Raw genomic sequence first — 60,948 nt, forward strand, 5'->3', positions numbered from 1 at the left:
GATCAGGGGACGCAAAACGCAGGAACACTATGTCAGCAGTACTATTTGCCCTTCCATTAGCCCAATAACACTACCTCCCCATGTTCTGCTAATAAGCCCGATTGCAGCACATACCTCCCAACATTTTGGAAATAAAAAGAGGGACAAAAACATAATTTTTTGACCACGTCCATTTTTGTGGCCACACCCCCTAATTACCATGGTCATTTAACAAAATTTGGCAGGTTATGAAAGCTTGAACATATCTATATATTTTTTCAGTAATTACAGTTTTGCTAATGAAGGTGACTTGCCCTTTCAGCTGTGAGTCTAACTTTTCCCAAGGGATCTCCTTATCTAAATTGTTACAATTACTTATTTGCTTATCTCAAAATTGTTACAAAGTATCTTAGTTGCACCTGGTGGCTGTTCTGGGCTCTCTGCCAAAAGCCAGTTAAGTTAGAAACTTTGTTTCTTTTTCTGGCTTTTGAGTGCAGAGAAAGTTGGGACCTTTCAGTAGAAATGGGGGACTGCGGGTTGACCTGTTAACGGGACAGTTGGGAGGTATGCAGCCACTCCACACGCCCGTAGGTTCAGCCAAACATCTCAGTTCCCCTTGCTGGTTCAGGGTACTTTACATTATCATTTCCATGCACTTCTGGCGAGTGTTTGAGCAACTATAGTGACATCTTAATAACATGAATGAGAATTGGGGAATATTAGACCATGGGTGGAGGAGGGTGAGCTGCAGAAATGTGTTATTATGGAAACCACTAACATATCCGAAACAGAGAGGATGGACTCTTTTGTAAGCTGTATGGCATGGGTGGCTGTATTTAAAACTGAACTACAACATGGAAAGTTAATATGCAAAATACTCTGAAGCACCTACTACTGCTGATAAAGTTCTTTCACAACTAGGTGGGGTTTAATTAACTAGTGGGCTCAGGTAAATCAATACTTTATATTCATCACAGTTTTGGTCATATCCCAGGTGCTTCATAACCGTATTCTATTCATTAATTTGTGTGAGTATTGTATTTTACTCTCCACAGCAGGGCCGGACTGGGAGTAAAAAGCAGCCCGGGCAAAAAAATCAAAGCAGCCCACATGTAAACACGCGCTGGTCTTGTACTCATCCACTCATATTGGGCTAAAATTGCAAATAATTCATGCAGGTCATTAGTTGGATCCTGAACATATAGTACTAAAAAAAATACGGTTTACAGCACATAAACCAGAGAACACAGGAGCAAGAAGTGCTGGATATGTACTTCAAACAACACAAATCACCTAAGTGTGACATTAGCCTTAGGGTCAAGTATGGGGGGGGGCGGCTCAGAAGTGACTTGTCTGCCTGGCTTTCAGTCTAGGCAGAGGTGTTTGCCCAAGTACCCAGGACTAACATCCCTCTTTGTAGTCCAGTGCAGTAGACGAATGGTAGGGCCACCAAGAAGACTAGTTGCACCAGTGTCGGACTGGGGCACCTGGGGCCCACCAGAAAACCTGAGCTTGAGGGCCTTCCTTTACTCACAAAAGCTACCAGTACTTGAAGAAAAAGTTACTTTAACACATTTCCCTGATTTTAAATTTGTTTTTCTGGTCTCCTCAAAAACGTAAAATTGGTGTTCTACTTTATACACAGACATACATATTTTATAAACACCAGTACTCCATTTAATTTATCAATTCATTGATGTTAATAAATAATAATATTTCATGTATTTTATGAATTAATTGATAATACAATAGCCTGCATTTGATTTATTTAATTTAATCACTATATGCACCCCAGCCTAAGTACAACAAAAAAATTAGTGTACAGACAAAATAAATGACTGTAAGGAGAGCAGAGGAGGGGGGAGTTCCGGCAGTAAAATAAAAACAAATGGTGGGGCACTGAACTAAACAGAGCAGACAGAAATTTAGAGACTCTAGGGTTTTAAAAGTAAAATGAAATAAGAGAATAACCGACATAGCCTATATGTAACTTGGTGACACCAAGCAAACTATATTGAACAAACTTTCTTGGGGGGTGTCTGATTGGAGGTAGTAGCCAGTTAAGCAGCAGTCAATGAAGTAGTGGGGGGGGGCTGTTGGAGAATGTGTAAGTTGCCTGTGAAGGGTGCAGAGAAGGAGGCAGCTGGAACGTGCAGTTTGTGTCGGTTATGGGGTAGTCACATCTAGCAGGCAAGGCCCATCTGCATTAGCTGCGTCTGTCATCCTCGTCCTCCACACCCTGACATTGCTCATTATCCACCCTTCCTTCCCTCCCTTCGGCCCTCGTTGGCTCACCAGAGCTGCACAGAAATCTGGAGGCCTCTCCCTCCCGCACTTGTTCTTCCGACTGCTGATCTCTTCTTGAAGTTAGTGTTGCTGGGAGGCGGGAGCTGCAGCAGGTCATAAGAGCCATAGTGAAATGATTGCACACTGCCTGCAGGAGGGGAGGAGGGGGAGATGGCTAACTAGATACAATGTCCTCCCTCAAGTTAACTATTCGGACTGCTTGTCCCACTGTGTCAGGCTTCCAGAAACAGCCGGAAGTCAGTAGTGAGGGAGAGACGCTGCGGCTGCAGCATAGTTTCTATTTAGGATCAGAAGCGGCCCACTCGGACAAAAAATAATGCGGCCTCTCGGGCAATTGCCCGAACTGACAGATTGTCAGTCCGGGCCTGGTGTGTAAATAAGTGTGTGTTAAGGTCTGTAAGACTTACCTGGGGTCTGTAGGCTGGCAGGAGACACTGAAGGGAAGCTGAATTGCATGGAGGGTGGCCATATACTCCAAATGGCAGGGGGAAGTGGTATTGGGGAGTTTAGGAAGTACAGACAACAGCAGAATGTCTTCAGTGAATACATAACTATTATTAGATGAAAATCCTGACTTTATCAGATTATGCAGCATAGATAAAGATGTCAAGAAACAACTTCAGTAACATCTGCCATTGACTTCTATATACCTCAACAGGTTTAAAATAAAGTATTTGTGGATTTGAATTTTAGGAGCTTTGGGGTATAATAAATCTCTAAAAAATTTGAGTTTTTATTTTTCCATAAAAAAATTGAAGTTTTCCCCCTAAAAAACTTGACCAGAAAAAATCAAGGTTTAATAAATGGGCCTCCTAAACTGACCCACTGGTGCATTAATGTACTTTACAAAGTTCAACTGACAAGTTTCTAATCAAAAACTATTGTATGTGATGATGTACCAGCTGTTCACTTTAAAAATCTTGATTCAGTTACAATTTACTGCTTGCAAATTTGCTAAATACATACGGTAACATGAATATAATAACATGATTAAATCTAAGGCCAAAAAGCCTTTTGCGCTGGTGTGCCAAGATGCGCTATGCTGCCCCAGTTGAATAAAATACATTTAAATACTAAAAAACCACAGGACTGTTTTGCAATGAGCAAAGATTGCTGCTAACTCAGGGAATGTCAGGTACAAGCCAACACTGCGTTCCCTATACCCATATACATTATATATAATAATGGGGCAGTCTTTGTAATATATTCATTGTACCATTGCTTATACAAATAATACACAAAAATATACATGTTATGATGGCATCATTCCCTATATTGAGAATGGCTATTAAATAGGGATTGGCGAATCTGTGCCATTTTGCTTCGCAGAAAAAATCACAAATTTACTGCAAAATTCACAAAACATCGAAAAATTCATGAAACGCATTGAAGTCAATGGGTGTCAAAATAATTGTTTGCAGCAAAATGTGGAAATTCACTGTGAATTCGTGTATCGTGAATTTATTCACCCATCACTACTTCTGAATAAACACACTCTTATGGTAATAAAACCCACTGCACTTTATTCTTCAACTTATTTGAATTTAACTGAACTCAGCAACCATGATCTCACTTGCTAATATAACTGTCCTGCCTTGGGCTGCTGCTCTGAATCTCACAGCTGTTCGAAAAAACATTTGTCATTGTGATGTCATAATGGACAAAGTCAAGGTGTACAGCTGCAGCCCTGAGATTTCTCATTCTTGATCAGGAGACTGAGGTGAGTAGATCTCCATTTATTTGGGAGAAAACTTTATTAAAAATAATCATTTTATACTGGTACAGTGTGCACTTTCAGACTGCTAGTGGTATCCTGAATATGTTAGAATTTTAAATAATTGACTAAAATTGATTCTGGGGGAGATAGCCTTCCTGTAATATGAAGCTTTCTCGATAACAGGTTTCTGGGTAATGGATCCTGTAGCTGTATATGTATATATAAGCACACACTCACACACACACACACATATATATAAAATCCCTCCAATGACTGCACTCCAGAATTAGTCACGCTTGAGTCAGTAGATATCGATCATTAAGGTTTATTAAGGTGGACCAACGTTTCGATACCACACAGGTATCTTCGTCAGGGTGCACCGTCATTGGAGGGATTTTGTATGTGTTTACAGACTGGCACCCGGCCCTTGCAGCATTCATGGTCGTGCGTTCCTGCTCGTTCAGGTATATATATATATATATATATATATATATATATATATATATCTTCCAAATGAGTATCCGCACTCCAAAGTCAATCTTGATAAAGGCAGGGGTGCACGGTAAATTTTGTATACACCAATGCTTCACAGACCAGCACTCCCTTTGATATGATACAAACAATCTTTTTATTGCATCTTTATCCTATATATATATATATATATGTATATATAGTCCACAAGGTAGCCAGCACTCTCGAAAAATAGTATAAATTTGGGTGCAGTATCAATAATTACAATACATATTCGGCAAGTAAGATCCACACTCTCAGGTCTTAAGTAAAATTATAAAGAGTTTTATTGTTACATATGAGACTGACGTTTCGGCCTCCTCCGAGGCCTTTCTCGGGTGCGGATCTTACTTGCCGTATATGTATCTGTATATATATATATCCAAATGTTGCGACACGCACTCCGATTATTATCAATGATTTTTATTTATACATCATAGGAAAAAAGCATCAATGATGCTGATGCTTTTTTCCTATGATGTATAAATAAAAATCATTGATAATAATCGGAGTGCGTGTCGCAACATTTGGATTTACATTACTTCAACATTGACACGGCACCCGGCAATTGCTATAACCAGATGAGCGAGTGCGGACGCCAGGGACAGAGTCTGTATATATATATATATATATATATAGCGTCCATGTTGGGCCGGCACTACTCGTAAGAAAAGTGTTTGGTGCCTGGGTACTAAGCAAAGTGAGTAAGATATCCTGGAAAAAGGCGAACACTCAGAAAATAAATAACGTCAGTTATTTATTTTCAATAAAATTCACTGATTTTTTGCATCTTAAGACCTGTGAGTGCCCCCCTTTTTCCAGGATATATATATATATATATATATATATATATATATATATATATATATATATACATACAGGGATATTACGTACAGGGATATCACATATAACAAAGTATTTGGATTATTAATGGTTTTCTTTTTTTCTCTCCACAGAAAGAATTTTTTTTGAGATAAAAAACAAACAAAATCAAAATGTGGAAAGCAATTTGCAAATGCTTTTGCTTTCGCAAGGTAAGGACGTTGGTTTTTCTACTATAACATGACATGTTTGATTTAGCGAATAACTTCATGGGGGGAGACGATGAGATAGATTGCTCACAGACTGACTGCTCCTCAATATATCTGTATTATGCTACAGTGCTTTTTCCATTCATATATGTTATATGATTTGGCTTTAGTATAGGGTAGGGCTGTCCAACTGGTGGCCCCCCTTGTGTGGCCCCCACCTACCTGCTGTGTCTGCTTATCATGTGTAAGATTTAAATGGTATCACTACAGAGATTAACTGGCCCCTGCATTGTTTAAACCTCAAATTCAGATTTATACCCTGTATTGTTCACACCTGAGACCCAGACTGAAACAGCCCACATTGTTCACCTATTCACACTTTATACAAAATGCTAATGAGGCACCAGCACTGTGTCACTGTATGTAGTACATATTAGACTGGTCCTGATGGGTTTTCCCTGTCTCCTGCTCTGTTCTGCCTTCCATATGCTCCCTGTGTGTGACATGCTCTGCCTGTGTGTGCCCTACTTTGCCTGTGTGTGACATACTCTGCCTGTGTGTGCCCTGCTCTGCCTGTGTGTGCCCTGCTCTGCCTGTGTGAACTCTGCTCTGCCTGCGTGTGCCCTACTCTGCCTGTGCCCTGCTCTCTCTGTGTATGCCATGCTGTGCCTGTGTGTGCCCTGCTCTGCCTGCGTGTGCCATGCTGTACCTGTGTGTGCCCTGCTCTGCCTGCATGTGCCTTGCTGTGCCTGTATATGTCCTGCTCTTTTGTTAATGGGCCCCTAAGGAGTTTAATCATGTGCTGGGGGTGCTGTGTTATCCAAAGGGGAAGAGGAGGCATATGGATTTAAGGGTATGTCTTACTATGACAACTTTTTTCACATATGAGTGATAAGTGATATCCTTTCAGTGAGCACCAATCATTTGGTTTTTTTGGTGTGCTATTAATGTGGACATAATCTTGTGTTAACATGGGTGTGGTTTAAAGAGGGGAGTGTTCAACACTGGCTTCCATTATCGGCCCTCCACTATGTAGGCCGGAAAAATTTCGGCCCTAGGTACCAGAGAAGTTGGACAGCACTGGTATAGGTGATACACTATGTTATACTTGTGTTTGCACCAACTATGTCATTTAATATCAAAGCAGTCACTACAGATTACTGACCCAATAATCAAATCCTTATTACCATATTTATATTGTCGATAACTCAAAATAATATCTTGTGATTTTAAGGGTTTAACATCAGCTTCACCAAATCCAAAAATTAAACTAAAATTTCATCTATTATGTGATTTTTTACAATCAAAAGCATACTGCTATCTAGATACAGTATATGTGTTTTCTTTTAACTAAGGTACGTTGGATTTATATCATTTATATAATTATAGTTTTCCTATTTGCTCATTTCTTTTTTGTGATTAAACTTTTTTTTGTCTCCATTAGAAAAAAATCATCAAAGACCTTCAATCAACTAAAGAATCTATTACGGTAAGTGATGAAGAATTGAACAACATCAAAAGAAGTGACACCATTTTTCTATTTGTTTCCTATCAAAACCAGATAATTCCTTGCCTATATATTTATACCTTGATGAATCTACACCATATACATAGTCAATTCTTACTGGTCCAAAAGAAAAACACTGGGTAAACTGGATTTAGCCAGTTTATTCATAATTGGCAACGTTTTCCAATTATTTCTCATCTGAATAATAATCAATTTCCATGACTTGATAAACATGGGCACCTTCCTTAATTTTAGGGGGTTATTTATCAAAGTCCGAATTTATCTCAGTATTTTCTGCTACAATCAAACCTGCTCGGGGTTTTTTCCGCTGATTTATTATCACATTTTCCTGAAAATTTATTTTGCGGGAAAAAATAAGATTTTCACAATTTTACAGATATTTTATCAGATTTTCGTGATTTTTTTCAGATATTTTATCCGATTTTCACAAATTTTTCAGATTTTTAATCCGATTTTCACAAATTTTTCGGATTATTCACCCAAAAACTTCAGGGTATTGCATGAAACCCAGCGCACATCAAGAAATCATTGGGACTTCTCTCATTGACTTCTGTGCAACCTCGACAGATCTGAGATGCCAGATTTTCAGATTCAGATATTTCCATCCTCGGGGTTTAATAAATTCCAGAAAATTTGTGATTTTCTTAAAAGTCCAATTTTATAAAAAAAAAAAAACCACGATTTTTCATGATTTTTGCATTCAGTGTTTAGTAAATAACCCCATATGGGTCAAATTTCTCAAAATGTGAGTTTAGAGTTTAATAAATACAAACTCACCCACATTATATTCAGTCCTATGGGATTTTTAGAATTGTATTTATCAATAGGCGAAAGTTTAACCTCACCATTTGATAAATACAGTTCTAAAAACCCCATAGTAATGAATAGAATGTGGGTGAGTTTTTATTTATTAAACTCAACTCATATCTTGATAAATCTGCCCCTTAATGTCATTTAATAGTGACATTCAGCTATAGAATTATCCATTACCATTTCCATAGATGGCACATTTCATAATGGCATTGACTTTGTTAAAACCATTTCTTTGTTGATGAAAACTCATTCTCTCCTGTCAAAAGGAAAATACCTTGATTTTACATTATTATCAGAATAAATCACTATATTGACTATGCATTTATTTAGTCATTATTATTATATCATAATTACTCATATTAGTTATATCTAATCAAAAGCATATTTTTTCCAAAACAAGCCACACTTCTTTAGTGATAACTAAGAATAATTGATAGGCCTTTAATTGCATGAAGTAATACTACTATTTTTTCACTCAAACAGGAGAAACCCATTGAGGAACGCCATGAGATTACCATCTACCTGGTAAGCAATAAATGAGTTGCTGTCAAACAGACCTTATATGTTAACTTTCTTTAAATGTTGTGCTTGTTTAATATTATTAGTATCATTACCAAAGTTCCTTTTTCTGATTAGATTCCTGGGTCTGCCCCCCTCCCCAGCCAAGTTCGAAGCCTTTTCTAATGGGCCCAGCTCCAAAAGTTTATAACCACATTTTGACATGAGAGCTGTTAACTCAGTGCTCCCCATTGGAACATCACAATATTTCTAGAGATGAGCACTGATCTAACAGTCTCTTATATCATTGCTATTAACCAGGATAACCTGGTGATACTCTGCAAGAAAGCAGAAAAGAAGTGGTATAAAGCCATGGGTCTGACCTCGGCATAGTTGATTGGGCAAAATGGTGAGCCTGTCCCACCTCCCATTCTGAATTGCCTGCAAGTGCAATTTGCTTATGGCCTCAAGCAGAGGAGTTTGGATGTTGCAGTTCTTCTTTAATCAAGTGGGTTCATTATACATTTTCTCTCCTCTAAAAGGAAACGGCGCAGGAATCTGGTGATAACACCTGCCAGCCTGAAGATGCTGAAAATGAGCAAGTGAATGCTGAAATCAACTGTGAGAACCTCGAAGCCTTCAATGAGGTATGAACAGAAAGATCTAATTAAACCTTTATATTCATTTATTATTTCCTGAAATGCATATAAATACTTACAGTGGACTTGTGCCTTATGAATCAAGTGAAAGCTATAATTTCACATCGAGCTAGACTTGTAGGATAAAAATCCCACATACAAAATAAAAACACAGGGAATGCATTACATACACAATGTACTGACATTATCTCACTTGGGGGCAAATTCACTAACCGGCGAAAATTAGCCAGCGATGACTTCACGCACATGGCAACACTTCGCCAGGCATAAATTCGCCTGGACAACGCTAATTCACGAAGATCCGAAGTTGTGGGTAACAAATGCTGGCAAAATTACGCCAGCGAAATTACGCTCAGCAGGTCGAAGTTACACTAGCGTTGGCTAATTAGTATACGGCGTGCAGTTAAAGTACAATTGCCGTATATACTGCAGTAAATACATTACACCACACAAGGCCAGGGAACCTTAATAAAATTATATAAAATTGTTATAATGCCCTATACATGTGCCCACAGTATAGTTTATGTGCCATATGTTAGCAAATGTAGGGTGGAAGGAGGGAACTCCAAAAAAATTTGAAAAAATTTTCAACTATTTTTTGAGGAAGTCCTATCTACTCTATTGCATTTCGCCTGGTCTGAGGTCGCGAAGGCAAGTCTGGCGATAGAGGTAACGGTCAGTAATATCAAAAACGTAGTGAATTTGCGTAGTAACACTAATGAAAATTCTCCTGGCATTAGAGGGCGAAGTTGCGCCAGAGTCTCCTTGGCAAAATTACGCCAACTACCATTAGTAAATCGCCAAAGTGCTGAAATGATGCCACGCTGGCGAATTTTCACCAGTGTTAGCCACTTTGCCCCTTAAGGTGGCCATACACGGACCGATAAAAGCTGCCGACAGACCGTGTCGGCAGCTTATTGGCCCGTGTATGGGGCCCCCCGACGGGCTTCACCGATCGAGATCTGGCCGAAAGTCGGCCAGATCTTGATCGGATGGGACAGAAAATCCCGTCCGATCGTGGCCGCATCTATTCGTTGATGCGGTCCCGTGATCCGACCGCCTGTTAAGGCCTCGTTAGGATCCGATCGTTGGGCCCTAGGGCCCACGATCAGATCAGCCCAGATCAGCCCGATATTGCCCACCTCAAGGTGGGCATATCGGAGGGAGATCTGCTCGTTTGGCGACATTGCCAAACGAGCGGATCTCTCAGTGTATGGCCACCTTTAGACTGTAAGCCCTATGGGGTAGAGTCCTCTATCCTTTTGTCTCCTTGACACTGAGCACTTAATTAGTATTGTAATTATATTTTATATTTATGTGAATTGTATTTCTAATAATGCTCTTTTTTTCCCCAAAACCAGGACCAATCAGAAGAAAACCTCCCTCAGGTAAGTAGAAATGGACAGAAATGAATCCAAACATACTTTATTTTTTATGCATTGTGTTACAGTGCAATATACAATTCGAGCTAAAAAAAATATTGGTTTTTGACCTTTTTTGCTGTCTTTACCAGGAGGAAAAAGATATGGAGCAGGAGCAGAGAGTTGATGACAGCCACTACCAGGTAAGCAGAAAATAACTGTCTGTATCCAGACAGGTTTTACTGTACATACGTCTTCAATCAGAGAAATGATGGTTTTTAAAAAAAAGGACACAGCCAAACATAAAAATTAGTGATGGGTGAATTTATTCGGCAGGTGCAAATTCACGCAAAATGCAAAATTCAATGCGCAAAATTGCCACAAAAATCCACGACAATTAAAGGTGCCCATCGATTTCAAAGGGCATCAGAATTGTCGCTGGCATCAGAATTGTTGCCGGTGTCAAATGCCGGCTACAAAATTCGCGTTTCGTAAATTTTTTGCCCTTTTGCGAGAGAAATTCGCCCATCACTGATAACAATAATTCACCCTGCACCACAACTCCACTTTCTTCCCTTACTTATGGACACGAATATAGAAGTTTGAGTGTTGCAGTTCTTCTTTAAAATCAAGGGTTCAATTAATCTAAAAATACATTTTCTTTGTCCTAAATAGGAGATAGCAGAGGAATCAGGCACTAACACCTGCCAGCCTGAAATATCCAACATCTATGAGGAGCAAGTAAACGCCCACAACAGCCAGGTAGGCCTTAAAGCCTTTAAAAAGGGTTGAGCAGAATTATTTAATTAAAACTTTTGAAAGTTTATATTTAAATGGTATATCCTTCTGTATAATGAGCTGCTCTCATCTCAGAGACTGATGTATTTGCTAGTAGTTTGAATTTATACATGTCTAAATGGCTTCTCAAAACATACATACAAATAAAATACATACATACATACATATATATATATATATATATATATATATATATATATATATATATATATATATAAAGAACAAAAAACCAGCACCAGGGGTCTTTGCAGTGAAGAAAACTAGTATTGTCACATTAGTATGTACAACCGACGTTTCAACCCTCTTGGGACCTTTATCAAGGTATATATATATATATATATATATATATATATATATATACAATCCAAAAAGCTCCTAGCGCACACCGTTAAAGTGAAATACCTGGGTGCTACCTTCAATGGCAGATTACGTAGTTTGCAAAAACGAAGATGCACACCAGGATTTGGCAAAAAAGTTAAAAATCCATTTTTATTAATTTACATTTAAAAAGAGCTGGTCAACCATATATATATATATATATATATATATTGCTTACTCTTCTGTATAGAGCTCCACAGGAGGACTGAGATAACATCATGCCTTATGTTGATTTCTTAATGTCTTTTATTTCTTCAGGATGCCAATGTTGAGGTCCCTGGTATAATGGATATTTTGGAGCCACTAGTGAGCATTTGTGTAAAACCAAATGCATATGAACCACCAGCGCTGTCAATACAGAGCATAGAAGAACCATCTAACAGGTATTGATTTGTGTTATATTCTCTTGTTTTGGCTCAGTTGCTTATTTATAGAACAATATTAGTATTGCCTGATTTACACCTTATGTAAAGGCTATTCTCCTCATTTTCCTTTTCATTAGAGGATATTATTCATAACTGGCCAATACCCTCTGCTAATTGTATGCCACAGAAAAGTCAGGACTATATGAACATGAACAAACGTAACTTACCTTTTCATTCTATTATTTTTCAGCCCTGTTGAGCCCAGATGCCCCATCGCACTTGAACATTTCGACCTGGGACAAGTGTTGGAAGAAGGTGGATTTGGAACGGTAAGAGTCTTTAGATAATTAGGTTTAAGTTACTATTAATGTATCCAGAGTAATTCAACTTGCTGTCTTCCTCCAGGTGGTCCTGGCCAAGCACAAGAACACCAAAGAACTATGTGCCATCAAGGCCTTGAAGAAAGAAGAAATCTTAAAAAAGGGAAATATGGACAGGTCAGTGGGGAAATGTTATCTTTGCCCATTTCTGTGACATCATATTTTTTTTTGGCTTAATATATAGGACAGTTTTCTGATTTTTTATTTTGTTATAATGTTTTAGCTCACATTCTTTTGAATGATTTGCATTTGGTTATTTTCTGTTGCATTGCCCTGTGTCTATTCATAAGGATAAGTGTACTGTTAGCTCGTATGGGTCTCACATGGTGATAATGTGATGATTTACCCCACAGTGTCTTCAATGAAAAGAAAATCCTTCAGAGAATAAGTGAAGCTGAACACCCGTTCCTGGTGTCATTACATGGAACATTCCAAACGGATTCTCACTTATTTTTTGCGATGGAATATCTACCTGGAGGTGACATGTTTGATTTCCTCACATCTGTAGAATTGCAAGAACCAGATATCATGTAAGTAGAAATGGAAATGGGGGGAGGTTTCAAGGGTTTCAGGGTAGCATTACCACAGCATATATCATTAAAATATAATGTATCACAACCAAAGATATGGCTATGATACAGACCTTCCTTCTCAATTTGTTCACCTAGTTTCTCACACATAGTTTCTATATCAAGAAAAAATAACATACTGACTTTTATTTTTTCTCTATTCAGGTTTTACACCGCATGTATAGTGCTTGGCCTGGAGGCATTACACAAGATGGGCATTTTCCATAGGTAAGTACTAATATCAATAAATCATCTTTATTCCAGAAGAAGCTGGTAACACTACTAAGAACACCACACAATTGTTGCTATCTAAGGATTTGTATTTCTACTAAACTATTTTCTTTGTTTTAATTCAGAGATCTAAAACTTGAGAATTTCATGTTGGATCAAGGCGGATATCTTAAAATCATCGATTTCGGCCTCAGCAAAGACAGTAAGTGTTGTTCTGGACCATACATAGCATAAGTTCAGGTTTTATTGGTCTAAAATTTGCTTTCAATTGGCCTACTTCCTTGGGGTGCCTAATAAGGGCTGTGATTGGATAATTAGTAGCCCCTTATGTGGACTGGCAGCATATGGAAGGCTCTATTTGTCTGCATACATGGTTTCTATGCAAATAAATTTTGCCTTCAAGACAGGAATTCAAAAATATGCACCTGGTTTGAGGTCACAGGGAGCAGCATCTAATGGATTGGGGGAGCAACATGTTTCTCACAAGCTACTGGTTGGGCATTACTGCCCAGGTATAGCATGTTTATGTGTCATTACTCTCAAGTTGGAGATTTCCTGGGGATATGTTTCAGCCTGGGATATACAGACTATAACTCGTTACTATGGGTAAAGGTGTCTGGGAGCCAGTCTCTGGGTATGTACACTGACCAGGTTTAAGAGAAAATCTTTTTGTAGGCTTCTCTAATATACTCATATTGTTATCAGGATCAAACAATAGTGTTATTTTTTTTAAATATAATATGTAAATGGCCTAAACATATGTGAGTGAGTGTGTAGTTTGTAAGCAAGCAGCTGAGGAAAGTCTCTCATTACATTACATTACGTTCGGGTCCCCAGATCTGCAGATTTCTTACAGTGTTTCTTGTGTTTAAGGATTTGGATACACAGACCGCACAAACGCCATCTGCGGCACAAGAACTTACATGGCCCCAGAAATGTTTATGGATATTGGATATGGCATGGCAGCCGACTGGTGGGCCCTTGGAATCAGTATATACGCTATGCTCATGTATGAGGTAAAGACAATTTCTTTATTTTCAGCCTACATTGGTAAATCCTTGCCACTGTCATTTCATAGCGAGACTAAACATAGTGTAATAATTTGTCATATATAAGTGTAATATATATTGTAATCTCCATGTTTATAAGCATATCTTCCCATACTATCCTATATAATAAAGTTGAAGTGTCTCTGCGTCCAGTCCCTGTGTCCGTGGGATTGCGCTACTGCGCATGTGCCCCACGGACCGTCTCTTGCGAATGTTTGACTACATATGTTCTAGCGCCCGTTAATTTAACGGGCTTAATGTCTAGTTAGTAATAATACATAGTGTGAATATTATTGCATTTGGCTTCCCTTTGTTAGATATAAGAGATACCATGATAGATGTATAGCTCAGATACAGAGGCTGCTAAATGGATATTGTGACAGATCTTTCAGAAATGTTCTTTTACTAAAGAAGTCATGATTTTCTTTTTCAGTTACCATTCAACAATGAAGATCAGAATGAGCTAGTGAACAGCATCCTTTATGATGAAATCGAGCTGCCAGAAGAACTATCAGAGGATGTCTGTAAATTAATATATGAAGTAAGTTGGCCCTAGCACATCAGTGTCATGTGACTTTATCAACCTGTTATGCTAAGGGAATACACATAATAATATAGTTATTATTTTCACAATATTTTCACAATATCACTATGTCCTTTAGTGTGCTTTAGTGGTAGTTTTAGCTTTTAACTGAATATGGAAATGCGTATTACCCCAGTGATCTCAAAGAGACAGGCTGTGAACATCATAATCAGCGATTACCCACAAATATAGGGGGATGTTAATCATAATTGAGTGTCACTTAAATATGTAAATTAATCTCTGTTGTTTTGTTTTTGTAGCTCTTGGAAAAAGATCCAGATTATCGCCTCGGATCCGGTGAGACTGGTGCTGAAGTGATCAAAGCGCAGCCCTTCTTCAGAGTAGGTTTCTATTCTACTCATTTTAATTTACTGACAGAAATGCATTATTCAATACTGATAACACTTTAATGTTTTATTCAACATCATTTTTTCTGTAGGCTCCTTGTGCTTTATAATTTTCCAGCAATTTTAGTTTTTGAAACCGATACTCATTGTGAAATATCTACTGTCTTTTAGGATATTGACTGGGAACAACTATTACATAGAAAAACAAAGCCTCCATATGTGTTCAACAACCAAGGCCATCTGGAGAGCTTCAATAGCCGTGAATGCCAAGCTCCAGCATTGACAACATCTGCTGTAAAGATCCCATCAGAGCTGCAAGAGGCATTTAGAGAATTTGATTATACACCTGACTGAATATCAAATAATGGTAGGTATGGACGGGGTAGGTGGGGGGTCAGTCCATGTCTATATGGACAGAAGTCCAAGTCATATAAAGTTAATGTCAGATGTCCCAACTCAACAAGTTCTAAAAGAGAAGGCTCATGTTGGAATATTCTTCTTCTTGTAGAGGAACATGGGGAATAGATATGTAATGTAAAGACATCAGCAAATACTTTTATGGCAAAATGATAAAAAGCATGCAATTCCTTCTGTGATTTTGTTTTTCAGATGAGAGATGGAGCAGCGACAGTCAAAGGGAATCTTATTTAGAGAGGAATATCATGGATCATATTTCATACATAACGTGCTTGTTGTATTCACTGTGTACATAATAATACAAATAAATTATATTTTTATTCAAAAATATGATCTGTGTATTTATTAATCATTTGGGCGGATACATTTGCATCAGTTACTGGCCAATGGGAGCTCACAATGGTTTTTAGGATCCCTGTAGTCCTGTCCTTTGGTTTTGTCAAAGAAACCCGTTCTCCTCCGGGGGTAGCAGAAAATTGCAAACAGAATGGACAAGTGCTCCAAGGAGCTCAGGAGTAGACAGCAAGAAAGAAAGAGAAAACCTGCACAAAGATGCTTACAAACGTTAGCGGCCATGTTTGCATCCTTTTTGACTGATTAAAGCATGTAAAGCCTTGCAGAGCTTTCCATTAAGTTCAACTTAGCTTATCGTGTTTTAGGGAAAAAAATAGCATTAGCCAAGCCATGTTGTGCTATAGTCTAAAGGAAAAGCACAAAGCCAGGAGTAACAGAATATACACAGGCTTGTGCAACAATTAGGGGGTTATTTATTAAAGTCCCAAAAACTCAAACTTTTGACTATAAAATCTGAATTTTTTGTAAAAAAAAAATTTTAAATTTTTTTGGGATTTATTATACCGCGAGGATGGAAAAAGTTTGAATCCAAAAATCCGGTATCTCAGACCTGCCAAGGTTGTATATAAGTCAATGGGAGAAGTCCCAAGGATATCCTGATCTGTGCTGGGTTTTGTGAAATAACCCGAAGTTTTCAGGAAAAATCCGAAAGAAATACTTTTTAAGGCGGAATATAAAAAAAAATAAGTACGATTCAATTTTTTTGTACGATTTTTGTGACTTTTTCGAGTTTTTTCCCGCAACGGAATTTTTCGATTACATTTATTGATATATAAGGGGCAATAACCCGTGCAGATTTAGTCAGGGTATATTTCAGAAAATAATGAGATAAATTTGGATTTTGATAACTAACCCTCTTAGGCATATGCTTAGGGCTTCTGCTGCTGAAACACAACCCAAGCAAGTCCACCATTTCAGCGGTCCATTTTCTATATTTTGGGCACATACGTGTGAAGGGCCCTGTGCCTGTGTACTGCAAAATCCAGGATATTTGAGTAAATGGCTGCTCTACTAAATTAACGTATCACAAAGAAATACCAATTGTTGTCATCATTCTTATGTCTATGTAAGCTCTTGTGAGTAGGGCTCTCTGGTCATTTTATTCTGTGACCCTTGTTTGTTACATTATTGTAAGTCCCCTGTTTGTAATGAATACATTTAAAACGCTGCATAACTTGCTGGCGCTATATATAAACAAATGATGATGAAAACATTGCACAATTAAACAAAAAGTCATTCTAAGCAACTTTCCGTTGATTAAAGTGTTTTAAAGTTTTCAAAGCCATTTCTAAATGAAACTGCCAGTGGATTATCTGCCTCCTGGTTCTGAGTCTTGAAAACAATGTACAACTCATGGGTCTGTTATCAGCTGGCTTCTACTACATTGTCTAAATAGTCAGAACTCAATGAATAACACGGGACAGACAAGGTCCTGCTTTCAACAGCAATTGCAATTTTTTTTCATTAGGTAACGCTGTGTTTTGGTTATACATCCCATTATATCTGATTCATTCCTCTGTGTGCCCATAACTTTTTTGGAAGATTTCATCAATTCCACATGTAACCCTTTCATCATCCCTTGGTGTCAGAGTTACACTCTACGTGTGGTGCTTACCTGATGGCACGGGACAAACCTGAGCCACTCCTCAGTGGTATTGGGAGAGACTGGGTACCTGGTACTTATTAGTGCAGTGCCTCCACCTAGTGGGATCCAGGAATGCACCTACAGGTGGCCCCACTAGGACACAGTAATAATGCACACACAGTATTTGGTAAACTGAATAACCGTTTATTGAAAATAAAAGTAAGTAAAGGGGAAACTAATACATACAACACTCCTGACAAGTGGCCATGGGGCCTCACTAACTAACTAGGACCAGTGCAAACTCTCTCTCTAACTAAAGAAATAAAGTTCTTTACTCAGTCCCAGACACACAGTCTGTGCAATTTTCTCTTTGCTATGGATAATGACAATACTCACATGCCAGGCTCTTAGGATACTGTACAATCAGTCTTCAGGCGAGTCAAGCACTTATGGACATGCAGTGTGACTCCAGCCCCTTTGGATGCTCAAATGGAAATTTCCTGCTCGTTGATCCTCCAGTCTGGATTCCTTTCACACTCTCTTGTCTCTCCAGGCACCATATCTGGCTTCCCTGTGACACTTAAATGCAGTTTATAAATCCACAATGACTTTCAAGCTTACAGTAAAGCATTAAACAGCTTCAGGTTTATTTTGGGTTGTGTTGCAACTAGGGTTGCCACGTTTTCTGGAAAAAAAAAACAGCCTTCCTATATATTTATCTTTTTTCTCTATTAATAACATTGAGATCAGCCATCATTTTTACCGGCCAGGCCGGTAAAATACCGACCAGGTGGCAACCTTAGTTGCAACATTTGTTTTTTTTTTGTTATTTAGCTTTTTATTCAGCAGCTCTCCAGTTTCAAACTTTAGCAATCTGGTTGCTAGGGTCCAAATTACCCTAGTAACCATGCCTTGATTTGAAGAAGAGACTGGAACATGAATAGGAGAGGCCTGAATAGAAAGACGAGTAATAAAAAGTAGCAGTGTCAATACATTTGTAGCCTTACAGCATTTGTTTTTTAGATGGGGGTCAGTGACCCCCATTTGAAGCTGAAAAGAGTCAGCAAATTAAAAAAAACTATACAAAATAAACAATGAAGACCAATTTAAATATTGCTTGGAATACCCCTTTATAAGCTCAGCATATAAATTGCAACATTGTTAGGCATATATAGCACTTAGAATCCTTATAGGCAAGCAGCCACAGGATCTGGTGACATACTGAGGGACAGCTTGTACGAGACATTGAACAAATAAAAATGATAAAACTGTGCCCTGGACTAAACACAAGGCTACCGAGAAACATAGTAAAAGAGTCCATTAACAGCACTCAGCTGGCTGTGGTATTAACGCTCTATTTACAATTGCTGTAAGTGACAAATGTGACTCGAGATTTGCTCTGTAAATAGACTTTCTCTATCTGCAACTTTCAGAACGCGCGCCGCGCTCTCTAGAAACACTTCCTACTCGGTTTTGCAACGATCTACTTCCGCTTCCGGTCCGCCTCCTGCTGACGCCACGCCTGCTCGGCCCGAGTGAAAACATTATCGGAGAGATGGAAAGCGAACATATAGTAAGCGAAGTAGGCTGCGAAGGGGAGGTCTCGGCGTGTGGTAGTGGTACACAATGGGTAAGGAGATAGTATTGCTCGCCAGCATTTTCGTCATCAGGCAGATAAAATATGATTTGATGGTTGTTTTCGTGTGTGTGTCTAATGAATAGACCCCGCGCTTTCTAATTACATTCGTTTTTCATGTCTCCAAGGGGTGTTGCCGTAGGATGACTTATTTACAGACTTAAGTCTGAAAAGGTTGATGTTATTCCATTTATCCATCATTGCTTTATATTGCTATAGATGTGGTTGGCAAGAATAACGGATACAGAATAAAAATGGGTTGAAAGAACTAAAAATGTAAAAGAACACAAGATTGAACAAACATCAGCAGGATTTCTATGACTTCACTGTATTTGAACCCAGTTTTTCTGTGCTATTAACCCTAAATACCTAAATACACTTCACTGAAATCATTAGGAGCAGTTGGTCAAATTCTTTAAGGCCACACAAGGAGATTCGGGGAAATTTTGTCGCCTAGTGACTAATCGCCTTATATTCTGAGCGACTATCTCCCCAAACTGCCTCAGCGTGTTTTCCCATAGGCTATAATGAAAATTTGCCTGCGCTAAAGCACACGCGGCGATGCGTTTTCTTTAGTCGCCCGAAGTTGCCTCACTGAGGCAACTTCGGGCGACTATATAAAACACATCGCCGCGTGTGCTTTAGCCCAGGCGACTTTTCATTATAGCCTATATGGGAAAACACACTGAGGCAGTTCGGGGAGATAGTCGCTCAGAAGACGAGGCGATTAGTCGCCAGGCGACAAAATCTCCCCGTGTGAACTAACCCTTAGAGATGCTGGCAGCCATGCATATATTTATATTCCACTACAAGTGTTCTGGATTGCTCTGAACTGTCATGGGGTATGTAAATATGTGCTTCTAAAGGCTTGCTTTGAGGGAAACAATAACTCCATCATTTCATTTCAGTATCTCTCTACTTTTACATTTGCATCCTTTCGATTTAAAGGACATGTAAAGGCAAAAAAAAATAAAATCCCATTTTTACTTTCTTTAAAGGGGACCCGTCACCCAAAAAAATTATTCAAAATCCTATTTTATCAGATTAGTCAAGGAAAACGAACTTTAACTACACTATATAAATTATTTGAATCTTGTTTCCTTCAGTCTGGGATTTCAAAATTATAGCAAGCAGGCAGCAGACATTTTGTGGGCACTGTCATTAAGAAAAGCCTTGTATCATCTCAGAATCTTGTTTGTGCACCAGAATGGGGGACCCGATGTCCATCCCCATGCCCTGACCACACAATTATATGGTAAAGAGAACTGGGGGAATGTGGGGAGAGCAGTGACATCTAAGAAGTCCTGAGTTGAAAGTGAAAGTAATTGTCTGCCCTGCCTCTATGCCACGGGCATAGAGGAGGGGCAGACAATATTTGATTGACAGCTGAGATTTTTAAATGAGTTTACAACAGCTATGAATGCTTTAATAAGAAATAGAAATTGGATTTCATGTTTAATTTGAAAAGGACTTTAATTATACAGATTTTTGTGTCTGGGTGACAGGACCACTTTAATGAAAAAGAAATCTACAATATACTTTAATTAAAAAATGTGTACCATTTTTATAAGAAACCTGACTGTATGCAGTGAAATTCTCCCTTCATTTACTGCTGTGGATAGGAAATGTCAGAGAGTCCCTAGCTCTGCATGGAAACAATCATACTTATGAACAGAAGGGGAACCCCCGCCTTACTTCTCAGCCATGCAGAACTCAAGCAGCTTTGTTTTCATAGTTACATCGTTAAATCGGGTTGAAAAAAGACAAAGTCCATCAAGTCCAACCCCTCCAAATGAAAACCCAGCATCCATACACACACCCCTCCCTACTTTTAATTAAATTCTATATACACATACCTATACTAAGTATAGAGTTTAATATCACAATAGCCTTTGATATTATGTCTGTCCAAGAAATCTGAATGATTAGTGGCAGGTCGGGAGATGGGGAAGTCCGATCATTTGAGGATTTGAACAGTGAGATCTCTGAGTCTATGGCCAGCTTTAGGCTTGTGGTGCAGTAAGTCAATGTTTATGTTTAGTGTACAACATACAGCATTCATAGCCTTATTCTATTTGACTTTACTTCCCCTTTAAGATGTAACATAGTACATTGTTGCATTATATTTTGACTTTAATCAGCACCAAATTTGAGATCTATATAACCTATAGCTTTTTTTTATAGCTTTCCTGAACAGCTTTCTTGTGGGATGTTTGGTAGTTGCTCCTGTTTTCACTTCTATCAGGCATTGAGAGTGTAAGTCAACTTAAAACAAAAAGGCAACACAAGGTATTTTAGTGTGAACAGTATATTGAGTGAAAAAATGTCCTCTTGTTCATTATTCACACTCCAACTCTTTGGATCCTTCACTGGCATGTTCAAAACTGGAAAACCAAAGGTGAAGTTAAAATTCAACAATCTTTATTTAGCCTTCTTTAAAATCACAAATTCATAGTGTGAAAGGGAAGGTAACAGTAACACCAAAAAATGAAAGTGTTTTAAAGTAATGAAAATATCATGTAGTGTTGCTCTGCACTGGTAAAACTGATGCGTTTACTTCAGAAACACTACTATAGTTCATATAAACAAGCTGCTGTGTAGCAATGGCGGAAATTGAAAAAAGGCTATTCGGCACAGGTTAAATAGTGGATAACAGATAACACCATTAAGTTCTTCAGAGCTATCTGCTGTGTAACTTGAGCCTTTTCTCCTTTGAATGGCTGCCCCCATTGCTACACAGCAGCTTATTTATATAAACTATAGTAGTGTTTCTGAAGCAAACACAGCAGTTTTACCAGTGCAGAGCAACACTGCATTATATTTGTATCACTTTAAAACACTTTAAAAAATGTTATGTTACTGTTCCTTTAAAGTGATACTGACACTAAAAAACGTATTTTCAGAATATTAATCTACATTAAACGTTACCCATAGGTCATGTTGATCGTTTTTCTCTGATAGTTCTGCTTTGGTAAGTAATTGTCACTTGAAGTCGCTAAACCTGACTGTTTTGCCAACCTGACTGTCCTTTCTTAAAGGGATACTGTCATGGGGAAAAAAAATTAATCAGTTAATAGTGCTGCTCCAGCAGAATTCTGCACTGAAATCCATTTCTCAAAAGCGCAAACAGATTTTTTTTATATTCAATTTTGAAATCTGACATGGGGCTAGATATATTGTCAATTTCCCAGCTGGCCCAAGTCATGTGACTTGTGCTCTGATAAACTTCAATCACTCTTTACTGTTGTACTACAAGTTGGAGTGATATCAACTCGCTCCCTTTCCCCCCCAGCAGCCAACCAAAAGAACAATGGGAAGGTAACCAGATAGCAGCTCCCTAACACAAGATAACAACTGCCTGGTAGATCTAAGAACAGCACTCAATAGTAAAAACCCATGTCCCACTGAGACACATTCAGTTACATTGAGAAGGAAAAACAGCAGCCTGCCAGAAAGCATTTCTCTCCTAAAGTGCAGGCACAAGTCACAAGCTGTGAAATTGACAATATGTCTAGCCCCATGTCAGATTTCAAAATTTAATATAAAAAAATCTGTTTGCTCTTTTGAGAAATGGATTTCAGTGCAGAATTCTGCTGGAGTAGCACTATTAACTGATGCGTTTTGAAAAAAACATGTTTTCCGATTACGATCTGTCTTGGAAAAGATCTTTCCAAGAAAGATCGTTCGTTTCAATACACACGTGTAGAGCTGAATCGGCAGATATACAGGTAGATATATACGGGAAGAAACAATAGAATTCTATCTGGATCTGACGATTCAGCACTAACAATCGCCGAAAATTCAAAATTTTCCGTCCAGCCCGATCGACAAACCGACCGATATCGGTCGGCTCTTTTTCCACCATACACGCAACGAATATCGGACGAAAATTTGTTTCGTACGATATTATCTGTAGGCCTATGGCCACCTTTATCCTGTTGTCTTGCTGAGCTTTCCTTGGTAGACTTATCACATACAAAATGTCTTGCCGAGCTTCCCTTGGCAGACTTATCACATACAGGGATAGAAATAAAACTCACACATACATTGAGCAAGATTAGATAATATATTGTAAGAAAATTAATACATCCCCGATTGAATACAACGCAGCGTCTATCCATCCCTTGGTAGACTTTTGAGGGGAACATCAGCTGGAGGGACCCCAGGCCAAATAGAGCGAACTCTCAAAGCCAGATCAATCGGGCAAGGTTCTACACAACACGTCTGCTTGTAGATAAAGTCCCGAAGCCCCCTCCACTGAGTTCTCTTTTTATACTAGTGTAACAATATAATAATCAATCATAACAGAATTTGTTCTTAATCCTAATTGTGGACATATACCAAAATAATGGCCATATGCCCAGAACTGTAAAATATGGCAGCCCCTTCGTAGAGGAACAGGGTAGTAAGAAAAGTAATGTAAAAGCATCAGGAAAATACATTTATGGCAAAATTATTAATAGCATTCAAAGACAATGATATAATAGATAATAAAAAAGGTTATTTTCTGATGTCAGTATCTCAGCAAGTCCGAGTCAGGATGATGAAAAAGAAATTTTGAACGTGCCAGTGAAGGATCAGAAGTGTGTGATTTGGAGTGAGAATCATTTTCCTCTGGAGCCAGAAGCGCATTCAAGGGATGGTGGTGAGCGACTCCTCTGTTATTTGCCTCTCCTCAATCTACCTTTGTTGCATATTGTTCACTAAGTGACTTTCATAATGTAACTTTTATTTTTGGAACTAATCACATTTACATTTATTCCAGAACCCCTTGTGCTCAGCCTCAAAAAAGTGTCCGAATGAAGACGATTTTAGTGATTCCTGTGAATCTGCAAAGAAGCTGTATCCAATAAACACAGATTTAATTAAGAAGGAAATTAAAGCTGATGAAGAGGAAGAGAGTGGCTGTGAGGAAACATGGCTTAAAGGGTTTTCCGTGTACATTGATGAAGTAACTCAGTCAAGTACTCAATCCATTGTTGCCGATGTCAGCTTAAATACTTTTGCAGATGCAGTGCTGGATTCCAGCACAGAATTTCAAGGCAGTGTGAATGAACATGCGAGAACAGTGTTTGACGTTGACAAACCATTTCAGCCACCTGCAGAAAATGTACCTCCTCAGTGTTTTGGTACCAGGAGACTGAGGTTCCAAAGTGCCTGGTACACAGATTTCCCATGGCTCCACTACAGCCCTCAGTTGAAAGCTGTACTTTGTTTTACATGTGGGAAAGCTGAAAGCATGGGCTTACTAGGCTTAACAAGGAGAAAGGATTCTGTGTTTACAGTACTGGGGTTTTCTAATTGGAAGAAGGCTCGAGAGAAATTTGGATATCATCAAAAATCCAAGAGTCATGAATTTGCAACATGGAAGCTAATGCATGCCTTGCAGAATCAGAAGAGGGAAGCAGCTCTAGAACAACAAAGGAAAGTCCGTCAGGCCATCCCTGCTATTTGCCTAAACAAACTTATCTGTGCTATACGGTTTTTAATTCACAGAGGTCACACATTTCAAAGTCACGAGTCAATTGAGGAAAGTTTATTTGAACTTCTTAAGTTTCTAGGCCAAGACAATGAAATGTTCCGATACTGGCTTCTAACTAATCAAAATTTTACTAGCACAGAAATCCAGCATGAAATAATTAGTTTAATGAGCCATGAGATTATTAGTTTTATTACAAAAGATGTGAGCCAGGGCTCCGTGTACTATTCTGTGATTGTGGACTGCATTCAAAACACAGACTCACAGCAGCTAAGCCTCTGCTTAAGGTACTTGGATTCTGAAATGCAGGCCCAAGAAGAGTTCATAGGCTTTATTGATCCAGCTGAAGAAACTGGGACCTCTGCTGCAGATCTTATTCTGGATATTCTTGATCGAAATTCTTTACCAATTGATCTTCTTAGAGGGATAGCATTTGAGGGTTCAACCAGCCTTTCGCGTTGCTATATTGAATCTTGTTCCTTGCTAAAACAAAAGCAGCCACTGGCTATGTTTGTTCATTGTGCAGCACCTTGTAGTAGTTTAGTGGCAAGAGACAGCAGCCAAGCCAGCACTCTTTTGCACCAGACACTGTATTCTGTAAATGACCTTTGCAATCTGTTCAGTAAAAGCATCAAATATAGGTTTTTATTTGCTGAAGTTACTCCTAAACCTGATTCTTCAACCCGAAACTTAAGCTCCTCAAAGTGGTGTGTTAATTTGTCTGTGGTCAATGTAGTTATTCAGCACTATGGGCTCATCATCGAGGGTCTAGGAGAAATGGAATCCGGCACCGGTGAGGGTGGAGTTAAGGCACACTTTGTTTTAGAAAAAATTCTTGAAGGAAATACCTATGTCAGTTTATTAATTATAAGATCCATAATGGAGTCTCTAAATATCCTGAATATAAAGGTAGATGATCAGAACTTACTTATGTCAAGTACACTGAAGAAAGTGAGGTTGGTGAAAGAAATATTGGCTCGATTGAGACAAGAAGCAACTGTAGTGGATCTCTTAAGGCAAGCAGAAGAAGCCGTAACTAAATTTAATTTGATGCCTGTCGCCATTCCACAGCCTCGACGACTGTGCCACCAGCCTCAGCAAAGTGCTGATCCGTTGAGTTTTGACAACAAAGAGGATTTTTTAAAAAATGAGTATCTTAAAATGCTTGATGCAGCCATTTCTCAAATAGAGAATAGGTTCATGCAACAAGGCTTTATTGAGTACTGTGATTTGGAAGATGTGCTTCTTTGTGCTGGTAAAGGAGGAGAATCTGATCGTATTATTGAGGAAAAATTGGCTTTTCTATCTAAATATCCAGAGTTCAACGTGCGGATGCTTAAAGTACAGCTTGAAATGTTTGCACACAAAAAAAGCTTTAGTTCTCTTGCAGAGGCTGTAAGTATTTACAAATCAGTCAGTCCTGAGGTCAAGGAATTTTTCAGTGAACTTGGAAAATTCTTAAAACTCCTGCTTATTATACCTGTGTGCACAAATGACAATGAGCAAGTCTGTTGTCCCTTCCAGAGGCTTCGAACTGTGCTAGAGTTTACAACTGCCGAAACTCGATCTAGTGATGTTGCGGTCTGCTTTGTGAATGAGACCCGCTTAGACAATCTGTGCTTGGAAACAGTCGCTCATAATTTTGTTCATGGAGTATAAATAATTACATTTTAAAGGAGAATGAATACCATTTTAAAAGTGGGGTTCCAAAACGTAGGTGTCCCTAAGTGACTACTTTGACTTACCAGACACCCCGGGTCGGTGCTCCTATCAGCAGAAAAGCTCACTGGCCTGGGGTTCTTCTAGCGACCACCACGAAGAGATCGTCTTCCTGCTCCTTTTGGTCTTCTCTCAACTGCACATGTGCAATAGAGCGAAAAGTCGAACTATAAAAAAAAATGCCGGCTATCTTGCTCTACTGTGCATGCGTCTGCCCTGGGTATATTTGAAAACCGAAGAAGCAAGAAGAGCATCGTACTTTGTCGCTTGCTAGAAGAACCCTGTGCCGGTGCGGTTTTCTGCGGATAGGAGCGCCGTCCTGGGGGTTACTAAAAGTAGTCACTTGGGATTGCCTATGTTTTCGAACCCCACTTGTAAAATGGTATTCGTTCTACTTTAAGGAAATAATATAGGTATCAATGTCATTATAAACTATTATTTTAATTGTAAATACCTTTAACATCTTGGCAAATAGTGCAGCTATGACTGCTAATGCCACATTTGCAATAAATTAGGGATGCACCGAATCCAGGATTCGGTTCGGGATTCGGCCGAACCAAATCTGAATCCTAATTTGCAAATGCAAATTAGGGGTGGAGAGGGAAATTGCGTGACTTTTTGTCACAAAACAAGGAAGTAAAAACTGTTTTCCCCTTCCCACCCAAAAAGTAGATTTATAATACATTTTATGTATAAATCCATCCATTAAGCAAGTGTGGCTTAAACTTGTATTTTTGCACAGCTCTATAATATTGTATATAAATGTATATTTTTCTGGCATATAAAAATAAAAGTTACAGTAATTTTATTTAAGAGAAACCACTTTACAGTGACTTTCTATATTGGACTGTATGTGTTACATCTAGGGGCAGATTTAACAGTTTAACAATCCTGTTATTATGCAGCAGACTCAATGTTAACCTTTCCTTGTCCTTTAATGTATCAGTTCATTAGTTTTATAGGTAATGCAATTATACAACCAATAGAAAAATCTCAAGGAATCTGGGACGCTTTGGGCCCTTCCTCATCAATTGTTCATCTGTTGTTATAATATCCCAATTCCTAAGGACACTTTGCCACACATCACTACTATTGGGACCGTATCTGCCTAAATAGTACATATCTGGATTATTTCTACTTATACTGGCACCATTATCTGCACCTTTGCTCCTCATTACTGTTTCACGATCCACTTGTGATGGTGTCCCTAATCAATTCACGTGGGTAACCCCTTTCCAAGAATTTTTTTTACCCATCAACTGTAAATCCTGTTTTCTCCTGTCGGGGTCACTATCTATCCGGATAATACGCAACATCTGAGATTTGGGCAACAAATTGAGTAAATGCTTTGGGTGATGGCTTTTATAGTGTAATATCGTGTTTCTGTCTGTGGGCTTTGAATAAATGCTCGTCTGTAACCTCTCAACATCCTTATATACTGTCACATCCAAAAAGTTTATCTTTTGATCACTTTAGTTAACAGTCAATTTTATTGGAGTCCGGAGGCTATTTAACTCATTCACAAAGACATTCAATTCTTTTTCAGAGCCTAACAAAACAAAGAAAATATCATCAATATAGCGCCTGTAGAATATTGTTTAAATAATGAGTGTCCAAATATATTGTTTTTTTCATAATCCCACATAAAGGAATTTGCGTAGGCGGGAGCTACTCTTGATCCCATTGCTGTCCCCTGGCATTGAATATAAAATTACCGTTCAAATTTAAATATAAAAACGATATAAAGTTTTATTGCACATTGTATATTATCCTTGAAAAAGGTCCCAAGAGGGACCGAAACGTTGGAGCACTGTGATGTGTTAAAAATAAGGGAAGTGCTGGCTTGGGAATGCTTTATTCCAAATTGAGAGTATATGATTGATATTTGGCCATGCACCCCTGCAATTGCTTTGTTGGAGTGCGGATACTGACGATATAATATATATATTATAATATCAGTACAGTGAGCGCACTCTTTCCGGATTTAGGATATGAAGGGTGGTGCGTTGGTCAAATCTTGTAATACATCTTAGTAAATGGACCCGCACTCTTGTTCGTAGTGAAAAAAATCAATGTGCTTGGAAATGAATTTGTGAATAAAGCACATTTTTCACTACGAACAAGGAGCGCGGGTCCATTTACTAAGATAGATATATATATATATATATATAAATAAATATATGCATTGTGCATCAGTCGTGCATAAGCGACTTCAGTGCGAGGAGTGCACACATGGGAGGGGGCGAGGTGGCCACCCTGGTTTCCTTGGGCTTCTGGCCGGCTTGGCCTGGCTCTGGGGTGAGATTTGAGATGAAAATGTATTTGCTGTAGTAGACATTTGGGAACTATAACTGAATGACTGATACAATCATGTTAAATGTATCAGAAACCTTGTTATGAGCTAAGGTTGCCCTGAAAGTTTTCAAATTCAAAGGGGACATGAAATAAAAAAATAAACAACCACTCCATTAAGGATATGTTGAGTAAAGCTTTATGTTTACTCAGACCAGTAGCTCCAAATCTGTTTGGCTGGCCCCACTACAGGGCTTAAAGCAGAGGATGGGGAGCTCTATTTGAAGGTTTAAGGAGAGTGTCTGTTTAATCTGTGCTGAGCTTGAATACTAGTTAGGCTGGAATTTAAGGGATTATCTGGTGTCCTAGATATTCTTGAAACCATGGGTGAATGTCTGATACCCCCAGTGTTTTTACATACCTGTGACTGTGGACCACAAAACTGGTATAAACGAGAAGACTCAGAAAAGCACAACCTTAGGCTGATTGGACACTGAACATTTTCTCCACTATATCCTACGCATATTTGATTTTGAAAGTTTTAATTGGCAGCATGGGTAGTTTAAGGCTCTTCTGTGATAGTGGAGATGCAATAGTGGAGACAATGACATGTGCAATCAGCATTAGATTTCATATAGTTATTTAAGGATTGGTGTGCAGTGCATTGTCATTCCTAAACACGCCTGGATATGCTACCTGCACAGCCTGTGCCAATGCATTCAGAAAATATGATAAAAAAAGTTCTATTAGGGAATTTATTAGATTCCACCTGACCTACAACAAAACACCTAAATGCGTAAATTTTGCCAGTGAAAGCTCCACCACACTTTGCGCCACTTCGCCAGGCGTCAATTCGCTACCACTATGCTAATTCATTAAAATGCGAAGTAACGTCTCTGTAGCCAAATGCTGGCAAAGTTGTGCTAGCATTAATTCGTCAGTGCGAGCATTTCATAGTGAACTTTTGCTAGCATTCATATCTGCGTATCGAAACTTTGTTAGTACTCTTGCGCTTAGCTTAATTTGAATAGGGCGGGAACACATAGGTCTTATATATAGATGTTGTTATTAGTGATGTTGGTGCAAATGCTTGAAGTGGCCACTTATTATTATTATAAATGTCCTAGAGAGATCCTCTAATGAACCCACCCTAAAACAACTGTGCCCCTCAAATTGGTAAAAAAAAAAAATGAACATAAATTTTTAATAGTTACAACTTCTGAAGGCAAGTATAGAAATGTGTGTGCTTTAACCACCTCACTGGAACCCTTTACGGGCAGAGTGCAAAGCAGTCCAGAGACCCTTGCCAGGAGTCAAGCATGTACTAGAGAAGAAGAAATAACTGCAGCACCTCTTGGTTGCAAAAGTGAAAAAGTTGTGTTTATTGGTCAGTACCCAACAGGCAACGTTTCCGGCTTAATCTTGCCCTTTCTCAAACAACTTCTGAAGGCAATCCCGCTTTAAAATATGAAAAAACACCAGCATTTTTTTACAACTTTTATGACTTTTCGGACATGATGTCACTAACATTAGGAGGAGGATGTAGTTTCATCTTATCAGTTTGGCAGGTCTAAGCTGGCGAAGAAAACTCTGGTGAAAGCGGTAACGTTCTGTAAATTTTGCTCTTTAGTGAATTTGCGGATTAATGACCGTTCGACTGAGCAAAAATTCGCCTGGCGATAGGGCAAAAAACAGCAATATTGACGGCCTCGTTCTGTTAGTAAATTGGCGATGTGCCTGCAGATGAGATTTCTGGTAAGTTTTCACTAGCAACGGCCACTTCGCCCTTTAGTAAATCTGCCCCAAATAGTCTATATGGCAGCACTGTGCATTAGAACATAATTGGCAGAGCTTCTCTTACCCTTTAAAATATAGTTCTCATAATTTTCCAGTTCCTTTAGTCTGCTGATAGTAAGCAATTCTGTATAAAATATGTGGATGCTGTTTAATATATACAGAGCTAATAAACAAATAAAAAATACAAGGCACATTCAGTAAATATGTTACAGGTTCTTGATTTATTTAAATATACAATTATATAAAGTTAAAGAAACTGTACAATGTACCCAGAACTGTAAATTAAATAACTCGTTTGTGTAAATAATCATACAAAGATTTTTTTTACCATCGTTTACACTTGATGTTACCAAGGTTTGGCAACCATTGGTCCTGCTGGTGTGTTACTACAACTCCCAGCAGTGCTGGTAACGGTAGTTCAGTTAAAGAGAAAACGCTGGTGGTAACGTATGACCGGTTATTTACTGGCCATTTATACTGGCATAAAGCAGAGAAATTCTACAAAGGTTTATGTACAAGCAGGTAGACTAAGAAAGACCGTGGCAGTTGTGAACTTGTCTGGGTCATTGACTGCAAATCTCTCTAACATGCCGTTACAGTTACTTGACATGGCGCAGAGTTAGTGTACACGTGCTTTATTTCTCCAGTGCTGCCCACAAACATATTATTTACATTAAACATATAACATCAAAAGAAGTCTTCAAGATTCTTGAACACAAATATATAAACACGTGGTTACTGATATTAAAGAGGTTAATGGCACTCATACAGTCACAGCCCAGGCTTGCCTCTTATATATCCGTTATTACTCCTGCTGTCTGCTGTACTCCTGATTATCCCAATATAGCATCACCTCCAGCCCAGCCTATAGGAAATATGCACAGTATAGAAATGGGAAAAAAAGAGACCGCATTTGTCTGGATTAAGGCAATGAAAATTGGTTCATTGTCACTGGGTCGAAGTTACTATAAAACCCAGCAATCTGTGATTGGGATGCAAGGATTTATTGAGCTAAAGGTCACTAATATTTTCTGCAGTTTGGAGTAGACATCCTTTTTATACAAGGCTTCATTACACCACAGTTGGATTCTGGGAAATGGAACCTGTCAGTACAATTGCTGATGTAAACAAAAAAGAAAATGCCGGCTCCAATCTCCTTTGGACTGATTATAATATATAAATAGAGCAAAACCACTTATAAACTTTACGGGTCAAATCCCTTATTTTTATATATATATATATATATATATATATATATATATATATATATATATATATATATATATATATATATATATATATATATATATACATATAATTGCTCAAATTTTACGTTGATGTAAACCGCTAGGCAATCCTTACCAAGCAGAAAAATCTGACCTGCGTGTCCAGACCCCAGGCCCTTCACTTCAATTGTTAGATAATAGAAAACAGCCAAAGAGCTTTACACTCACCAAGTTAGCCGAATGGTCCGGGTGCCGTGCCCCGAACCCGTAGCTTAGGCAAACTCTGTCTTCAAAATAAATCTGCACGCACTCCTGCAACCATGGCCATGGAGGTTAAAAATGTAACTTTATTCCATATTAGTTAAAAGATATGCGTCCTAACGCGTTAGGACGCATATCTTTTAACTAATATGGAATAAAGTTACATTTTTAACCTCCATGGCCATGGTTGCAGGAGTGCGTGCAGATTTATTTTGAAGACAGTACAATTGCTGACTCTAATTACAAGGCGACCATGTTTTATATCAGGTTATTATGGATTTTGATTTTAGACACTGCATTTCTATAGAAGTCCTTCCAGTGATGCCTTGAGTATTTTTTTATCCAGTGGCAACTCTAGGGGTCTTTATATACCTTTTAAAAATGATCAACTATAAAGGAGACATAATTACAAAATGATCAATGTTGACTTACAACATTTTAAACAAAAACATCAACTTTTAATATAGTGTAAATGTAATAGAATGTATAGTCTTAACATTTTTTACAAAACAACTGTGCAAACCACTATAGGTGTAATGGATAATAAATAACCAAAGGTGTCACTAGCACCATAAATGTAATTATTGGCAAGTGCAGATCCAAGGACGGAGCACTTATTCTTTTTTAATACATAATTAATCAGGATTAGTAATTAAATGGTCGAAGTAATGCAAAATGGCACCACGTTTCACCAATACACGAAACCTAGATTTAAATATAATTACAAATGAATATGTATGTTGCTTTATAGAAGAGGTAGTTGTACCAATAAGTCCATACATCATATTCCAGGAGGCACAAGCACAAAGGCCACACACCATCTAATCCACAGCCTGTACACAAACAATATCATGCTTTTGTTCTTTTTTTTTGTTTCAGTGCAACTATCCAGAGTGTGGGTGAAACCTGACAATAGTAAGATTTAAGATGACGGAAAGAGAGTGTGAGAAATTTTCTTTCAGTGCAATTAGACTTGATCAGAAAATAATTGTGCCCAACCTACCAACCCCCTTCCATCATACATATCTCTAAAGAATGACAATTCCTGGAAGGTGGGTAAAAATATTAAGGCACTGAATGCTAATAATTCTTATAAGCTCTTTTTTCTTACGGTGTAAGAAAATGAATAAATGGATTGCTTTGGAGAAAGCCTAAGTACATAGCACTTAGGGAGAAGAATGACCTGCACTTGGACCTAAAATCTAATATAAAATATAAGATCTGTGATTAGAATTACCAGCTAAATTTGACCAATATAATCTACTTTTCAATGTGCAACCAGATCAAACCTAGGTTTAAACTGCCCTTTTTTTAACAGAGGGCTCTAATATGTGCTTTGTACATTGCAGACACCAAGCCAATGCCCTTCTTCTATTCTCTAGAGAGCCACCTCAGTCAACTGCATCACAAATCTCTTCAACGACAGCATTGAAGATGCCTGGCTGATCGGCATATACGTGATGGGAGGCTCCTTTGATTGCCTGGGAAAGGAAGAATTTGGAATTTATACAATGTTGTTTATCATAGACATTTTTAAAACTGTGTTGAATAAATTCACTGGTGATCGGGAGGAGAGAGTACTTTAGTTCCAATGGGTCAGCACTATAAAAGGGAGCATATCATGAAAAAATGGCAGAAACAAAAATTAGGGCATTCATAGACTATTGCATGCTAAGCTTTATAGGGCATTAAACAGTCATTTAACTTGACTTCTACAGCCATAGTGAGCTGCATTAGTCTTGGCATGGAACCATGGCATTTATGTAGCCCTGTATAAAGTCCTGCAGAAGCTTCTGTGCTCCCACTGTGCAAAGTAGAGAAATGTTACATAGAGGCAAATTCCCTAACCGCTGAAAATTCACCAGCGACGGCTTTGCAGCCATCGCAACACTTCGCCAGCTATAAATTCGCCAGGACAACGCCAATTCACTAAAGTGCGAAGTTGGGTCCAGGGCGCCGAACCCTGACGAATTTTCGCTAGCGTTACTTTGGCAATCAAAGCACAGATGCGTTAGCATTGCCTAATTTGCATAAGGCGGGAAATGATAAAGTTGAATGGACGTATATGTTGCAGTAAATACATTACATTACACAAGTCCAGGAAACCTTAATAAATAAAATAGAGTTGTTATAATGCCCTACACATGAGCCCAGTGTATAGTTTATGTTCCATATGTAAGAAAATGGAGGGGGGAACCCAGTTACCCAAAAAGAAGAAAAAGACGCCAGCAAAGAAATTTTGCACTAAAAATTGAAGTCCTATGCACTTCGCCTGGTCTGAAGTGGCGAAGGCAAGTCTGGCAAATGAGGTAACGTTCAGTAAAATCTGCATCTAGGTGAATTTGCGGAGTTACATCCGTTCACCAGAGCGAAAATTCACCTGGCGTTAAGAGTGCAAAGCAACCCTAGTGTCTATCTCCTTTGATAGCGAAGTGCGCCCGCGCCCGTTAGGAAATCGGCGAAGTTCCGAAATGACGTCACGCTGGTGAATTTTCGCTAGCGTTAGTCACTTCGCCCTTTAGCGAATCTGCCCTTTAAAATTTGATTGTTTGTGTAGAAACACTTTTTTGCACAGTGCTGGTTTGATTACTTTGATCATTCTCAATAGGTAGCATTCAAATCAAGGGGACTGCTGGGTAACCATCACAAAAACGTTTTCTCATATGAACAAGTTATTTTCCATTGCAAAGCCTATGTTTCTCTATTATAAAACCATGTACATTCTCCTTACCAATGATTTCACACAGGAGCCTGGTCGTTCCTCTTTTACCCTCTCTCCAGTGCTCCTGTCAATCCAAGTCTCTGCTCCATAGATGAATGTAATTGGAAGCTCTTTTGGGATTTGATTAATTCTGGACATCATAGGACGTTTGGCCCAACCAAACCTCTCCATCATGGTCTTGAAAGCACTTTCACCACTACAGAGGGGAAAGTATAGAAAAACAGTAAGTGAAAGAAAAACAGATTCTCTCATAATGCCATAACCAAATCAGACACCCTACCCCATTCCAAAACAATTTATTGATATACTTAAGGAAAAAAATGATTTTTACACAGTATAAAAGAGCTTAAAACAAAGAGACACAGTTAACAGATAGTTGGTTATTACCAACAACCAAAATATACAGTCAAACAGTTCAAAAGAAAATTGAACAACACAAGGTGCTTGAATAAGAAACTGAAAGGAACCCCCAACAGATATAGTCAATAATTCCTGTAACTGAGAAGCTCTACTGCTAGTACAGGTATGGTATCTGTTATTCAGAAACCCATTATCCAGAAAGCTCCACATTACAGAAAGGTCATCTCCCGCAGACTCTTATTATAATCAAATAATCCCATTTTTTAATGATTTCCCTTTTTTCTATGTAATAATAAAACCGTACCTTGTACATGATCCAAACTAAGATATAATTATTCCTTACTGAAACAAAACCAGCCTATTGCGTTTATTTAATGTTTACATGATTTTCTAGGTATGAAGATCCAAATAACTGAAAGATCCATTATCTGGAAAACTCCTGGTCCCAAGCATTCTGGCTAACAGGACCCACACCTGTATAACCAAAATGTTGTTTCCAGCTACATTTTGGTTACATTAGTAAACATAATTTAGCTGTGGCATTCTTACCCCACTACAAAGGTGAGGAACGTAGAGAATAAAAGGTAAAAAATGGAAACTCTTTTAAAATATACTGTAGAAGTACCCTAATATAGAATCCCCACCTGGGTGTCTGGGCGTTGCAGTGGTAAATATATTCCATGATGGTCTCATCTTCAAAGTACTCTTGAAATTTTCTTTTTAAGTCTGGACGGAACCTCTGAACCAATCCTAGACCTAAGGGAGATATGGATCCAAAACACATGCTAAATGCATTAACTTAATTTAATTGGCATATGTCTTACGTTGTCTTACATTTCTTCTGCTGTTTTAATGCATTGGCCCTCTGCCACATAAGCGACCCTAATAATTCTTTCTTCTAATTCCTTTAAACGTAAACATTCATATCCCCTTTGTGACCCTGAAGAAGGTTGCAGTTTGACAACCTCAAGATAAGCACTTTAAATCTCTAACAGACAATTAAATCCTTTAAAGGGGATCAAAAAAAGCTCCAAAAATTACTAACTTGGGGTAAATTTTTGAGAATTTACATTTATTCTCTATTTGAATTGGTTTCTGAGATATAAGCAGTAAGAGTGTTCAGAGAAACCACCCTGAGTAAAGCTGCCCATAGACGCAAAGATCCGATTCGTAACAATTTTCGGACCGTGTGGGGAGAGTCCCGACATTTTTCCTCGGCTGCCGATAATTTCTCTGCATGTATTGCCGATCGGATGATTTTCAGTGGGAGACTGTCACCAGCTTTGTCGGACATAACTTTCGTACGAGGCAGAACATCAGCTGATCTGTTCTTTCCTACTTTATTTGATCTGAATGGTTAGTGGCAGGTTGGGACATGGGGAAGTCCGATCGTTCGAGGATTCAAACGAATCTATGGCCAGCTTAAGTTTGTTATGTAAGTATACTATGTCATTTGCATTTTTGTCAAGAATATTTTCTTTTCAAGGCATTGCCTCTGAAGCTAGCGACACTATTTTCTCTTAGCATTTAATACAAGTATAAACGTGCTGTTTTTTCTTATACTTACTCTCCACCAAATATATAACAAAAAAATGAAATAGTTCAAAAACAAATAAATAATGAATGCTGTCTCCGTAAACATGAATGTTGATGTCAAGCTGCCTTTATAAATCTGCTTATTTGTATCTAGTTTCACTACACTGTTTTTTGAGGAACTATGTTAAGGATATCTGAACAAAATCTGCGAGTAAAAAAAATTAATGTACAACTCACCCCATGGTCCAGCTGCCCTTACAACTGCCAAAGGGTTGGAGCGCCCAAGCACAGCGGCCAGAGCCTTTACCCATGTTGGGGGAGAACGGATTTCGCTGGGGTCTGTTGGTATAGCAGGGAAACCCCATGGGTCCACAAGAATGAGGTGTTTAACTCTAAAAAGGAAGGACATAGAATAAAATACATCATTGTATATATATATATGAAACATACATCCTAACTATATGTCATTTAACCCTTTAAGTGCCAGCAGAATTTCACATTTTGGTTACGCGAAATGCCAGCCGTTTTTAAGCATTTTGTGCTCTCTCACTTTAGGGGCATTTTCTGAGGGGAAACCTATAGTTTACCTAGGAAAACTATACATTGTTTTTTTCGGTAGAAACTGAGCTTTCTAAATCTGCCTGAGTTTTCATGTATTTCCACCTGTGCAAAAAAATTTATAGTGCTAAATACCAAAAAAAAAAGAAAAATTACCATTTTTCATCGTATATCAATTTATACCAGAAAAATATTTCATTTTACAGATGAAAATCCAACTGATTTGGAAAGCCTTATGTCTCTCGAACGTGCCAATACCAGATATGTATAGTTTTAGGGAGATTTAGGACTTCTGTACAGCAAAAACTCCCGGCAGTATATTACTGAATTTTGAAAGCACTAAGGCAGAAAACGGCATGCTTTAGATTCCAAGGCAAAAACTCCTGAAACCATAGGTTTACCCCAGAAAACCATACATTTTTGAAAAGTACACATTCTGCCGATTACAAAATGGGTAACTATGTCTCTCTACTCCCAACTACCAAACAGAAAAGCTTGTCTGAACATAGCAGTTTTTCAAAATAAAATTCAAAATTTTGAAAAATCATTTCAAAGGTTTTATTTTGCTGCTCCGCATATCCCAAACTATATTAGGTACCAAGAAAAAGCACCTGCAATAAGATTGCCAGGGGTCCACTGAACAGTTTGATACCCATTATGCATAGGTTTACCAAAGTATCTGGCATTTAGAGACACCAATATGAAGTTAGCACATCCAAATTGTTCAGGACTTTACTTCAGCTACTGAGAAATCAACACATTGACTGCATTTTTTGTGGGGTAAAAACACAGAAATATATATTTACCCCCCAAACCCATATATTTTTGGAAAGTACACATTCTACAGAATCTAAAATGGGTACCCATGCCTTTCTGCTCCAAACTAATGAGTTGCAAGGCTTTCCCAAAATTGTCGGTTTTGGTGAAATATCTGAAAATTGCCTCAAACCTTCAACTTCCCAGCACCATATCACCCATGTATCATTACGTACTAAGAAAAAGCACCCTAAATATGATTGCCAGGGTTCCTCTGAACATTTTGGTGGCCATTGTTCATAAGTTTACCAAAGTATCTGGCATTTAGAGGCCCCAAAATGAAGTTAGCGCACACAAAGCTTGAATTTTAAACCATTATATGCCCCACATTTCGTAACTTATCAGCATAAAACATCCTGAATATGAACGCCAGGGGTCTACTAAACACTTTGATGCCCAATATGCATAGATATACCAAACTATGTGGCGCACAGAGACCCCCAAATGAAAATAGTGTATATACATTTTCACGGCTGACGCGCGCCGGCTGCTGCAATATAAGCACCCGGTGTGTGTAATATGCGACATTAGATCCCCCTAACAGTACAGAGACCCCAGAAAACCATATATTTTCAGAAAGTACACATTCTGACGAATCCAATATGGGTAAATATGTGTTCCTACTGCAAACTGTCAAACTGCAAAGCAATGCTGAACATAACGGTTTTTATCAAATTTCTGAAAATCGTCACAAAGCTTGAATTTTACCCCATTATAGGCCCCACATTTCGTAACTTATCAGCATAAAACATCCTAAATATGAGCGCCAGGGGTCTACTGAACACTTTGATGCCCAATATGCATAGATATACCAAACTATGTGGCGCACAGAGACCCCCAAATGACAATATGTATAGACATTTTCACGGCTGACGCGCTGGCTGCTGCAATATAACCACCCGGTGTGTGTATTATGCGACATTAGACCACCTAACAGTACAGAGACCCCAGAAAACAATATATTTTCAGAAAGTACACATTTTGACGAATCCAAAATGGGTAAATAAGTGTTTCTACTGCAAACTGCCAAACTGCAAAGCAATGCTGAACATAACGGTTTTTATCAAATTTCTGAAAATCGTCACAAAGCTTGAATTTTACCCCATTATATGCCCCACATTTCGTAGCTTATCAGCATAAAACATCCTAAATATGAGCGCCAGGGGTCTACTGAACACTTTGATGCCCAATATGCATAGATATACCAAAGTATGTGGCGCACAGAGACCCACAAATGGATATATAGTAGATAAAATTTACATAGGCAAAACAAAATAACACAGAACAGTGTGAAATGCAAATAAATCACCAAAAACTAATAAAACCACAAAAATCAATGCTTTTTTTTTCACACTAGTGTAATCGGCCACCAGAATTACCGTTTGAATATTTTAGCAGGGCCAAATCGATTATACGGACAGAAACAAGTGAACAACACAAATGCAGAGCTGAAAATGCAATAAAATGGCTAAAAATGCACCAAAATACCCAAAATTGCAATATAAACACCAAAATAACATACAAAAGCTATTGCACAGTACGGTTAGCGAATACGCTATTCGGAACGGCAATAAAACATTTTTTTTAGCCCAAAAAGAGACGATGCGATAAGAAAAAAAAAAAAAAAGCCACAAAGCCATATATGTACATATGCGTGTGCACAACGGGTAAATTGCATGTTATTTGCATGTGTGCGCGTGTGCAAGTGTACATGGGTGCTGTGAGTGTGTGTGACCCCCCCAATCCCCAAAAATCTATGTGTGAGTGTGTGTAAGTGTGAATGTAAGTGTATATTACTGTAATAAGTGTGTGTTGGTGTGTTTGTGTGTTTTTGTGTGTTTTTGTGTGTGTAAATGTTACACTTACCTGGGGTAGATGCTGCAGATCGTTGATAATGGGTCCCACGCAGCAGATCTCCAGCTCCAACGGTCAGCAGCCATGGGGGGGCGGAGCTGGGCGGATAGCAGCAGCAGGACGCATAGGAAACGCGTCCCTGCTGCTGCTTTGGGGCCCCTGGGCGATCGCGCCCCAAGGGCCACACGATCCCCTGCTCTGCTCGTTGTCTAGGGGCAGGGGATCGTGAAGGAGCGGAGCGAGCGGCTGTAACAGCCGCTCCTCCGCTCGCAAACCCGGAAGTGCTGCAGAACGTAGAATCTACGATCTGTGGCACTTTGGTCCTTTGATCCACAGAACGTAGATTCTACGTTCTGTGGCACTTAAAGGGTTAAAGACAGAATGCAGGCTCCAAAAAAGAATGTTTGCATTTAAGGCTACTAAAATATAATCTTATTGTGGGTTGAACCACTATAAATGTTAACAGAGCAAATTAAGAAGATAATATTATTAAGATGCTTTATTGTAGGAGTATTTAAAAAAAAACTGTAAATTACCAATTACAGTATTACCAGTTTTGAGTGCTGGTTATTTTTTGCCGTAGCAATACAGCACACATTTAAAGTGATACTGACACTAAAAATGTTCTTTTCAAAATATTAATCTACAATAAAGCTTACCTATTGGTCATGTTGATCATTTACCGATAGTTCTGCTTTTGTAAGTTCTGCTTTTGTAAGTATCTGTTACTTGAAGTTCTTAAACCTGAATGTTTTGCCAACCTGACTGTCCCTTCTTAACCTGCCACTTAGGGCAGAGACACACGTGGAGATTCGGGGAGATTTAGTCGCCCGGCGACAAAATGCCTCTTTGGGCGACTAATCTCCCCAAATTGCCTTTAGAATTGAAATCGCCGATGGGCTGGAAAAAGGCTTTACCAGAAGCGAGTGATTGTGTCTGATTTGTGCAGTAAATAAGACATTGACTTTTAATATGAAACACATTTTGAATGACCCAGCAACCAGGTATAAAAAAAAAAACTTTGTTTCAATCTGACGAAGTCTACAAAATAAATAATTTCATAATAAAAGATTAATTTCATAATAAAAGATTTTATAATGGATGTCATGATCTAAACCAGAGGTCCCAATCTTTTTCACCCGTGAGCAACATTTAGATATAAAAATGTTGGGGAGCAACACAAGCATGCAAAAATTCCTGGGGTTGGCAAATATGGGCTGTGATTGGCTATTTGGCAGCCTGTGTGTGGACTGGTAGAATACAGAAAGCTCCGTTTGTCAGTACAACTTCTTTTTATGCAACTAAACTGCCTCCAACCCAGGAATTTAAAAATAAGCACCTGCTTTGAGGCCACTGGGAGCAAGATTGAAGGTGCTGGTGAGCAACATGTTGTTAATGAGCTGGTTGGGGACCACTGCTCTAAATAGATAGTAGGCGCCATGGTAGGTTTCTCAATGAGCAGGATTCAAAGCTGTTTGGGAAAATACTGCTACTCACCTCTCAGGGAATTTGATGGAATAAGAGGCAGCCAGGAATCCTCCCAAACTGTGCCCTAGGAGAATCATGTTCCTTATTCCCATTTGATCTCTCCATTGCTCAATGGATGATACAAACTGTTCCTCTGCTTCTTCTGGATCCCTAGGGAAGTTTGGACGGGAGCTACGTCCAAATCCTAGCAAATCAAAGGCATGCAAAGTCCGACGAGAACTCAAGTGGTCTAAGTTCTGGATCCACAACCCTATGCCTCCTCCAAAGCCATGAACCATAACCAGAGGTGTCTTGTCCTGGAGCTCGGGACTCACTGTCAGTGTCCATATCTTGTTTTGGTCAGGAAGTGATACATACTGAGCAGAAAATCTGTTTTTGATACCTAGAAATATGGAGGTTACAATGGGTCAGTAAGATACTTCTCCTTAGGTCAAATTTGTTTTTTACATTATGGAACACAATCATTTAATTTAAAAAAAAATAAAATTAAGTAAGAAGTTAATGTTGTATTTTCCTGACTGATCTGCATTCCCAAGAGATTTAGTCATCCAGCAACAAATCACCTCTTCTTTGGGTGACTAATCTCCCCAAACTGCCTTGGAGCGCTTAGTTTTCAGAAGTCGCCCAAAGTTTCCTCATGAGGTAACTTCGGGCAACTTTCGGAAAACGAAGCACTCTGATTGCCATCCTGCCGGCGTTTTAGATTCTAGCTGCCATTCAGATAGATTCTAATAGCATTCAAAGACAAATGTTAGATATCTAGTGTCAGTATCTCTTTAGGTGAACATGAACACAGCACACCTAAAATTCATGATAAATAGCTTCTAGCCTTAGTGGTAATCTTTTCCTCAGGTACAAATGTGCAATTGTAGGTAGCAGATGGGTGGAAACGTACACTTCGAATAATACAGAATAATAGAATAGAATAATACAGAATAATAGTACAGCTAAAATAATGGTATGGTTATATCTGTGTATCACCAGCGAACCAAATAGATTAAACTGATTTTCTAAAAGAAACTAAAAGAGAAGTGGAAAATACACTAGGGCTGACTGTTATTTGTGAAGGAACTGAAAGAATGATTTCCATAAATAGATTGTAAATGTGGAACAGCATAATCCCCTAGCACAGATTATAATAACTTTCACTAATATGCCTTAGATTGCAACTAGCACAGGAAACACTAATGGGGGACTTAAGTAACTTGAGCTTAAGTGCTGATTGGTTGTTACAAGTAGCACAAATAGATGTCTTTGCTATACAGCCATTGTTACCATTTTGACATATAATAGCCATAATTCTATGCATATGCAAAGAAAGAATGGGAACAAAAAGGGCAGAGATGTTGTATACAGAGCAGAAGGAAGTTTTGAATTGGGGTCCTCAAACTTTTTAAACAGGGGGCCAGTGCACGATTCCTCAGACTGTTTGGGGGCTGGACTATACTTTAAAAAAAAAAAAAAACATGAACGAATTTCCATGTACACTGCACATATCTTATTTGTAGTGCAAAAAAACATGAAAGAGCAATACAATAAACAACTACTTTGGCACAACTACTTTGGCGCAACTCGGCTCCTACTTCGGCGCAACTCGGCTCCTACTTCCGTGCACCTAACTACATATCCGTCTCTTCCTGAGAGTGGGGATTTGGTTGCTGGTTCGCCTGTAACCCCAGCTAAGACCACAGCAGATGCAGAGGGTGCGTGCAAGAGGAGGACCTGGACCGGGTGAATGGCACACTTCTACTAAGCTGCTGCTCGCAGATCCTCTCCTTTCCTCGGCCCCAGCTTGTCACGTTACAAGCACAATGTTGAGTCGCTTTTCAAAATCCAATTTGATCCCTCAGTGTTTCAGCAATGGCAACCAATTCAGTCGGTGTTTGATAAAACAAATATCTTCTCACAAAGTGGATAAAAGTACAAGCAGTAGAAATATCAAAGAAGAAGACACTGACTGCTCCCGACTTCCAGCGGACTTCAAGTGGTTCCGACCCTCTTCACCAGGGAATAGCTTATTCACAGATTGAATGGGTTGCCATTGCTGAAACACTGAGGGATCAAATGGTATTTTGAAAACTGAATCTCAACATTGTGCTTGTGAGTATATAGACAGGAGGGGGAGCACTGTGGTGCACCCTTACCTGGTACAAATTACTCACATTCCCTGCTAAATGGTAAGAGGATTTTGAAACCTTGCAACTATACCATTAGTGATACACTATGGGAGTTTTCCCTTGTGCGCTCTCTTTTTGTTTTTAAGCATTTTCTGGTTGGTGTGTATGAAGCTGAAGATTCTACACTACTGAGAGCTGCCTCTATTTGAATTCAAATTCAGTCTAAGGTATCTGGCTAATGCAGCAGGGAAAGCTAACCAATGCAACATACTGACACTACGTGAGCACTTTATTTATGCTGCAGGCTAGGTGGCTGCTATAACCATTGTGTTCCACTGAATGAGGCAGTGCTCTTATGCTTTGTGTTGTGTTTATTTTTTTGCCCTTCAGTAAACGCCACATAAAAGATATGTAGCCTACGGTCACATGTAATGTTCGGTTTGGAGCAGATTAGTGGTTTCTTTACTAGTGTTTCCTTCTAACTATGTGTGACAGTAGGGTTATGCTCCTAGCCTGTCCAACAGCTCCATAGACATTTTTTTACAGTATAATAAAAAAGTGTAGTAATCCTGGGTGCAGACACCTGGAAATGTACAGGCTCAGAAACATATTTTCCTTTTGCATTTAATTCACAGGGCAATTACTGACACAATGGCACATTGGTCTATCCTGTCCAATCTCCACCAATACAAATACAGAACCAAAAACAACATCAGAACCAGGACAACATATCCTTGTATGATTCACTCCAAAATCACCGCCTACAATGATAAGCAGATGAAATTTGCTTAAATAAAATCCCAGACAGACTCGTTCTCACTGACCCTTGGTATGTTAGAAGTAACGGCAACGTAAAAAACAAAAAAAAAAAAGGCCTAATTAAATAATTTGGTAATTGGGCATGCATGACTTCAACCAAGTAACACTAATTTTATTAAGGAGCCACTTATTGTTTCAACAATTGTAAGCATTGTGCTTGCCTTAATACTTCATCATTGCACTACATCATTACTTGAGTCATATTTGCGTATAAGTAACAGAAGGTTGACTATAAGATCTCTGCCCCAGTCTACAACCCCTACCAATTAACTTCCCTGTTTGTTTATGAAGTCTGCGGAAAAATGACATATCAAAGGCAAAGCCACATGACCATAAAGAAAAAACAGGAAAGCTCCGGGCCATGGACAAAATCAAACCCTAGGCCCAATGTTGCAATGCAAACAACTGGCTGTAGCACCAATTCATGCCATTGGCCTGCCCCACTAACATTAGCCTGCAGATATTGGTTCAGAGACTTATACAATGGTTCAGCTGTACCATATCCAAATATACTACTTAGACAGCGGAATGTGACCTCTTACACTGGTGCATTCTTTTGCAGGGGATCTTTATAATTTTCACACAAGAGAACGCATAAGTATATGCAGCCTGTTCTATCCAATCCATTCAATCAGTTCATACTTAAGGTAACTTGATATGTTCCACCTGTGCTCACTGCTTACTTGCAGCAGAGTGAGTAAAAATGTATTTAAAAAGTACAGGCTGCGTTTTCCTGCAGTAAAAGACAAAAAAGATGAATTGAATTACAATACAGGAAGAACACCCATGTGTAAGAGACCTAAGGGTTCACATTAATATTACCCACTCTTTTGGGGGAGGATTTGCTACTTTGCAGAAAGCAAAAGTTAAGAATGTGGTTCATTCTTTTTAGTTCACCTTTTTGTAAACATTTTACACAAAATGTATGTGTAAATAAATATAATATAGGAATAATGTACCACCTTTTGTAAATGATAAAGATATTATACAGTAAGTTGCTGAGGAGTTCTATGACCATATGAAGTCACAAGGAAAACAGGTGAATGCTTTTATACAGGCCATGAAACTTTTAGGTGACTTTTATTTTATAACAAAAGGGTACAATTGTTATTATGCACCAGTCATGTAGCAGAATTATATCACTAAACACCTTTTATAAATGATGGCATCAATAAGCACTGTTTTTAGAAATAAAATAATTTACAGGATGTTCAAGGGTCTTGTGTATTAGACTTACACATCTCTGTAAATTACAGTGAGACAAAGTCTCAGCTGACTGAAAATTTTCCACTTTTAATAGATGTTCTGGCCAGCTCCTCTTTAAATTCCAAGAATTATAGTTGTGCCAATTAATCCTAATCTCTACAGCTATGGACTGCAAATTGAATGTGCTTCCCCAAAATTAGAATCACAGTGAATAACAGTAAGCACAATGAACAACATTTGGCTCTTTACAAAACAATTGGAGAACTGAAAGTTTCTATTAAAGGAAGGAGAACTAATGCCTAACTAAAGAAGTAGGCCAGAAATGTTGTACATTATGTTTTGGACTTCTGTACCAGCACACTGTACCGGCAGTGAAGATATGTGCCTCCAAAGATGCCCCTGTAGCTCCCCATCTTGTTTTCTGCTGTTATCACACCTCCACTTATACTCACACTGAAGGATCCTTGATTCAACAGCCTTTAGTCTGGACATGGATGTTGGGCACCACGATGGAATCCAGCCAGTTAGCCAACTCTGAGAGCTACGAGACAGGAATTAAAAATAGAACTGAAATGAAGTGGAGAAAAGAGGACACAGAAAAGCACTACTACTATTTATGGAATTTAATACTATTTTTTTAATACCATTTAAAAATGGATGCAGGTCCCTGAGGGGGCACCTATAACTTCCATCTATATACTTGCCTTAAAATCATAAATTCATACTCTTTGCAATATACCCCGCCCACATGTAGAGTACTCACTCTTCACAATTTCAAAGCATCTATGGAAACGAGTGCTCATCGATCCAGCAAGCAGATCCACTTAGGTACGAGCAGTCCAGTGTGAACCTTATATTTAAGTTCTATATAAGCATAAGAGGCATGACTTAGTGCTTATGTGCCCAACTGCCAAATAGGGCCCATATCTGGTCAGCACCCATAATCCCAAGAGCTGCCATGTTCACAGTATTATTTCCTCCTTCCAACTCCCAGTGCTCAACCCAAACATGTTAGACTGTTGTTATTTAAGACAGCAGCTTCTTATACCCTGAACAACTGAATAGTGGTTCCCTACATGCCCAAGTGCGGCCACAAGCCCAGTACACGCGATAGTTACTCCCTGACAGTCTATATTCATTCTTAAAGAAACATGTGCCCATAAACCTAAATGTACCATCAGGGTTAAGGTCCAACTAAATTTTCATTATTTTACATTACAACTGTTCATGAGTCTGAGTCCCACTAGGCACCCTATACCTTCTAGACCTCAGCTTCTTCTAAACACCCCTGTTTATTGATGACTGTGCAAGCGCAATTCTCAGCCTTATTGGGTCTGGATTGACATCAAAAACATGCCATATATTTACCAGGGATGCACCGAATCCAGGATTTGGTCCGTGATTCGGGCAAATCCTTCCGCAAGGCCGAACCAAATCCGAATTTGCATAAGCAAATTAGGGGCAGGAGGGAAATCGCGTGACTTTTTGTCACAAAACAAGGAGGTAAAAAATGTTTCCCCCCTTCCCACCTCTAATTTACATATGGTTCTGTATTCGGCAGAATCTTTCACAAAGGATTCTGGGGTTCGGCTGAATCCAAAATAGTGGATTCGGTGCATCCCTAATATTTACCACAGAAATGGAAACTAATGTTAATGCGGAACTAATGCCACATGTTAAACATACAAACAAATAATGGCAAGTGTTGACAAGTAACGTGGTCACCCTGGCAGTTCATACCGGAACTAGAGCCACAAGATAGACAACTTTCCATATGATAATGACACTGACAGGTATCTTCAGATCATTTCCAGCAGGTTCTCCATTAGTTAAGCACTTCTGTGGTTGCCAGGGTAACTGGGAGATGAATGGGGAGGGTATGGGAGGAAAGGTAAAGAATAAAGAACAAAACAGAGTGGCTAGGACCACCGAATTAGCAGCACCGCAGAATATTCAGCAACAAGGCAACAGTACAACAGGACCCAGTGGGAAGTTGCTTTTGCGCTCTTTTATAATTCAATATTCTCCATTTCCCACTTGTGGCTCTGTATATGGAACTGAGGAAAATCGCACAGTCACACGGCGGTGACACAGAATAACATGACGCCTGTTCCTGTGAGAATTTGCTACTAAGTACCAGTTCCCACGTGAGTGTGCGGCCCAAGTCCGGATCCAACAGCTTCCAGCGACCCCCCCCCCCATTCGCTTTCCGTGTTCCCTTTGTTACAGCTGCTGTATAACCGAGACTGTCTCGCCTCACACTACAGGGTTGATACTATCTACACGGGGGAGATTCACTTACTGCTCCTCCAGCTCCTCGGCCACCACAGGAGCGGCCTCTCGCAGTCCAGGCATTACACAGCAGGAAGAGCAGCTGATCGCTGTCACACACCGTAGAAAGACCGAACACACGGGGCGTAATTAGCGCGCCCGCTTACATTGCAAGGGCGGAGAAATAATAACGTGACACAGCGACCGGGGCGGGGACAAATTGATACAATAATAAGTGGGAGGGGAGAGTGCTTCTTGTCCGTGTACTATACGAGAGGGGACGTGGATTTGACGGGGTAAATGGGAGGGGCTTATACTCGGCTGAGATGACTGAAGGCGGAGTTTGGAAGTTACACACAGTAGTAGGCAAGGGCAGACATTCTAGTTACATCACACAGTGTAACATAACACATTGCTTTGTCATGGTGAAAACGTGACAAGAGTTGCCAGGTTGGTGGTTTTGCAGCTAAATTGGGCAACTAATTTAATGTCTAGGCGGGTTTTGAAACTACAAACTAGCCAAGTTACAGATTTGGGTTACTTTTTGGGCCTTTGGCTGGTAGGATTGCCACCCGGCCGGTAAAACACCCGCCGGGGCCGGTATTACGTAATTTGTAATACCATTTACAAAAGCATTTGCCCTCCAGTGAAAACGTACATTTTCTTTGGCCCCCTTTGCGGCACTACCCCGTGGCTCTGCCCTTTTTGCGTCACATCCAGATGGCTCTACTCCTTTTTGCGTCACGGTTCGCCCCTTAATTCCCGCCCCCACCACTGGCCGGTAATTTTTTTTTTAAAAAGGTGGCAGCCCTATTTGTACTATGGAAACCAGCCAAAGTTTTCTCTTGCTCTAATGTGAAAAAGCCTTTGTCTTTCCAATGCATTGGGTAATGTAGTCTGCCAAGTTTAATGTAAGACTACAATACCCAGCATGCAATGGGACTGGCTTGTGTAGAAGTCCGGAGTTACCAGTTTTTGGGCTCTGCACCCCAGTCACCTGACCCATTCTCACATTTTCCTGTGAATTTCCTCAATTTTAGACAATTTTGTGGCCAAAAATCTGCTGGCCACCAAAATGACTAGAGGTTGACCAGTTTTACTAATATTTATTGAAATTGCATATGTAATAGGGCCTTATGGGGCCGCTATACCTTCTGGGCCCCCCTCTGTAGTTATTCCCCTGGTGACGGGTGAATATGTCCCATTTTACTTCATGGAAAAAAATGCAAAACAGTGAAGTGTGCTATTTTTGGGCTGGTTTCATTGCTGACGTTGGCTGATTTTGAACATTAGACATGGCAACCCTGGACGTGACTATTTTATGAAAAGTCAATAGGAGAATCCAGCTCAAACTAAAAGCTAATCCACCTGTACAACTGCTGGACGATTAACTACACAACTAATAACCAATGTTCCTCAGAAATAATGACCTTCCAGTGGTGCCTGGCAGCTAAACTAGTAATAAAGATGAAATCATTGTTGTCTAACAATCTAATACAATCTAATTTCAGTGTTATTGAATTATAATGAAAACATGTAATTTAGGTAAGTGCAAGTGACCAGACATTACAGAATGTGACCAACTGTCCCTGCCTGTTCCTCATGCCTCATCAGATATTGAATCTCACCAGTCAGCACATCATACCATTTTGGAGGTGTTTTGAGTGTTTTTGTTACAGTGTTTCATCCCCTTAAATTAGTTCCCAATTCCCAGTGTCTTCATTTCCACTAGAAAAATGTGGAGCTGGTCCCCTATAGAGTGAAAATTGGGGAGAATGGCCATCATTTCTCTTAGATACATCTCAAAGTCCAATTTAGAGATAGGGTTGCAGCCTGGCCAGTATTTCACCAGCCAAGGCTGTGGCAAGGGTTTAGGATCAGCATCTGGCCTGTGTTAAACCATTTTTTCATGAGGCTGCCAAGTTCAAAACTTTCTGCCCCTTTTTCAATAATCTGAACACCTGTCAGAAATCTAGCTAATCCCTTCCAAACTGCGCAAGTAGCCCCCTTCCATGATATCATAACCCGCCCCAATAAATCATAACAGGGGCCTATTTATCATGCTGTGTAAAAAGTGGAGTGAAGCATTACCAGTGATGCTGCCCAGAGAAACTAATCAGCAATTAACAGTTAGAAAATAAAAGCAAAGTCCTGTATTGAGCAAATGTTTTATTCCACTTTTTACAGAGCATGATAAATAGATTCTATATAACCAATTTTAAATGACCCTTCCCCTATGTTACTGCTAGTGATGTGTGGGTCAAGAAAAACTCGACCCATACCAGACCCTGACCCAAGGCCGCCAAAATAAAAAAAGTTTGATTCTAACAAAATCGCCTTAGCCTTAAGTGTTTTGTACCCAAAGTAGGGTTGCCACCTTCCCCCTTTTGCAGGACCGGACAGAGGGGCAGACGACATCAAGGGTGGGATTGGTGACATTGGGATGGAGTTATGACGTGGCGATTGTCCAATTGTCATCTCAATCTAATGCATACCTCCCAACTGTCCCGTTTTTCGCGAATCAATCCAGATTTTGACTGCTCAACCTGCAGTCCCAGTTAGTTACTGAAATCTCCCGACTTTCTCTTTGATCTCCTGCACTGTACAGCCAGAAAAAGATAAAAAATCTCTGATTTAATCGGCATTTGGCAGAGAGCCCAGAATAGCTACTTGGTACTTTTGTAACAATTTAAGATACAGGTCTCTTGGGGAAACGGTGATATGCAGCTTAAAGGGCAATTCACCTTCATTACCAAAACTGTAATAATACATAAAAACTACAGAAATGTGTTATAACTTACATAAACTGCCACGTTTTGTAAAATGGACATTGTATTTAGGGGGTGTGGACACAAAAGCAGGCATGTCCAAAAACATCTTTTTGTCCCTCTTTCTACTTCCAAAATGTTGGGAGGTATGATCAAATTGTGTCCTGTCAGGTTTTCCTAATTTGGAAAACCAGGCCGGCAGGTTGACCTGGACAGCCCTCCCAAAAACCAGGCTGTCTGGTTCAAAACCAGGCAGGTAGCAACCCTAGCCCAAAAAAAGGATTTACCCTTTAAATACCAAAATCCAGTTGATCACAGTTAGCTTATGATTAAGTCCCTCTTGGGCATGGAATGTTAAGGCTAAAAATGAATTTATTTTACAATATTTTGGTGGTCTTTGTGGATTCCTTCAGTGCCCATTTTTGCTGTGTGGTGAATAGGACTAATACAGCAATATTATCCTATAATACACAAAAGCCATAAATATCCTGTAAATTATATCCTTATAAACGGTGAGTTCTGATGTCATCAGTTATAAACAGTGAGTTCTGATGTCATTTCTGTCACGACTCACTGAAACTTGTGTATCATAATGAATAAAGTACCCCCAGTTGAAAAATATGAAGATATTAGAAGTTACCTCGGAGTTCCATGACCTGTATAAAAACACTTGGCCTTCGGCCTCGTGTTTTTATATGGTCCTTAAACTCCTCGGTAACTTATAATATCCTTATATTTTACAAGAGGGGGTACTTTATTCACTATATATCTATGCTATTTTCATGAACTCTGCAGGTCTTATTCAAAATAAAATTGTCCCTTAGATACATACATATATATATATATATATATATATATATATATATATATATATATATATATATATATATATATATATATATATATATAATTTGCACCAATCAAACTTGCTAGTTTTAATGAAAGTCAATAATAGTAAGGAAAAGCCTAACATCCAATCACATTTATACCATTGTAGATCAAATAAGTCTACGCATATTAGCGGTTGTATAACTCTCCTTAAAACTATTTAACACAGAATTATTTTTATTAAGAAAATAAACAATATTAAAAAAATACTGCAAAATTGCAAAATGTTTGTCTCATGGAAATAAGTGATGTTCAATACATAATTAAAAATTATTTAGCTGGGCAATTTTTTTACCAGTTCTGTAATAATGAACTTTTTTTATGCAGGAATTGGAGTAAGATTTTGATTGACAAGTCGTGTGCTCCCTTAGCCTAGATAATGCATTAAACACACTAATTCAAATCACAAAGCTAAATGTAGAGGGAGGGGTTATTGAATATTAACTTGATTATTTTAGAAACAGTACAGAATTTTGAATTAATTGCATTTAGAATCTTCTGTGAAATGAAGGTTATATAAAATTTTAATTGTAAAGGAGGAATTCACTTTTATTGTAAAGTTTATTATAATATCTTAAGTTAAAGTTTATGTTATAGAATATCTCATTTGTAGTAACGCTGCAGTTGTCTTTTATTTTTTTGAACTTTTTTGAACTCTATTGCCTTTTTGCAGCTTTCAAATGGGGGTCACTTTGTATTACTTATCCTTCTATTCAACACCTTTTCTATTTATATTAATACATTTATTTAATTTATATTTAGCTTCACCAAAAATTCTATTATGGCAAAAATTTGGAAAAATTCATTAGTCTATGGGCGTCAATTTTTCTTTTGTTGCGAGTCTATGGGCGAAACTCTGTGAAACATTTCATCATCAATACTGCTGAACAAAAAAATGAAAACCACAAAAAATAAAGAACAATTACAAATTGTCTCAGAATGTCAATGTCTAAATCAAACAAAAAGTTAAAGCTGAACAATTCTTTGTGAAGTGCTCTTTGAGAGTTAAGACCTCACATTTTTGTTTTTAAGGCATGTGTGCAGCATGCCTTGCATTGTGAACAGCTGTTTGAAAGGCTTTGTCCTTGAAGGGCACCAGTTGGCAAAAAACATTTTCCCCAACCAAAGATGCGGGCTCTGTGGCCCGCATTCCAGTTGGGGATAACAGGATTTTTTTTTTAAATTTCCCCCCGCCAGCACTAGGCCACCCTCCCCAGGAACTATGCACGATATGTCCACTTGCACCCAGAGCTCCCTCCCAATGTGAGTGTCCTAGTGCAGGCTGGGGGCAATTAAAAAAAAAAAAAGACTACTGTTACCCAAACTGGAGTGTAGGCAAATGTTAGGCACCCTCAAGTGCATATATTTACTTACCTGAAACCCCAGGCCGGTGCTCAGTCAGAGGCGATCCTGGCCATTTGCTCCTATCAGCAGAAAATCAGCAGAATCATTAGGATGATCAAGTGAGGTGCTACTCTTACTATCCCAAAAACAAGAATTAGCAAAGAACATTGAGCATATAAAACTGTAGTGGCAGCTATTAATGCTTTATATGTGCAGCAAGCACAGCAGTTTTACAATTTGATTTCTTCTTGTCTATGGCACCTTTTGACGATGGCTTTGCCTGATTATCAGGTGGATTAAGGTAGGGTTGCCACCTTTGCTGATGGCTAAACCTGAACACCGGGGGCGAGGCAGATAACATTGGGGGTGGGGCAGTGATGTAGGAACAGGCATGATGACATCAGAGGTGGGCACAATGATGTTGGTGGAGTTATGACAGCAGGGCAGGGCTATTGCATCACTTAGATGCAACTGGCTGAATTTCTATCCAGTATTCTAAATGTTTTTGGGGAATATTTTTTAAACTCCGAATGCAATAATGATTTTTTTTTTTTATAAAATCAGGCTTTTAAAAAAAAAAATCGCACATTTTTTTGGAATTTATTAAAACCCGAGCAGATAAATAAGCGTAGAAAAACAGATCAGATTTGATCTGGGTTTGTAGCAGAAAATATTGCAATAAATTCGGACTTTGATGGATAACCCCTCTAAAGTGTTGATGCCCAGTTCAAAACCACGCAGGTGGCAAACCCTATCTCTAGCTATATTCTGCTTGATGATTAAACCCAATCCTTATTATACAGAAATCAGTTATCCAGAAAACTCTGAAATACAGCAATAGGGATGGGCGAATTTGACCCTCTTCGTTTCGGCAAAAATTCGCTGCCTGCGAAATGTCCCTGATGTCCATTGATTAAAGTCACACGCTTGGCAAAATTTTTTTGATGCACGTTTTTTTTTTGAAGCTCATCGCCATACAAGTCTATGGCCGTCTTTTCCCTATACAGAAATGCTAATTTAGAAAAAAAAAACTTATTTTTGATTGATTTGCTTTTTTTTTTGTATCTGTAATAAGAAATTAACTGCACTTGATAGTAACTAAGCCATGTTGAGGTGAGTACCTTAGTATTTCAATGTTTTTCATGCATCGGCCAGATTATTGTTCAGGTTTTATAAGGCTGAAAACCGAACAGAAAGTTTAGACCAGAACAGGCCTTATCAGGGTCGGACTGGCGCAGTTGGGGCCCCCTGTGTCCTGAACCTGGGTGGGCCCCGCACGCATGTGCAAAAAGCCGGTGCGCCGTGCGCATGAGTGAGTGGCAGATGCACCGCACGCATGCACAAACTACAGGTCCACAGTGCGCATGCGCGAACGAAAGGCCAACTGCGCACCTGCGCTTATGGAAAGCACACTGCGCCACACAATTTTTTTTGTTTGGGGGCCAATCTAGAACCGGGTCTGGGCTGGGCCGGGGCCCATCGGGTTTTTTTTTACCCATAGGGTGTGTTTTAATAGCGGGGCTAACATCATTTTAGAGGCAAATTACAGGATTTTATAATGATTTTTTTTTAACTCTACAGGGAACTAGGCTGTGGTAAACAAAATATTGTGCCTACTATCAGTTGCCTATTTGGAACATACACCAACTAACTTCACCTCAGGAAGGAAGATGATGATAGTACATAGTTACATAGATCCGTTCTGGTCATTTTTAGTCCTTACTCGGGTTTGTAATGGAATTGAAAGTTAGGATTGTGAAATAAAACGCAGGGCTGGATCATTATTTTCCTGATATGGCGGACTAGCTAACACTAAGGGGCAGATGTATGAAGGGTCGAATATCGAGGGTTAATTAACCCTCGATATTCGACTAGGAACTAAAATCGTTCGACTTCGAATATCGAAGTCGAACGATTTAGCACAAATCGAACGATCGAAGGATTATTCGTTCGATCGAACGATTAAATCCTTCGAATCGAACGATTCGAAGGATTTTAATAAAACGATCGAAGGAATATCCTTCGATCAAAAAATCTCAGGCAAGCCTATGGGGACCTTCCCCATAGGCTAACATTGACTTCGGTAGCTTTTAGCTGCCGAAGTAGGGGGTCGAAGTTTTTCTTAAAGAGACAGTACTTCAACTATCGAATGGTCGAATAGTCGAACGATTTTTACTTCGAATCCTTCGATAGTCGTAGTCGAAGGTCGAAGTAGCCCATTCGATGGTCGAAGTAGCCCAAAAAACACTTCGAAATTCAAAGTTTTTTTACTTCGAATCCTTCACTCGAGCTTGATGAATCGGCCCCTAAGGACTAGAGTCATTTTATTCAACACAATACTATTATACACGTTCCATCTGAAGAGACCTTAGCCATATACTAGCTCTTATACATTACACTAAACGGAAAATGCAGATTCACATTTAATGTTCTCCTGGGCCCTAGTTTTACACTGTAGCTACTCCATGCTTGACAACTACAAACGCGTTACTTGGGTTCTTCCGCTTAGCAACTGAGAACTCAATTTCTGAGCCGCCACGTCTTTATGCTCCTGCTCTTCCGCCACGTCATTTCCTGGCCCTCGGCAAAGCCCCGGCGCTTTCAGACATGTCAGTTTCCGTGTTTTCGGTAGTTTCTCGGTTCTTAGATGAATATGTCAGCTCCACTCCACAGCGGCTCAAGCTGCTGGACGCTTACTTGCTCTACATCCTGCTGACCGGCGCTTTGCAGTTCTTGTACTGCCTGCTGGTTGGGACCTTCCCTTTCAACTCCTTCTTGTCCGGCTTCATATCCTCCGTGGGCTCATTCATCCTTGCCGGTGAGACTATACACCACGCAGTCACATGCAATTGGGCTCTTTTACCCTTTACTCCTGGCCATTCGTCTGCGTAAATAACTTGGTTATTGCGATGCGTGAGCTTGCAGGGAAATCCAAGGACACTGTATTGCCAGAACTGTCTGATGGTCCCTTTAAATCCAGACACAATATCAACAAGGCTTAGATCTGATCTGTGAATGTTTATATACAGAGACATCAACCAGCTCCATGTCATGGTGCAGCTAATGACCCAGTCCTGTTGTTTAAAGCTGGAATTTCTCTTCATTCTAAAGTCACACTAATCTGAATTAGGGTCTGTAAATGGCAGGGGTGGATGGTTATCTGCATGGGGTTGGTTAATGTCTCAATTATAAACAACCTGGTACAAATATTTTAGGTGTCCCAAGTCTGTACCACTTTCCATAGTATTACTATTTGTTACCAAAATAATTGGTGATCCAGAGAAACATTGCTTTCTTAAGGTAACTTCAGAAGGGGAAAATCCTTTCTGACTCTAAATGGGTCATTTTTTTGTAATGAGTATACTCATAGCTTTCTGTTTTTGCACTTGCTGCAAATGTACCCTACCCGTTTTTGTTGTATTGTTAATATAACTGCAACTACAGGAGAATTGCTTAACAACATTTTCAGTTCAATAAACCCATAGGTGCAATTAATTAATACAATTAAATATGTCTGAATCAGATTTTCTTGTTGTAGGCTAAACAAGCCATGACTAGCCTGGCAGTTTATTAATGGGCTTATAAGAAAAACAACTACTATAAGGGCTTTGAGCTGAACAACCCAGAGCTTAACTGTTAAACTGTACATCAATCACCAATTTCACCTATTCGTTCATATTCCTGATGCTAATTTTCTTTCCACTTTGATGTTTGCAGTGTGTTTAAGGATCCAGATAAATCCACAGAACAAAAGCGACTTCCAGGGGATATCACCAGAGAGAGCTTTTGCAGACTTTCTCTTTGCCAACACTATTTTACACTTGGTTGTCGTTAATTTTATTGGTTGATTTCTTTCCCAATAAAAGCGAAAGGTAAGTGTATTTTTACAGGTTAATGTGTGGATGTTCTTTCTTTAACATAAAAATATATATATTTTTTCTGAAAAAAAGATTTTTCTATCACATGCTTAAATGAAATAAACCTCACCTGAAGGGCACTTATCATACGGAAACCAGGCACTAGCTAATACACACTTCGATTGGAGTAAACAATACTATTTGGGCAAAAACTGCTCCTATGGAGCATGGTGCCATCCACATTGGACGTGTGCTTAGGGTGCGGACGGCTATTTTGGGACTCTAAAGAGGTGAATAATGAGGATAGTACCAGCTTATTATCTGTACAGGTGTGGCATCACAGATATGCTCATTATGAGCGAGAGAGACTCACTTATTATGAGTGTGCAATGCATGTAACCAAACATGGCTGTCCGCACAAGCTATTGCACACCCTAGGGGCATTTTTGGGTGAAAAATAGGATTGTTCCTAGTCCTACCCAACCAGAGTACAGGCTCTATTAGACCGCACCTCCTGTGAAGTAAGCAATTGTCCTATAATAGGTGACCCATAAACTGTTGTACTATTCTCCCTCCAATTGTATGCGTGCATTCTAATGCATTCTGTGTATGCAGTGGCAGGCAAATTCCAGTCCAGTCAGTGTGCACACATAAGGCCATTAATGGGGCTGAATTCATTTTTTCTGCCAGTGGAAAAAATATGATGTTAGAGGCACAGAAGTGTGCAATTGTGATACAGGGGCACCCAGGATATGGCAGCATCAACTTGGCAACAACCACTATCTACACGCCAACAGATTCAAAATATCTGCTATTGCTATTTTTGAAGTACCCAGTCAAAGCTATTGATAGTAATAATATAACCTTTAGTACTGACATACAGATGTTAATTGGCATCATATTTATTCAAGTATGATGCCAATTAACGTCAGTATGTAGTACTGTAGGTTATATTGCTATCATCAATGCTTATTAAGTAATTTTACTGGCTAAATGGAGCTAAAACACACAATTGAGATGATAACTGATACTTATGATACTAGCGGGTCAGATAGAAGTAATTCCAATTCACAAGAAGACCAGCACATTTTGTTGATCAAGTTCTCACCATGCCTAACTTAAAGTGATTCCGACTGACCTTGATGGTGAAATATGTTTATCAAAAAGGTAGCCATTCATAGTATGGGGATTAGCCTGGTATGACCTGAGTCAGTGACCCATATATAGGGCCCAGTGATGGGCTTGTCCAATTAGTATCTGACTCCAGGGCCAACTGTTGAGCCTGATTTGGCCCAGGGCATGGCTGGTCAAATTGGGTCCAGATCTGTTGCAAACAGCAGATCTGGCAGCGTCTGGCTTAAACTGCAAGCCTAGGTGTATTTTTATGTAACCATTTATTGCAGCTGAGAAACCAATAATACCTAAATTGCTTTTCATATCAATCTTGGGTGCTTTCTTAATCTTTAGGCCAGTTCCTTTTTATGTAATGTTGCTGAAAGTAATGGTGGCTTTAAAAGCTGTAATCATGATCCAGAATCTAAAAAAACAAATCCTTGAAATCATTCAGCTATTATCAGCCTGGTGAAGTAACACTAAAAGGGGAAAAACAGCTGTTGTTTCTTTATTCATAATTCTTGGCATAGCCTGTTTCCTGTAGGGTTTAGCTAAGAAAACATATGTGTGGTCTAATAAATACCAGTTACAAAACTTACATGATTGCCCTTTATATTTCAGATTTCTACTGTAGCATGCTTATGCAATTCCTAGAAGATTCTCATGTAGCAACATAATTTGTCATTGAGGTGGCAATGCTTCCTTCACATTTGTCGAGTGATTGCATGTAATGCCCTTAGTTTGAAGGACCCTTGTATACATTGTTTAAATTTGGTATGTGAATATAAATAGAAATTAAATTAAAAATCTGCTGTATTTGTAGATGGATTTTCTTGATGGATTTTTTAGTGAATATTTAACTAGTATTCCTATCTTGTAACTTGCATTTTTCCTCTTTGTCTAGTTTCCAGTCGTTCCATTCTGTTGAGATAAAGAAGACTCTTTCCATGTTACTGGACACACACAGATTTATTCCTACCCCTTTGTTTCTATGATGTCTCACAAAGGGTTGGTCAGGCCAAACAGTAGAACCTGAGCCACTGCAACCAGTCTGTGTTTTGTCAGGAAAAACTGGCAATAAAGTGTACATTTCCGAACTATTATGGTCTACATGTTATTTTTGTAATTTCCATTAAAATATAATGCAAAGAATTTGGAATTTGTTTCATAAAGGAAATCTAAACAGTAAACATGAATTAATGTAAACTTAGTGAGTTTCTCAGCACTTCTGCAATTTACATACATTTTCTATTCTACATGATTGCAGTTAAGACTTCTAATACCAGGCTTTTGGCGCAAGAATCCGCTACCCTGATTGAACGCATGAAGTACATAGAAAATGCATAGACCGGGTCGCTGACACTCCAGTTCCTTTAAAAGAGAGCTACAAGTTTGTCTGCCTAGCAGTACAATGCAGTCTAAAACTGCTAATATCTTATAAATCATTACAAATAGAAAATAAATGTATATTGCAATAAAAGAAGTACACTTTTCAATGAAACCTCTGTAAAACTAAGTGGCTATGGTATTCATTAGAGTATAGGTAGCAAATAAACATAATTACTGTAGCACTCAATTCATTAAGTTGCTTGTGTAAGCACTCATTTATTAAGTGAGCACCAGACCATTGACACAGTAGCAGGCAAAGAAAAATAGAACAGGGTCGGTCCATTGTCATATTGTTTAATGACCATTCTGATCTCCTGACCTATAGCCATTTGTACAAGAATCAGATTATTTATTTTTCAAGCACTCCAACTCTGTCTAAAAAACATAAGCCTTATCCTTGATTTAGGAATTTTCAGGTAAAATTTGTTCCCTATCAAAGATACCTAGTGAATTACCAGATTTATAATGAATCAGATGAAAGTCAGTATAGGACTGGCCAGAACACAGATTCATTTAACATTGGTTGGCTCAAATATTGTACAGTATCGCCATTTTTTTGTTAATATATTAATATGGCAATAGTCCAGTTGTATTGCCTTTATGAATTATGTGGACACCACCCTTATTACAACTTTGCTTAAAGGGGAACTCAACATAAACATAACTTTTTACTTATAGAAAAGTAAACATAATTTCAAGCAACTTTGCAATATGTATTAATTAATTTTATTTAAACCAATAAAAATCATGAAAAGTTTGCATATTTTTTAATTGATGTATCAATTAAAAAATATGCAAACTTTTCATGATTTTTAATGGTTTGGAACAGTTCATTAGGCCTAGCCCCCTGCTCAACTGCTGGTCTGTCTGACTACTTTGCTGAGCTGGCTGACTACTGTTACTTTGTATCAACAGCCAGCTGTCCTCAGCCTGCATCCTCCAAATCCCACAATTCCCTGCACATGTGATTTCAATAAGGAAACAGAACATCACAGTGCAATGCATTGTGGGTTATGTAGTTCCTGCATGCTGTCTGTAAGCTGTGGAGTAGTTGTTAAAATTTGTAACATCAGTGTTTAATCCCACCTTCCCTGCCAGGATCTCAAATGATGCAGAAAGAGAAGAACTGTTAAACAGCTGGATTTCAGCACAGAAAATGGCATTTATTCTTACTTTTTGAAGAAACAGGTAACTGTGATGGGTAGATTAGGGGTTTCTGTGTTGTGTGGGCTTCTTTATCAAATTTTGGTTTGGAAGCTGGAGTTCCCCTTAAAAAATGATTCATGGTGAGCACAATTTTCCCTTTTGCCATTAGCTTAGATATGAAAAGTGGGCAGATGTTTCTTGCAGGTTATCCATGTTGTTACATAGGTAAATCGTGTTGAAAAAAGACAAAGTCCATCAAGTTCAACCCCTCCATGGCGCAGTATGTTTTTTACCTAGAAATTAGTGATGTGCGGGTCCAGTTTTACCTGACCCTAACCCGCCCTCCGTGAACCCCAGCCTGCCCGTGACTTCCGGATTTCTTTTATAGACCCGCACCGCCCGCCCCGCTGATAATGTCATAAAAAGGGGGCGGGACGATCAGGCGCGCGTCTATAAAAAAGGAAGCCAGCAGTGCAAGACCTGCCGCCAGGTTGGCCCCGAACACGCCCGACCCGCGGGTATTGGCCAGTCCGCACATCACTACTAGGAACAATAGGGTACACAAGAAAAATATGCTTGACACCAATGTTATTGATAGGGAAGAAATATAAAAATATAGTAATCCTGGTATTGAAACACTAAATGTGGGAGGTTTCCCCAAAATGGGACATAACTAGTTAACGAGGGGATCTAAGACCATTTAAGTGTGAATTGTTAGTTTGCATTGGGGCATCTGGCAAAGCTAGAGCAAAGTACAGCATAACAGCAAAAATAAAAAAAGGCTGTGAGAATATGGTAGCAGCCCAATTCTCTGTCCACGAAAAACA

General features: G+C 38.9%; 3 protein-coding genes across 8 annotated transcripts; 2 read left to right on the forward strand and 1 right to left on the reverse strand.

Moving 5' to 3' along the window:
- The first annotated feature begins 18,935 nt into the window (after positions 1–18,935).
- Positions 18,936–27,711, forward strand: zmym1l.S (zinc finger MYM-type containing 1 like S homeolog). 5 transcript variants are annotated; one of them, XM_041580198.1, is made up of 4 exons: positions 19,014–19,089; positions 21,280–21,351; positions 23,613–23,740; positions 23,861–27,711. In XM_041580198.1, the coding sequence occupies exons 3-4, from the start codon at positions 23,735–23,737 to the stop codon at positions 26,231–26,233; spliced, it is 2,379 nt and encodes a 792-aa protein (XP_041436132.1). In that variant the 5' UTR covers positions 19,014–19,089; positions 21,280–21,351; positions 23,613–23,734; the 3' UTR covers positions 26,234–27,711. The 5 variants fall into 5 exon arrangements, with proteins under 5 accessions (XP_018097874.1, XP_041436131.1, XP_018097875.1 ...); XM_018242386.2 differs by lacking the exon at positions 21,280–21,351 and having other exon boundaries at positions 18,973–19,089; XM_041580199.1 differs by lacking the exons at positions 19,014–19,089; positions 21,280–21,351 and adding an exon at positions 22,050–22,066.
- Positions 27,712–32,303: 4,592 nt separating this feature from the next.
- abhd4.S (abhydrolase domain containing 4 S homeolog) lies at positions 32,304–47,895 on the reverse strand. Of its 2 annotated transcripts, none has more exons than XM_018242387.2 (7): positions 47,648–47,895; positions 45,798–45,886; positions 41,213–41,585; positions 36,725–36,879; positions 35,596–35,707; positions 34,601–34,787; positions 32,304–33,350 (listed from the first exon to the last, which is right to left on the reverse strand). In XM_018242387.2, the coding sequence occupies exons 1-7, from the start codon at positions 47,698–47,700 to the stop codon at positions 33,261–33,263; spliced, it is 1,059 nt and encodes a 352-aa protein (XP_018097876.1). In that variant the 5' UTR covers positions 47,701–47,895; the 3' UTR covers positions 32,304–33,260. The 2 variants fall into 2 exon arrangements, with proteins under 2 accessions (XP_018097876.1, XP_018097877.1); XM_018242388.2 differs by lacking the exon at positions 47,648–47,895 and adding an exon at positions 47,086–47,581.
- Positions 47,896–55,182: 7,287 nt separating this feature from the next.
- On the forward strand, positions 55,183–58,682 carry dad1.S (defender against cell death 1 S homeolog). The gene is given in 3 exon segments (NM_001087758.2): positions 55,183–55,434; positions 56,334–56,488; positions 58,491–58,682. Coding segments are annotated over 2 exon segments (342 nt in total). The 5' UTR covers positions 55,183–55,223; the 3' UTR covers positions 56,465–56,488; positions 58,491–58,682.
- The last annotated feature ends 2,266 nt before the right edge of the window (positions 58,683–60,948 follow it).

Source organism: Xenopus laevis, chromosome 1S (assembly GCF_017654675.1).
Source record: "Xenopus laevis strain J_2021 chromosome 1S, Xenopus_laevis_v10.1, whole genome shotgun sequence".
Lineage (NCBI taxonomy): Eukaryota > Metazoa > Chordata > Amphibia > Anura > Pipidae > Xenopus > Xenopus laevis.

Excerpts from the sequence above, each read along its gene's own strand:
- zmym1l.S (XM_018242385.2), top strand. The coding sequence starts at position 19,015 with ATGGAAAGCGAACATATAGTAAGCGAAGTAGGCTGCGAAGGGGAGGTC. Across the intron at positions 19,090-23,860 it reads GTGGTAGTGGTACACAATGG|AACCCCTTGTGCTCAGCCTC; the intron begins GTAAGGAGATAG and ends CATTTATTCCAG.
- abhd4.S (XM_018242387.2), bottom strand. The coding sequence starts at position 47,700 with ATGCCTGGACTGCGAGAGGCCGCTCCTGTGGTGGCCGAGGAGCTGGAG. Across the intron at positions 45,887-47,647 it reads GCCGAGGAGCTGGAGGAGCA|CTCTCAGAGTTGGCTAACTG; the intron begins GTAAGTGAATCT and ends CCTGTCTCGTAG. Across the intron at positions 34,788-35,595 it reads TGCAACGCCCAGACACCCAG|TGGTGAAAGTGCTTTCAAGA; the intron begins GTGGGGATTCTA and ends TCCCCTCTGTAG.